The sequence below is a fragment of the Lygodium microphyllum genome, chromosome 19 (assembly GCF_053477565.2).
Source record: "Lygodium microphyllum isolate KBCC chromosome 19, Lygodium_microphyllum_v1.1.10, whole genome shotgun sequence".
Classification (NCBI taxonomy): Eukaryota; Viridiplantae; Streptophyta; class Polypodiopsida; order Schizaeales; family Lygodiaceae; genus Lygodium; species Lygodium microphyllum.
In genome coordinates this window covers 91,860,766-91,932,854 of record NC_141153.1, presented here as the reverse complement: position 1 = coordinate 91,932,854, position 72,089 = coordinate 91,860,766, and the positions used below count along the sequence as shown (strand labels likewise).

Sequence of the window (72,089 nt, the reverse complement as noted above, 5' to 3'; positions counted from 1 at the left end):
GGTTGCAGAGGAAGTTTAGGCTGGTAAGCCACCGTCTTATGCGCATCTCCGTGTCTTTGGATGTGAGGCATTCTGCCATGTGCCCAAGGACAAGAGGAGTAAGTTGGATCCAAAGAGCATTAAATGCATCTTTCTTGGTTATGGTGATTCAGGAGAGATGGGCTATCGCCTATGGGATCCGTATGCGCGGAAAATAGTACACAGCCATGATGTAGTCTTCCATGAAGACAAGATGCATAGGCAGCCTGAGAAGGTGGTTGAGATCCGCAGAGTGATCTTTCAGGAGGAGCGTAGAGCTCCTGCACAGCAGTTGGACAGCCTACAGCTGCAGCAGATGCTCATGGTCAAGGTGTTGGACAGGCAGCTGGGCAGGCAGCAAAGCCTTCAGTGAGACCGTCTGCTAGAGACAGACGTCCACCTGATAGATTTCAGCCCTCTATGCATTATGTTTTGGTTACAGATGCAGGAGAGCCTTTCACTTAGGATGAGGCTATGCATAAGGGTGACAGTCACTCCTGGGAGAGGGCTATGCAGTCTGAGATCAAATCCTTGCATAAGAATGAGACTTGGGATTTCGTTGCCTTACAAAGTACCCCTGGACACCCCAAGCCGGCATACAAGGCTAGATTGGTAGCAAAGGGTTTTAAGCAGGAGCATGGTGTAGACTTTGATGAGGTCTTTTCTCCTGTGGTTAAGATGACCACCCTGCACTTGGTCTTGGCTTTGGTTGCTCAGCTTGACTTAGATCTATATCAGATGGATGTCAAGACGGCTTTCTTACATGGAGACTTGCATGATGAGATCTATATGGAGCAGCCTAAGGGCTTTGCAGAACCTGGCAGAGAGCACCTAGTGTGCAAGTTGAAGAAAAGTCTTTATGGCTTGAAGCAGGCACCTAGGGAATGGTATCATAAGTTTGATGCCTTTATACAGTCACAGGGCTACAGCAGGAGTACTATGGATCCGTGTCTTTACACGAAGAAAGCCCGTGATGGTTCATTGCTTATTTTGGTACTCTATGTGGATGATATGCTGATAGCAGGGAAAGCTCATGATGAGCTAGATGCTCTTAAATCTCAGCTGAAGAAGAGCTTTGAGATGAAGGATTTGGGACAGGCCTCTCACATACTTGGTATGCGCATTAGACGCGACAGACATCAGGGACTCCTCTACTTGTCACAGAGGGAGTATATTCATAAAGTCCTTGAGCGCTTCCGCATGCAGGACATAAAGCCTATTGGCTGTCCATTGCCTTCTTATGTGAAGGTATCACAAGCCGATTGTCCGCAGACAGATGAGCAGAGGGCCTAGATGGCCCAGATCCCTTATGCTTCAACCATGGGCAGTTTGATGTATGCCATGATAGCCACTCGTCCAGATATTGCCTTTGCAGTTGGTGTTGTGGCACGCTATATGGCTACACCTGGCAGGAAACATTGGGATGCCATGAAGGATATCATGAGGTACCTAAAGGGCACAACAGATATGTGTATTTGCTATGGCAGCCAGGATACAGGGGTCGTAGGGTACACTGACTCCGATTATGCAGGACATGCAGATAGTAGGAAGTCCACTTTTGGCTATGTATTCACCTATGCTGGAGGTGCTGTCTCTTGGATGTCTAGGGTTCAGAAGTGTACGGCTTTGTCTACTACTGAGGCCGAGTATGTTGCAGCCACCACTGAGGCTTGCAAGGAGGCCATATGGCTAGGCCGTCTAGTTGCTGACCTTGGGATTGATGCTATACCTACACTGCATTCGGATTCTATGAGTGCCATTCAGTTGGCTAAGAATCCGGACTTTCATGCGAAGACGAAACACATTGAGTTGAGGTATCACTTCATACATGGTGTCATGGAGGACAAGTCTGTTGACCTTGTCAAGATCTCCACTGACGAGAATCTTGTAGATCTGCTCACGAAAAGCCTCACTACTGAGCGCTTTGCCTTCCTCAGGAGATTGATGGGCGTTGGATGAGATGTTGCCTTTCCTCATCCCTTGTACCTATGTACAATTGTACTGTCTTTTTTTTTTCTCTCTCACTAGGGCAGATTCGCCTTTAAGTGGGAGGTTGTTGGGGGTAAAGGCACCTCCGCCGTGCCACCCCGTGTATTACTACACTGACAATACTCGCCACTGCACACTGCAGGTGGCGGGCGCCCGTCACGTCACTTTATTCTTTACATTCATTTTAGTGACTAGTAAATAAAGGAAGGCCCGGTCACACATCGTGACTGTTGGAGTTCCCATTTCTTTGCAAGCAGTAAATGCAATCTATGACTTGGATTCATGAAGACAGGATGCCTATAGTTACCCGAGTGCTCATGTATTGAACCTAACACTTCAAAGTGAATGTCTAACATTATTTGAGGCTGTTTTGGAGCTGGATAGACTTTGGTTTACTGAGAAGTTGCTGATTGCAATCTGTAAGCAGAAGGTTTGATACTTATACCTGCTATCTATGCACTGACTTGTGCCCCATTGGTTATGCTTGGATTGCTACATGTACTAGTAGGTGTCTATGAAGGTTTGGGACATGTATGACATGTATATCACTCAGTTTTGGGCTTGAACTCACTGCTGGTCATTCACAGAATTACAGTTTTCAGACTGCATGTATGTATCCTGGCAATGAGGTTGGAAGAGGTTCAACTGAAGTAAATAAATTGCATCTGTATTGACTGTTTTGCCTACAGGTTAGGCCACTTGGTTGTGGGCTGTTTTGGATTGTCAGTGGGCTGAAATACCCTGTTTTTTACTGCAATTAATTGCAGAAAACTTTCATAAACAGTTCCGGGCTAAAGTTGAACTGTTAAGAAGATCTTGGTTTGCAGGTAGTCAGGCAAGGTCTACAACATGGCAAATGCTGATAGAACTGATAATGTAACCCAGATTGTGGGAGAAAAACTTGATAGCAACAATTATGCAATATGGAAGTTCTGCATGGAGAACTTTCTGATAGGCAAGGGATACTGGGACTTAGTGACAGGTGTTGAGGCTGAACCTGAAGTTCCAGAAAGGAATTCTACAGCTGATCAAAGACGAGCGCATCGAGCTTGGACGGAGAGAGCTCGCAGGGTTTTACATTGGTTGTCATTATGTATCTCGGATGCTATGGTGATGCAAATCATGAACTGTAAATCCCCAGCAGATGCATGGAATATATTGGTCAAATACTATGGCACAACCACAAGTGCCAGGAAGATACAATTGAAGCATAAATTCAATAACATGGAGAGGAAGAACAGATCCATACAAGATTATGTCACAGAGGTTAAGACCATAGCAGATCAGCTGGCATCTGTTGGTTCACAGGTTAAAGATGAGGATATGGTTGCAGTGACCTTAAATGGCTTGGGTCCTGAATACAAGTCTTTTGACACTTCAGTGTCTGTGCAGGCTAAAATGCCTGAGTTTAATGAGCTGGTTGCATTATTGATTCATGAAGAGGTGAAGCTTGGCTTAGCTACAAGGTCAAGCAGTTCAAAGAGTAAGGATGCAGTCTTTTACTCGAATCAACGCGGTGAAAGGTGAGAAGGATCGAAGCTTGCACGCGAGCTATGGCAGGAGAGCAAGAGCAAGAAAGAGAGACTCCAGCAGACATATCCCATGTCACACATATGATAAATGCCAGCCAAGTGTTATGTAATGCTTCAATGGAAGCTAATGCTTGCTGCCCACTGTTTTGAGACAGGTTTCCAGCCTGTTTACACTTCCAGATCTGAGTACTTCCTTCAAGGAATTTCAGCTCAAAGGCATGAGAACTGATACATATGTCTTCCAGAGTGCTCCTAGGCTCCAATGAGATCCATAAAGCATGTCAGAGAGCTTCAAGCTCCAACCAAGATCAGATACAAGCTGCCATGTCACTGTTTACAGCTGAACTGCTGTTGTTTCAGATCTGTAGATCAGATCTGTAGCTCATAACTAAGCACACATCCAAGTATTAGCATGCCAAGACCTTCAACCACCTTCCAAATGTGTACAAGCAAGATGTAGATTGCTTGATGAGCTCCCAATGCCTTGTGTTGCAGTGAGATATGTCTTCATCCACAACAGGCGCAAACAGGCAGACCTGTCTGGAGTGTGCAACAGTAGCATTCGATGACAATGATGATCATAGAGCACACTCTAGTGCTTAATGATGCCCTGAGAGACTGCCCAACAAGCTATAACAAGCTCTTGCATAGATAGAATGCATAGACCCTGACACATATCTTGATAGAGTAACAATGGCAGCCTTGCTTCTTCATAGATACACTCTGTCTTCAAGCTTCAAGTCTTCTTTTCCAGTGCATTCCACTAGTGAGCCCATTCATGGCTCTGATACCATGTTAGCTTTCAGGGATGCAGGTAGTGAGCAAGACACATAGTGAAGCAACATGCTTCCTCTCTCATTCTTCTCTTATTCATTCAACACACACTTTAGTGCATATACAACCTAAGGTCATAAAGACCATTCACACCAGAAGTAGAACCGGCTTATTTAATGTACCTAACTGATCTAGCTAGACTAGTTGTGTCCAGCTCATGTCGGTCAAACACACATGAAAGAGCTTGATATTCTAACAAAGGTTGGGGAACTCACCTATTATGATTGATGTATCATCAGGTTTCTCTCATATTGATGTGGATTCAGATGGTTTTGAGCAAAGTTTGGATGAAGAATTTGGGATTCCGTCTATTAAGACACCTCGTATGAAGAAAGCACAAGGGGATGCTAAGACACTGAATAGTGATCCAAGTCTGTGTAGATCAACAAGAGTAAGAAAGCCCATGCAATGATTAACATATGATAGCTATGCATCTCATCACCATGCACACATGGCTAAGGTTGTACAATATATAAACTCCACTAGTTTTAAGAATGTAGTGCCTAATAACTATTGGGATAATGTTATGGATGAACAAATGGCTGCACTTGAGGAAAATGTCACATAGGATTTAATGCCTTTACCAGAATGCAAGTAAATGGTTTTACAAGCTGAATCATAACTTCAATGGATCAATTGAGTGCTATAAGGCAAGGCTAGTTACCAAAGGGTATGCGCAGACTCAAGGTATTGATTATGAGGAGACTTTTTCTCTAGTAACTAAAATGGCTACTATAAGAGCTATCATAGCATTTGTCACATCAAAGGGTTGGATCACACTTATATTGAAACACCTATCTAGTTATGTGAATAATAGGTATCCTAATTATGTATGCATGCTTCTAATTCCATTTATGGACTCAATTAAGCACATGTAGATGAATTAATTATTGTGGGTGACAGTGAGAAAAAGATTGACCATGTGAAGAGTCTTCTCAAGGCTAAGTTTGAAATGAAGAATTTGGGAGAGCTGTGTTATTTTCTTGGTATAGAGATAATCATGACTCCAGAGGGTATATGGTTATCACAAAGACAATGTGCTTTGGATATGTTGAAAAAGTATGGTATGACTAATTATAAGCCAACCTCAATACCTCTAAATATTAATGCTAAGCTTAGCATACATAAGGGTGATGTGATTGAGGATGTCATTATGTATAAAAAGATTGTGGATAGTCTTATTTATTTGACAATCATTAGGCCAAACCTAAATTGTACAATTGGTTTGGAGAGTCAATTCATGTAGCTTCTATGGAAGCCACATTTAGATGCAATGAGGTGCACATTACGCTATGTCAGATCTACGCTTGTCTATGCCTTGTTCTATGCGGCACATTTACCATTAGCATGGCATGGTTACACATATGCAAATTGGGCTAGTAGTATTTTCAATAGGAGGTCCACCAATGGGTTTATGTTTTTCTTTGGGAGTGGTGTTATTATTGAGGTGGAGTACAAGGGTACTATGATTATAGCATGTGAAGTAGCTTGGCTATGCAAGATACTTGGTGCTTTGGGACTACAACAGAGGTGGACAAGAAAGGTATCATCTACTGTGATAACCTTAGTAGCATTCACCTAGCCAAGAACCCATTGTACCATGCACGAACCAAATACATAGAGATCCATTATCATTTCATTTGAGAGTAGGTTCTAGTAGGTGATATTGACTTGATTTATATTACGACATAGGATCAAGCTATAGATATTTTCACCAATGCCTTGGGAGCTCAATAGCTTTGCTGATTCAAGACTATGCTTGGATTACATCATGTTGAGCTCGAGGGGAAATGTTGAGATGTGGAGCTCCACATGAGTTGACGTCTACTACATGCCTTGGTGATGTAGTAAGAATTTACTCACTGGTGTGCTAGTTGACTAGCATGGAGGATATACTAGTGATTCTACAACTAGACTACGCCCACATAGTCCACTCTTGATCATGGCACATTCATTATGCCACCTCACCTATCCTTAGTGGATTCACACTTAGTGACCACATGTACATATGTCCTAGTACTTTCATATCATGTTGTAGACCAAGTCTTTTTGTGTGGAGCAAGAAAAAAGAATAATAATAATATTTCAATCCTACTTCTCTATGTGTTCCATTCTCCATTGTGTGTGTGTTCTCTTGGTTGCTTCACCTCTCTCTCCTCTTCTCTATTTACAAGGGGTTCCCTCACCACAATCAACTAGACTAGAGAATCAGAAGCCCCAACTACTACCACTCAAGGTTAGAAGAACATGAGATGGGAATCCAAATCACCAAGAACCACAACTTCCTCAACAAACCCAACCAAGGTCAACAAGAAGAAAGGTTAGCCATCAACTAGCACCAATGACTATGCCTCCATGACCACAACCAATCCTAAGCACCAAGAAAATGACCATCTCGAGCAAATCCTCCCTTGAGGTCAAGTAACATGATCCACTAGGTATGTTGTACTAAACCTACACCACCAGGTGGATTGCGCCCATCTTATCACGCACCATCAATAGTAGAACTTGTTGGAGACATGGTTGTGAATATAGGCGAAAGCATTATCAATAGCATTCGATGCCTTGACACCACTTCCATCCTATGCATTCATCATTGCTATGAATTATTGAACCTTGGCCTCCTAAATGAAGATGAAAATGCAATCAACAAAACCCTTCCATGATCATGGGAGGAATATGAATTTATTTTCACAAAGCACTCTACCATCTCAAAAGAAATAATAGCTACACAACTAGCCAAAGAGCAAGCTCTCAAAGGACGATTAATCACTTCTTTTAAACACAAGTGTATAAATACCACACAAAAAGATTGGTATGAAGTAGTTCACTTGACCACATCCAAGTCCCCATTTTTGCAAAAGTAGTTCATTAGCTATTTTCCTTATTTCCTCCTCAATCTCTATCGTTGTGTTTGCACTATTTCCTAGCTTGTGTGGTCTAGGAAGCTTCACCTTTTTATGGTTGACCATGTTTAGCATATGCATTGGACATTGTGTTACTAGCCTCCCTATGGGCAAGAAATCTCATTTAGGTTTCTTCATATCATTTCTTTGCCAGTTCAGCCTCCTTTTCTACTATGCCTCTTGATCCTCCTTATTTCCACCAGTAGTAGGGGACTCCTCATCTACAACAATTGTCTCCTTTTCTTTTGAGGTTGCATCTTATACAAGTTCCATTGTACAGTGCCCTTCCCCAAACCTGTTATTATTTCCTTCATTGTGTTAGGATCTTTAAGGGCTTTGTTGATGACGTCTATGAGCACTCCTCCAAACCTACTAGGGGCACCTTTCCTAATGCTTTTCCTCATGTTTTTCTTGCTTTCCACTCTCACATCATTAGAGTCTTCTAGACTTTGAGTGTTGAGCCCCAGGGCTTTGGTTATGACATGTATGGTGCTATTAGTGTAGGCATTGAGATCCAATTTCTTTATGTTTCCCATCATAATGGCTTCAAACAAGCCCACATGGATCCTGTTCATGGTGGAGTTGTGCTTGCTATTAGAAAATAAGCTACACACCAACTTTGTCTACATCCTTAAGGCTGGGTTGCAAATTTCTTCAATCTTATTGCATCATTGCCCATTTCCTGTTCAAAATTTTTAAAATTTTCACCCACATCTATTTTTTGCTTGGGAACCTCCTCAGAGTACTCTAGTAGGTAAGGGAACCTTCAATCTGCATGTAATGGTACCTCTACACATCACATGCCTTGACTTGTCATCATAGTGACTATGACAACTCTTCTAATATAGTCATAGTTGGTCAGGAACTCCAAGCACCTTGGATGGTTCACTTTTCCATCAAATTTTTTGATATTTTTCTCAAGTGCACATAGTTCCATTAACTCCTTAGCTTGTGATCCTCCTGCTACTACTTAGATTTCGGATTTGTTTATATGTTATGTTTCCATTCCTCCAAATATTCAAGTTTAAGCTATACTTAGCCTATTCATCCTCTGTGGAGGGTATTTGGGGCTTGCCTCTCATGGATAACCATGTCCCCACTGTTTCCAATCATTCTTTTAGTGTATCTACATAGACAAGGGCCATAATGAGAAACTATGTCCCCATTGTTTCCAATTATCAGGCAAGTACTCGAAATGATGTTGGGATAGTGTATATGGTATCATATTCAATTATCATGGCTGCACATCGCTACTTAGCATTAGTCCTAATCTAATAGCCAATCCTTTCCCATTTTGGTAAGAGACCCCTCGAGGAGATAAACGAGATAAATGCGAGAGCAAGTCCTCCACCAAGGATAACAAAAAGAAAGATGCTTCTGGGAATTGGCCTTAACAACTACTCAACCACTACAACCACCCACCCAATAGAGGGAGGGAAGGAAAGGTTCCACTAGCTATAGACCATTTTCATAGCAATGCCCAAGGGGAAGACACAAGGGGCAGCACTTATAGGGTCAAAAAGAGTGGTAGCATAGGATGCAAGGTTAGAAAAAAGACTTGAGAAGCTCTCTAGGTTAGAAGACACTTCCACCCACGTTTCCCATCTCACTCTAGGTCCTTATCAAGACTTTCATGACCTCCTCAAAACACTAGAAGAGCAAAGGATCCAGAAGGAAGAAGAAAGGAAACAAGTAGCACTTTCCCTAGAGAAAGAAAAAGAAGACTTTGTGGCTTACCAATGATAGAGTGCCCACAACTTGTATAAACTCTAGTTAGAGCTAACTACCTTGATGGAAGTAAGTGTGGAAGGTGAGGAACATAAGGAGATACTAGAATTCTATAACTGATAGCCCAACTACAAGGAGAGTTAAACACATAGGCTTGGTAGGAAAAATAGCTAAGGGAGGAAAAAGAGGAGGCTATAAAAGTGAAGCAAATTTTACTCAAGGTAGTCGAGCAATGGGAAGAAGAAAATTGTAACCAAGAGCATCTCAAGAAGAAATAGAATTGACCAAGGAGAATGAGGAGATGCAATGGGTTGGATTAAGCCAAGAAGAAAATTGGTCAAATGTAGGAGCAAAGTACAAAAACCATCCAAGACTTAGCCTATCAGCTAGTGCTAATGTGGTCGAAACAATCATAAAAATGCAATAGAGAAGCTTCGTGTGAACCTTATGAGACATCATAGATCCACTTGGGTGAAGAAGGTGCAGTTGAAGGACTTAAAAGGAAATTGTAGATATTGCCACCCAAGAAGGCCCTCCATAATAGCATGGAACCATTACCTTAGCAACTTGAGCACAAATCCACTAGGGAGAAGGTAGCATGGCAACGCATGGAAGAGGGGATCCCAAGTGAGCAACTAACTAAGCTAGGATTCATAAATCTAGAAGAGCTTGTCTTATCACCACCACAATTTGAGGTAGGGAAGTGGAATATGATCGATGTTCTAGAATCCACACCCTTAGAACTATCACACATTGAACGATCACCTAATGGATATACTTCTTCCGATACAATGAGGGATCCTAAGCAGAAGAGCGAAGAATAGTTGGGTCTAGTAAAGGAAAAACTCAAGCCCTTTCCCCCATGTCTGATTTAGGTTCTCAATGGCAAGACATCCCAAGGAATTGGCAAACCTGTCACCTTGAATGTCGCATCATGTATACACACTCAACCCTTCATCAATTGGGTTCCCACATGTGAGACAAACCTAGGAATCCTCGACTTGCCTAGGATAGACCCAACTCCTAATCGTACTATCTATCCCTACCACATCATGCATCATGCACTACCTTTCTTTGCATTTACCCTCAAGGTGATGTTACAAGACACTCCAAGCTCCACCCATCCCTCCTCATCGCATAACCTCTTACTCTCATTCTCCACTCCATCCACGTCCCAAGCATCTTCTAAAGTGTCATGGCACTAGCACTAGCTAATGGGCGTGAGTTTGGGTGGGTGGGGGGGTGGGGGGTAGGGAGATTGTGGAATGTTAAACGAATGTAGGTTCAAATGTAGATCTATCAAGCAAACAAAGAATGATCAAGAGCCTACTCAAAATTGAAAGGAGGGAAGCTGACAAAGACACAAAAAAATTTGCAAGAAATTCAAGGTTGAGAAGCTAGGATATAATGAAGACCGGAAGCTTGACATTGAAGCTATCAAAGTCTAAAAACACAAGAAATAGCAAAAGCCTACAAAAGTACTGAATTGTAAATTCATTGGTAAGAATTCTTTGAATTTTAGTTTGAAGTGCCAAGCTCACTCATGTGTGCCTTGTAATCCAAAGTATTGCGCATTAATAGGTGCTAGTGATGAGTGAGTCAAGAAATTTTGAGAGAGAAAACTTGGACAAGACATTAGTGACCCTAAGGCTGTTTATGAAGTGAGTCTAGTCTAGGAGCACTTTGAAAATAAGCCCTACCCAGTTGTAAAAGAGAAAGCCCATATTTCAATGAAAAAAAAAACTTAATAAATTCATTCCATAGCTGCAAAATCTAAATGCTCATCTCTTTTTCTCTCAGTAGTCAACTCTTCTACTCTATTATATACAACGAGTTGTACTACTACATGTAAGCTTGAGAAGGAGAAGTTGTGTGTGTGTGCCATGTCCTAGCTCTCTTCTTTGGCTTTTCTTCAGTCAATTGTTTGGCAAAAACCTCCATCTCATCTCCTCATCTTCTTGAGCTTGGCTCAAGTTTGAGAGGTAAAGATGCAAAGACTTTTGTAGCAGTGAAGAAGGACCTGAGAGGTGTTGAGAGAGAGAGAGAGAGAGAGAGAGAGAGAGAGAGAGAGAGAGAGAGAGAGAGAGAGAGAGAGAGAGAGAGAGAGAGAGAGAGAGAGAGAGAGAGAGAGAGAGAGAAGCACATGGGAGTAGCTTTTGAGTCAAATTGAGAAGAAAGAATATGAGAGAGAAGCATGGGGATAAGTCCCCTATAGTGAGCAGGTCCTAGCATCTCACAAGTGCAAAGATTTGATTGGTTTAGCAATAGAATCCTTCACAAGATCTACAAGTGGAGCAATGAATGCTACTCGATAAGGGACAAGCTAGTGATATAATCTTTCATGCTAATTTCCATGGTAATAAGGAGCAAGCATTTTTGCCTTCAATGCTTCAAAATAGGGGGAGCTTGAGAAAGTCTTCATGAATTTCTTGTGACCCAAGGTGGCAATCATCAATGGCATGAGTGGCATGAGAGCTTGTTATAGTTGAAAAATATAAGGAAGAACTAGGAATAGAAAAGCTTAAGTATAAAGAAAATAGATCAGCCTTTCTTCTAGTTAATAGGCTTAATAATCAATAGCCTAGGGCTCTCATTATAAGGCATTGGATTGTGAACTATAGGCCATTAGATGGGTTATCATCATGCCTGATTTGCTAGGATGTTCTCACTAGAAACATCATCTCTGTTAAGAGAGCACCTTCAAAACTAGCCTAGAAATTAGTCACTATCTAGAAGGATAGAATTAAGGATGCTTAATGGTGTGGCAAAGAGGATGACATGGGTGATCCAATTTTTAACTAGGTGGTCTAGCTTTCTCCTAGAGCCTACAAGAATAGTTTTATGCCTTCCAATAGAAGCTCAAGCCTCTAAGAACGCTTTAAGTCAAAGGCATTAGGAGATGGAATAACCTTTCGATAGTGATCATCATTGTTGTCTCACGATGGATGAGATCAACCACCATTGGAGCATAAATGAACAAAAAGAGTATGAGATGTCTAAGATATTGAACAAAAAAAGGATTCATAGTCTCCCTCCTTCATCATTAATACAATCTAGACACTAGACCATCTCCGAAGGAAGGAGGCAAGCTCTCAATTGACTCTTGCAAGGCAAAAGACTCTGTCCATAGAGATGGAAGACACATCTTCAAATTTTATAGTTGCTAGAAAACTTGGTACCCTTGTACTAAATTAAGAGCGTGTAAAAGGAGGGTGAGGAGGATCTGATCCCATATCCCATCTAGGAGGATCCATCTAGTGCTTTGGAAAACTATTATGGATAGATTTCCTACAAGGGAGAGGATAAATGTATTAAGGAATATCCCAAATAATTGTGACTTATGTAAGGGACATATTCAAACAATGAAGCACTTGATCTAGGATTTCCCTAAGGTATATGGTCTTTGGAACGAGCTCAAGGAGTGGGTGGAGACAGTTGGGTTCATGGTAGCATTTCAACTAAAACTATTCTTTTTGGAGGAAGTAGCCTTAACAACGGCTAAATGCAAATTTAGGATGTGATTAGAGCTATTGTGATACACGCTATTTAGCGACTCATGAATAACGAGTGTTTTGGTAAATTTTTATTTTGATCCTCTTTCACCAAGCAATCATGTCAGCAAGAGGCTTGTGCAAGTATGGCTATATTTACAAAGTATCTTATAGGCTAAGTCACATTACTAAGGCATGTCCCCACGTGAGTGGATAATGAGGTGCGTTATAAAACAAGTTCATCATCTAATGAATATGGTCATGTCTTATGTAGTAATAAATGTATGTATAGCATAACCTAAAATAATATTCTAATGCCTAAAAGTATTGACATAACAAGACCTAAATTAGCATTCCAATTAAAGCATATGTATAACTATAAATAACATAATCTCAAATAATGATTCATGATGTATTGCATGTTTATATGGCAACTAAGAACATCTATTTTGAGTAGCATTCTACTTGGACTATGCATATATTCTACTTGGAGTATCAAGTTATGTACAATACCTAAGCATACTTCATAGCTTGTAGGTCTGTACTTGATTCATGATAGACTACATGTTCATATTGCAAATAAGAGTGTATGTTTCAACATAGACAAAGTTGTACACCTTATGCTACAATGGACTATATAAAGAGTAAGTGTATAACCATGCCACAAATTCTACACAGACGCACATATAAATTTAACATTAAATATTTTCAAAAAAAGAGTGTTACAACAATAGATTTATTATTCCCCTAGATTATGCCATACGGTGGCAAAGTGATGAAAATGAAATTTTGGGTTACTTTAGCTTGAAAAAAGGCCTACTTAATAACCTACTACAAACAATTAAAACTATTGGATTCTCTTGCGAAAGAAAAGCTTGATACTATCTTAACAATTTCAAGGATTTAACTTATGAAGTTCTTTGCATTCTTATCCACACTTAGATAAATTTAATTCCATAACTAGATCCTAAATTTTAACTTTTTGTGAGTAATTTAACTTATCAAGTTCTTTGTATTCCTAGCCACACTTGGATAAAATCAATCTCGTAACTAGATCCTAAAAATTAACATTTGCAATGTCCTTACAAGGTGTAGTGGGATTTTATTAAGCAATGGTACAATGATGTGTACATTTTCTTAGAATTATATAAAGAGCCTATGCTGAATGGGTGTTCGAGGAAAATCCATAATTGATATACAAAAATACAATTATGTGTACATTTTCTTAGAATTATACAAAGAGACTCTCTGCTGAATGAGTGTTCAAGGAAAATCCACACAATTGACATATAAAATCAAAGTTTAAAACAGATATGTACACATTGTAGGTGATTGTCCACAATGCATGCATTTGTGCAAGTGAGATAATTGACATGTCTTCCTTGGTATTACAATTGAAGAACTTGCATGCTCTCATCCTCAATGTTGAATAATTTAGGAACTCGTGTTATTATGCTTCCTATTATACCATTGAAGACATTTTAAGAATTGTTGTATTTACAATTCAAAGAACCAACAAAATGTTCAAAACCAATTTCTAAAATCATTGAAACTAATTTGGTAAAACAGTTTCTAGAAAATTAAAAGCAACAAACCCATGTATCGCCCCATATATCTCGACCAATTAGAGAGGGGGACGTAATTTGATCAAGATTTCATGTACAAAATTCTCTCTCTCTCTCTCTCTCTCTCTCTCTCTCTCTCTCTCTCTCTCTCTCTCTCTCTCTCTCTCTCTCTCTCTCTCTCTCTCTCTCCAAACACACACACACCCCCCCCACGATCAAGATAGTTGTGCATGCCCCTACGCCCTGTCTACCTTCTTTTTTTTGGGTCATAATCAACTAGGTACCCTAGTGGTAAGCCACTTATTTTATTGACCCACTAACTCCAGTTCAAATCCACCTTTTTCTATACTCTCTCTCTCTCTCTCTCTCTCTCTCTCATATATGGGAGTGCTCCCACGCCATACTAGGATTTTTGAAACCATAAATCGATGTATCAAGGAAATCACAGGAGGGTGAAACACCTCCCCTTTTTGAGTGTCTAGATTTTGAGAATTTTCCCTCTACACAAGGTTGCGAAGATTGCAATGAAGAGCTAGGACATCTATACTAGCAAACCAAGAAGACAAGCATGGGCCATGGAGCAACTTTGATTACAGAAGCTTAAAACATTCCCCATGAGAATCATTCTCTTCGAATTTTAAGGTTTTACAACTATATGGTTGGTCAAGGTCAAAGACTCATCTGACAAGATCTTTACAAATCACAAGTTGGAGGTATTATCTATTTTCTCATTGGTTTGAAGTAGCATCTCTTGGTGAGAGGATAATCCACTATAGTGAAAAGCTCTTACCAAGGCAAAGGTTCACCTACTAGGCTACAATAGTGGATGCACAAGACATTTACAAATGTCTGTTTGTGGAGAGCATTAGCTTCATGCACTTAGGAATGGGCATGGTTCAAGAAGAGCCTTACAAGTCTCTTTGAGAGTAGTTGAACTCATTGGACTACTAATTATTTATGCCATCAATGGCAAATGGGACCAAAAACAACTCTAAGCTACCATGGGTCAATCTTTACTCATATCAATCATTATTTGAGCTTGTCATCATCAAATGCTCCAAGTGCCCTTAAAGACACTGCCTTTGAAGAGAAGATGATACGACCTCTTTTGTTCAACTACACTAAAGGTCAAATTCAAGCCACACCATGGGACACATGTCACACCGATTTGGGGAGGTTCTCTTCTCAGATTCGCTTTTAAATTGGGGAAGTACAGAGTGACCCCTTTTTCTCTTTCAAAGGACTTCATAGCATTACAGTCATGACCATTATGGAGAGAGTACTACCAAAGTGGACAACTACAAACACTATTCAAATCTAGATTGGTCCTTTTATCAAAAGTGACATTTTTGTTACAATAATGAGAGTAGTAGAATCATGAGAGTTTGGATCAATCAAAGTTCACGTGATACTCTTGTTAGAGAGTCAAAGTTGTGCTCATTGAGACTTAGACCCAAATCCAAAGATGTATATGATGGATAGTTGGAGGTACTAGGCATATCAAAGGAGACATCTCCATATATTACAGTGGGACCCAAGGGAGTGGGTTTGGAAAGATCTTGTTGTAGAGAGACCCGAGGGTGTTCCCTTTTTTGGCTATACCACCAAATTCAAGAGAAGAATCCAAATGAGCAAGACGAGAGTGATGCCAACTGTTATTCAACATTGGATTGAGCAAGGTATCTTGTTTGTATTCTTAGCTGAGTTTCGAAGATGATTTTATGACAGTTTTTGACCCAGCAACAGCTCATTTGTGGTATATTTGGTGTACTCCGAATGCCTTTAATTTTGATTCAGCATCAGGCATCCATGGTCACGTGGCCCGTGTTCATGGTTTAGTGTTATGGCAGATCTCCTCTATGGTGTCAACTAATCTGGTTCTTCCTGACATTGCTGCCCTGGCTGGATAGTGTGTGCTCCACACCAGCTGTCCTTTCTGTGTGATATTTCTGTGTTAGAGTCTTGGTAGACTTTCATTTGTGTTTGTTTTTTCTTTGCTGACCTGATGGTCTGAGGTAAATATTTACTTCTTAATTCAATTATCTTCACGAAAATAGATTTCACACTAGCTGTGGCTGGTAGCATACAAGAGCTTGGCAATTGGTACTCAGCTTGGCTAACCTAGTAGCTACAGCCAAAGAAGACACAAAGGCAGGGACTACCCCAGGGCATAGGAAGTTTGGAGAAGAGCCTCAAGATGGAATAATTTATCACAATACAGCCGTGGATGACAACCAAGAACAAGAGCCAGCTGAGCGTTCCAGCAGGTAAGAGCGACAAATGCACCATGTAAAGATAGGTGTGCAACCAAACAATGCACCCAACCACCTATAACCTCGTGATCAACAGCCCACCCTTTCACTGCTAGAATATCACCTCTGGGAACAAGAGTTCCACATACTCAGTTAAACAGCCCAAAGCCCCAAACCATTTTGTGATCAACAGCCCAACCTTTAACCACTAGATTATCACCTTTGGAACAGAGTTATACTTGCAGTTAAACAGTACAGTGCCCCCAAACCAGACATGAAACACAACATTGAATCTCTCCAACTGCCTTAAGGCCTTGTCAAGTTAGCATTGAATTCACAGGGCTTAAGTCATGAAATTGCAATGCTCCACGCAGAATGTATAGCTAGACAAGCCAGTTCATAATGTTAGCTAGTAATAAGAATAGTGAATCAGAAAAAAAAAAAGAACACGCAGAGTAGCATTTCCTTTGACTGAAATACCAAACTCAGAACCCATGGACTGCTTTCACAATAACAGGAAAATATTTCCACATGTTACCTCTATTTAAGATGCAAACAGGAACCAGATACCGTTTGAGAGCTGATTCTCTCATCTTCTCTTACATGCCGCTAATATCCACAAGTAACATTACACAAAACCCAACTTTTTCCATCTATAATTACAGGCTTGACAAGAAGCACACACTTCCTTGTATAATAATAAAAACAAGTCTAGGATGAGTTCTCTGCAAGCTGAGATCTTCTCAGACCCCAAAACTGCCTCGGCCGCAGTTTTCTGTCAGTAGCTTTGAAACACCAACCCATGTGTGATTCACACATACCACAGACAGAGATGGTCCAAGAATAGCTGCAAAATGTGTACATCCACATAAGTGGAGCCCGGAAAATTTACCTCTTATTAGCCTGAGCAATACTTGGATTTTAAAGATTTCAGAAAAGATAGTGGGATAAGAAACGAAAAAGTAGTCTAGCATACCCAGGAAACCAGCTGTGTTGTGTCTCTGGTCCCCCTTGCAGAATTAGACCACGAGCCTTAGATAGAGTCAATGTCTCATGCACATAGCCTGAATTGTTTACATATGCACCCACTGGTCCATCAGAGGACATTACCAGCATATCACTTCGCCTCGCTATAACAATCTGTCAGTCAAACTTTCACATTAAACGGAGCAGTCGGGAAAAAAAAGGCCCTCTAGAAATTACAGCTCCAAGAGTATGTCATTATGAATAGGGAACAGGAACAAAATGCATCATATCAATAATGGAAACTGAAAGGAGAAACAGTTTCCTGATGTGTACATGAAGCCTGCATAACTGGTACCCTATTTTAGGAGGAAACGCACACAGGAGAGAGGGGGGGCAACCTTTACACCATGGGATTCAGTACAGAGAAACCAAGCAGGTGCAGAAGTGTGTATATCACAACAAACTTATGCAAGAAATGTGATAATTTGCTGGGACCACTTTGTATGTTGTTCAGCACATAATAGCTCTGACATTGTGCCAAGGCTCAAGTTGCAACTTGCAAGGCATTTTGATTGAGTGTTTTATTCAAACTGCATTAAAGCAGCAAACCATGTCCTCATTTACACTCAAGACATCCAAGTGCAGACAACAAGTCATGAGATGAAAGGATGGAGAAGAACATAACATTGTAAGAGACATGTCCACAGGCTCCAAGAGTATGTCATTATGAATAGGGAACAGGAACAAAATGCACCATATCAATAATGGAAACTGAAAAGAGAAACAGTTTCCTGACGTGTATGTGAGGCCTGCATAACTGGTACTTCAATTGCTCTATTTTAGGAGGAAACGCACACAGGCAAGAGAGGGGGGGCAGCCTTTACATCATGGGGTTCAGTACAGAGAAACCAAGCAGGTGCAGAAGTGTGTATATGACAGTGAACTTATGCAAGAAATGTGATAATTTACTGGGGCCACTTTGTATGTTGTTCAGCACATAATAGCTCTGACATTGTGCCAAGGCTCAAGTTGCAACTTGTAAGGCATTTTGATTGAGTGTTTTACTCAAACTGTGTTCAAGCAGTAAAGCATGTCTTCATTTACACTCAGACATCCAAGTGCAGACAACAAGTCATGAGATGAAAGGATGGAGAAGAACATAACAATGTAAGAAGCATGTCCACGGGCTTTTTTTTTTTAAACAGGCTGATCTTTTCAGTTGCACAGTAGGAGAAATGTTCCGTTGCACACTAACCAGTGGTAAGGTCACAGGTGAAAAGAATGGAAAGTAAACTTGAGACAGGAGAAATGTTGAACCAAACAGACAGAAAATGAGGTGAGAGGGAAAGCACAAGTGGATCAGTCAATCAATGGAGGAACAGGGAATCCATCTACATACAGTACTGTATGTGCTTCTCCTGCTTAAAAAGCCAAGCTATTGTCAAGCTTTCTCAGTATATTTGACGTTCAGCACCATAGCCACTGTCATAAAAAAGTAAAAGATCATGAGGAAAAGGAAGCCCTACATGCTAATGACTATGGCTTACAAAGATTCTCTTAACCTGATTAGCTCCTAATCTCAACAAGCTTTGTAAGGGTCTTACATTCTTGACAAGAAATCTTTTTTTCCAGGATTCTCAACAATAACTTAACTCTCTGAATGTGATCTCAACAAGGTAGGCTAACACTTAGAGCCCCAGTCCCAACTATGCAGGTATCTGCCATTATAGATGTCCTAGCACCAGACTAGATGAATAAGAACATTCTGCCCTATAGACAGGTTTCCGAAAGTTGACACTTACCTGGAACATTCAGCAGAATATCACTTCTAACACCCTGCCAGGAGTAAAGAAAGAAAGGTCTACAAAGCATTTATGCCCAGCTGTGCAAAGAACTTCATTTAAAAAGATGCCATGGGCTTGTTTCTTCCATTTATCTAGTGAGTCATCGACATGTGTAGTGCAATATCTGCTCTCTTAGTCTCCAGACTTCAAGTAGAGCAGTTTGCACTTTGATTAGGAAATGCCATTCATACGTTAGCTGCTAGAAGCCATCCCCATAGCCCTTAAGTAGCACTAAGATCATGCTAAAGAGAGATATCCTCAATCCAGAAACAGTGCTACAATCTCATGAAATGAATCGATGAATCTTGCCAATTTCAAAGGTAAAAGAAAATAAAAGTAAGTTTTGCATCTGGCTCTGAATCAACGCTAGCTATCTCAGGACTTGATGGAGAAAGAGTGAGTAACCAAGCTGTGATTAAAAATTGGGACTTAAAACACTTGCCCACATGCAAAGTAGTAAGAAGGGGAGATTTGCTGGCACTCTAATTACTTGGATGTGCCCCTATTTGGAGAGCAAAGGCCACAACCATAACTTATGCAGAAAGAAATAGAAAGGCAGGATTGCAAAGCTGCGCCAAACTTCCCATCTAACTATTCAACTCTTTTCTACAGCTCACACTGTAGAGACAGCTGCATTATGGGCACCAACAAAGAGTGACAAGAATCATACAAGGGGGAAACCTGTTCCCCATCAGATCAAGAATAAGATTGCTCAGGGCCTCATGGGACGCAACAGCACAATAGAAATGACTGAGAATGAATCCAATGGGCATACAAACCTTGCAGCTTTTACATCTGATGCGGTCCAAAGATTCCAATAATTGGATCTCTCTACGTAGTCGAGCAACTACACCATCTATTTCAAGCAGCTCTTGTCGAGTTGCATCTTGGACTGGTATCTTGCTGGCAATGTGGTATGATAAAATTTCTGGGCTCTTCACCATGTCATAAAGACTTGGAAGTTCTACTAGCTGTCTCCACATATCTGTGAACAGTTCAGGTGACAGATCTTAGAGCATACAGGTATGCAACTTTCCTCCATTCTAGAAAAACCCAAAAGTTCTCACCTGCAGCTCGACGTGCGAGGTTATAGGCATCATACATTCTGTACACCCAGTGTGGCCAAGCAGAATGCTGCGCCCTACACAACCACTTTGACTCATCCAAAGCCCATGCTTTACAGGCCCCACCCCATGCACCTTCTTCATTCAGTTTACGATGTACAGATGGCTTTACAGAAGCAGAACTTGAGCTTGTAGAACAAGTACTCGTATTATTTTCCAAATGACTTGCATCCAACCACCTTCGATGTCTTTCCCTGGAGATTGGTTGGGCTGTCCATGTTCTTTCCCTTCTTATACCTTGCCATTGGTCCATATATTCCTCTTCACTGGCACTTTCATCATCCATATAATCTGAAGGCTCATGAACATCCTGTGAATTTGACTGTGTATCAAATTGTTCAAGTAGCTCGTTTTCAGGACCCTCCACATCACTGTCATAATGTATGTTATGAGAATCATGCGGCTTGTGAGCTGCTTTGGGAACTTTTCCGCTTTGATAATTCGGGACTGATGCCAGTACTCCAAATGCATCTCTAGGAATATGCAAGGGCATGTCCTCTGGAATGATCTGGACTTGGGCACAAGGCTATAGAATAACAAGTCAGTAAATTAAACTTATAACAACAGCTTCTAGAAATGGTTATTAGGATCAACCAGAAAAGCTTACAACACCATCGGCATTTATCCACGCATTTCGAGTACGAAATCTTTGGCGACCTCGAGTGACAATGTTGATAGAACCATCTTCCAACCGTCGCAGCTGCCTAATCTGTTGGGAAAGTAAACATATGAAGATTAGCCACAGTTTAGTGACAGTTACAAACCATATTGAGAACTCATCCAGGTTGCTCTTTGCAAAGTTGTTCATTCAGAGTAGCAACTTGCCAGATACTTGCATTGATAATTATGAACCATACATGAAATAGAAATAGAAAATAGAATCCCTATAACCATCTGAAACTTAGTTCTTTATGTTTGAACCAGTTATGTCTTAATCCTTCCTGCAGCTAGGTGTTAGCTATTATTCATCACCGTGTGTGAATGCACAGACACAGCTTTGCCTGTATATTCAGACCCTATCACTTGTACTTTCATCTCACTTATTATTATTAAGCAGTTTATGTATGTGCAAGAGCACTCTCTCTCTCTCTCTCTCTCTCTCTCTCTCTCTCTCTCTCTCTCTTGGAGTTCCATCCTCCATAGCTTGCTAGTCACACATGTGAGCTCCACCAACCCAACAGCAGTATCAAAGTGTGTTTGATTGGATTATGCTGCCATCGCCGTCTCCATATGCTACATGTGTCACTGCTGCAGCTCCTTCAACACTGAAAAGGAAAGTCCTGCCACCTACTACCTGCCTACCTCAACTCCAATGACACCGCCCTTTGATTCTAGAAGCCTGACAGCTGCAAACACTGCCACTACTGCTCTCCACACACCAGCAGCAACAGAAGAACAAAAACAAGAAGAAAAAGAAAGAGGAGGAAGACATGTCCGCCCTGTCCAGCACAACCACCTGCTCCTGCTGGCCATCACCCAGTCCTGCCACTGGCTCGACATCTGCTGTAGTGCACCGTGCAGCCCGTTCAGCGCCGTGACAACCTGGTCCCTGCATGCATGTCTGCCCCGACACACCAGCAACCCCGGGCAATCTTTCACCCTAGGTAGTCAAGTACAATCTGTCCGATCCATCCTGTCCGTGGGCATAGTACAATACCGAACACACAAAAAAACTGTCGCATAAAATCTGGTGCTTTGTACTAACACTAAAAATAACATAGGCAGTTAAGGGTTAGTCTAGTAAATATTACTTGTTTTAACATGAGAGTGGCTAGCCATGAGATAGAGTTTCACAAGGCATTATCCATTCAATACTATTACATTTTACAAACCACAAATGACTTTGCTTCAATTTCCAACAATGAGTCGTAAACATGATGAGAGGTTGAGACAAAATGTAAATTCAAGACTCTGGTCACAAGTAATTTCCAATATCCAATTTCATTTACAAGATTGAAGACATGTACAATGGATCAAAAAAAAGGACTGCCTGCAATGATGGATGATGATTCATGGATCATGGTATGCCAAGTCACAAGTGCCAAGTGGCAAACCAAAAAGAACCTAAAGGCCAAGAGTCAAGACTCAAGGTGAGTTGTGTGTAATGCCAAGGCTTCATAAAGAGGCTTAGGCATTGTGATAGAGGTAGAGAATATAAAGATACAAGTAGAGGTAGGGAAAGGGGAAGGGAAAGAAGAGGAGGTAAAGGAAGAGAAAATAAGAAATAGAGCTACACATTGGGAATAAGATCAAGAGGAAGAGGAGGATGTAGCAATAAAGAGAGAGAGGAGGAGAAAGAAGAGTTTGAGTGACATTTTGTGGGGTGGCATGCATAGGAAGCAGACGAGCATCCTAGCGAGCATTACACCTCACCACTGTTACCCAAGGGGCTTCCTTAGAAGCTTGATCATGATAGGAGGGTTGAGACTCTTCCACTAGTCTCATATCACACAAATCCTTAAGTCTTGATTGCCCAACAAGTGGAAGAGGAGATACATTTTGCTCTTGAGACATAGCTTGAGGTGCTTGCACTTGCATAGGTGTCTCCTCTTCTAAATCCATACAATGCTATGATTCCGCACAATCTCATTACATTTAGACATAAAGTGATCCAGTTATCCACACTTAAAGCAACGACCTGCGAATGCCCCCCATCTAAACTTGTAAAACAAGGAATACAACCCATAGTTTTGAAAATGGATTTTAGTTGGGCGAACTTTGCTAGTATCCTCCTAAAGCAATCAAGTCTGATTTCTATTGCGAGAAGCCAAGTAGGGTTCCACCAAAACCTACTCAAGAGAGCACAATACCAGCCGAAGAAACTGCGAGAGATACAAAGGGAAGTCAACCACTTCCACCCAAATAGGACACACCTATCTAAGTACATCCTGAAATTCCTCCTAGGGCTGCCACGAAACAACATGAACTAATTGGTCATGCAAAAACAAAGATATACTTTCATATTCTTTACCTCCTTGCTGGTCATTAGCTTCTTGGGACCTAGAAGGAGCCGCTTCCTGGTCAACAACCACATTTTCTCCTTGCTATCCATGCTCTAAGCCTATTCCAAGATTAGGCATTGCATTATTTCCTTCATTTTGTGCATTTTCAAGATGCATCATCACTAGTTGATCCCATCTCACTATATTTTAGCACTAGAGCAAAACTTCTGACCTCCAATCAAGTTCCTCTGGCCGCCAAGTCAAGCGAAATGATGGCATCCTGACAATGGAAGCATGAAACCAACCTTCCTCCTTGGAGAGGGTGGTAATAACCTAATTAATGAATAATTACAGCAAGTAAGCAAAACACATAATGAACTGTACAATTTACCACTTAATCTTCAACAATGGACAACTTGTTGGCCCAAAAGATTGGCACCCCTTGCAATATTTCTTTAGCTTGAATTGCAATTGGATGGAAAACACTTGAGATTCCTTCAATCTCCTTCATTATCAAATTCCTCCTTGCTGTCACAAAGAAGCAGGAAGCTTCTTGTCAATTTGCACCTTGACTTCACCCACGAATTGATCTTTGATTGAAGATTGACGTGTTAAAATCTAATTGGGATGGAGTGGCTTTTGAAATCCTTGGCAATTGCTTTAATTCCAGCTATGAATTTCAGTGTACTAAGCCTTCAATTTCTAGCACGGATCCGAAAGTGGTCGCTAAATCCTAATTACTGTTGTAAATTAGGGTTTGCAGCAATAATCTCTCTGCTTTCCACCAAATTTGGCTGAAATCTGCTTCCAAATGGCTGATATTTGCTGAGATGTATTGAGGAAAGGCTAGAGGGAGAGGGAGAAGCTGTAGAGAGAGAGAATTCTGATATTTATCCAAAAAATGACCCAAAACAGTTGCTAACACCTCCAAAGCTCCAATTGTTGCCATGTACAACCAAAACTGGTTGTAATGTTGTCCCCAACAGCCAAGAGCCCTAGGAAGCAGCTGTCAACAGCCAAGGGTCTCTTCCCTACTGTCGCTAGCTCTTGGGCATATCTCTGGTCACTGCAAATCAAATCAGCAACCTCTCTCTCTCTCTCTCTCCCAATGTCTGGCATGCACTCTCTCCAACCCCCAACAGCCTTTTCCCCACTTGCATGGAAAAGTTTTGCCAAGTGGTAGTCTTTGTCCTTGCCCAAAAAATTAATTGCAGTCATCCACAATTAAACTGGTTGAACCATTGAAACCAACCTTCCTTCTTGAAGAGGGTGGTGAAACCTAATTAAGCACTTAATTATAGCAATTAACAATTTTACAAAACTGAAAATGCACACTTTACCACTTTAATCTTGGACATTGGACACCCTGTTGACCCCAAAACTGGCACCCCTTTCAGTATTTATTTAACTTATATTGCAAAAGGATGGAGTACAACTAAGATCCTTTGACCTTCTCCACTAATCTAAGTGCTGCTTGCTATCAAAACTGACTAGCAAGCCTTGAAACCAGCTCCATGACCCCACGTGGTTTGAGTCATGTTGTAGCACGTTGATAGCTCCACCCTCCACCCGTGACAAAGTCCCTTGTTGTGCCTCCGACCATCTTGTACATACTCTCTTGTTGTGAATATGACGTATTACCCCCAAGATGGGCCCTTATGCAAACTTGTGAGCATGTTATGATCCGTGTAGCATTCCGTGTCGTGTTGGGGTGTCCCGTGACTTGTTGAGGTGTTCAAATGGCAATGTCGGGGAATGGGTCTAGTGCTGCTTTGGAGCCTAGACAAGGTCAAGAGAGCCCCACACCGATATTTGAGGGTCAAACCATCACACTTGCAATTTTCCCCTTAGTTTGCTTGGGGATCAACCTTCACCCTGATCCTTGAAAGACAAATTCAGCCCCACATTTGATTTTGGCTTGCTAGCCTCTTGAATCTCCCTAAAATCCCTCAATTTCAACTATTGGAATTCAAGTCCTAGACCCTCAATTCTCAACACACATCCCAAGGCAACTATCAAGCCCTGATTTCGACTCTAAATTAGGATTTACAGCAGAGATTGACTAAAATCTCTTCATTTGATAGCTCAAACTCTTGGAAAATGTTGAGATAACTTGAGGGATGACTGGGGTATGAGAGAAAATGTTGTAGGGAGAGAGATTTCAAAGTTTCATCACGAGAAACACTAAAAACTGCTACTGACCTGCTCAAACAGCCATGGAAGCTCTCACCTATAGCTAAGGACCACCAAAAAGATTATTGCCCCATCCTATATTCTGTCATCTTTCCCATAAGAACCTTGGCTTGCTGTCACTTGCTTCCTGGACGGCTTCAAACTGCTATCACATGTGGTAGGACCGATCCCTAGTGACTACAAATCACATCAACAACCTCTCCTAGCTCTCCAACAGCCTCCTCCTCTCTCACAATAGCTCAAATAGACTCCACCAATCCTTAAAAACGTTTTTTCCACTTGCATAGGCAAGTCTTGCCAAGTGGCAAACTTCTAATTCCATTTTTAGAATTATCCAACTTATAAAATTAATTTTTAAAATATCAATTTTAACATTTAATTTAATAGTTATTCTAGTACTCATAACATTAATTCAACCGACCAATAATTAAATTAGCTAGGCCAATTTATCTTTCACGTATCCTTAGGCAATTATTGACCCTTAGATTGGCATTAATTAATTAGTTAATGCCTAGTCTCTAATGTCACCATTGTCATTAGTGGCCAATAAATTGGTCTAGGCCCAAATCTAACACCCGATACTACCTAGTACTTGTCAGGCATAACTTATTACAACTTTTACCTTTGATATCCACTGCATTCTCCGAGTCCTTACCTGTTATCACAAAATAACTACCATGTGCATCACATGTGCTAAATAACCTTGCAAATTTGATTAATACCTTAATCGAATATTATCAGTAATATTAGAGCATCTCAAAATTCTACGTCCCCGTAACAAACCTCCCCCTTGAAATCCCATTGGATGCAAGAAACCCATTGGATACATATCAAATAATACTTAGAAATAGTCCAAAACTGTTGCTACAAACCCATTAGATGCATCCATAGCTCACATTTCTCAACTCTTCTAACTCCACAACCATAGTAAAGCATATTTTCACCATAAACCATGGCTGAAACTATCAATGGCATTTACTAACATGCCGCTATCCATGGAACCACTTGTAAACCATTGAAAACTGAGTATAATCTAGTAATAGACTAATCACTTGCTGATCAGAAACTACTGCAAATGTGAGCTCAAACTGATCACAAGCTGATTGCAAAAACTTATCAACAATTGATGCAAAAACTCATCCCAAAGTTATGGATGCACATCAAATAATACTGAGAAATAGTCCAAAACTATTGCTAGAAACCCATAGAATCCATCCATAACTCATGTTTCTCAACTGTTCTAACTCCATAACCATAGTAAAGTATATTCTCGACATATACCATGGCTAAAATGTCAATGGCATTTACTAACATGCTATTGACCATGGAACTAGCTTAAACCATTGAAAATTGAGCATCATTTGATCATAAACTAATCACTTGCTAATCTAAGAACTAATCACAAACTACTACAAAGAGCCCTCCACTCTAACTGAAAAGCATCTAGGTAAAGCTACAACAACTAAGTATGGTCTACGAAGTCATCCTCATTCATCCACTTTGCATCTATTGATGAAACAATGCTGAAGCTTCACCAAGAAGCATATGGAAACTTTACCTCTAACTTTACTTGTCTCGAAACTTCCACTAGATTGTAGATCTTTCTTCCCCTTAAGCATTGCAATGCTTTAAACTTTCACATTGTTGCAATTCCAACTTAACTAATATGCAACATTGCATCCAATTGACTAGTCCCTCATGTATACCTAACATGCTAGGAGTACTAGATACATAAGAAAACATTCATATTTGCATACTTTCAATCATTGCAATGTGACTATACATGAAAATTTCTATACTACAACCCATACCAAGACACATTTTCCTATACATTGCATGCATTACTAGTAGCATTTTTCCTCATGGCCAACACTATACGGAGCATTTGCATGACTAGCATTAATACCATGAGTCCAAACACAATCGACTGTATATATACATTGCCAACCTTGCCACTTTGTGCCAAACATTATGCCAACATTGTTTTACATGGGGTTATGCATATTACCACCTATACTCGAATACATTGGGACTTGCACTCACGTATTGGTTGCTGCATATAATAAGGAATTGTGTCATATGCGGTCTCTAACCCACCATAGCATGGAAACTAGTGCCACCACCAAAGTAACCTGGTTACCCTATCATTGCATGCATACCCCATGTCCAAAAAGCATTGGATTGGCACTTTCAAGTTGACCTTGCATATGAATCAATTGCCCCACTGGCACCATTTGCTTATACTTACTCTCCACCTTTGAAACATCATGCTGCTGTATTGGCTCTTCCTTCGATGCATCTTGTCATCCTGAAGCTCTCAAACACAATTTTCTCTTGTTTTCTTTGTTGCACTCCTTTAAGGGGATCAAAAAGCACACGAACTGAGAATCATTTGCCAATTGCATAAACATTTCAGTTGTTGTCCTTAGCTGATCTTTAAACTATCCATGAAATTTCTCTTCCTCTTACTGATCATCAGCTTCTAAATACCTAGAAGGACCCACATTTTGGTCTAACCAAACAGTATCAACTTGTTGTCCATGCTGCATACCTTTTACAAGATCACGCATTGCATTTCCCCCAACATTTTATAAATTTTCAGATTGAGAGGCATCATCCTTGCTGGATCCGATCTCACTATCTGTAGACATTCCTCTTATAATGCTCAGTTGAATACAATTTCAGTACTAGTATAAAGCTCATGTCCTTCAATCAAGTGCCTCAAGCTCACCAATTCAAGGGAATTGATGGTATATCCCAGCAATGGAACCTTCAAACCAACCTTTCTTCTTAATGAGGGTGGTGAAATCTGATTAAGCACTTAATTGCAGCAATTAACAAATTCACAAAACTGAAAATGCATGCTTTACCACTTTAATCTTGGACATTGGACACCCTGTTGACCCCAAAACGGGTGCCCCTTTCAACATTTCTTTAACTTATATTGCAAATGGATGAAGTAGAACTGAGATCATTTGACCTCCTTCGCTAATCCAAGTGCCTCTTACTGTGAAAACCGACCAGTAAGCCTCCAAATCAATTTGCCCCTTGGTTTGCTTGGGGATTAGCCTTAAGCTTGCTCCATGAAAGATAAATTCAACCCCAAATTTGTTTTGGCTAGCTGACCTCTTAAATCTCCCTAAAATTCTTTAATTTCAGCTGCTAGAATTCCAGTCCTAGGTCCTCAATTCGAAGCATGCATTCCGAAGCAGATGTTAAGACTCTGATTTTTGCTGTAAATTAAGGTTTGCAGCAAAGATTGACTAAAATCTCTTCCTTTGATGGCTCAAACTATTGAAAAATGCCGAGATAACTTGAGAGATGCCTTGGGAAGGAGAGATAATGCTATAGACAAAGAAATTTCAGAGTTTCTTCCCAAGAGAAACTCTGAAAAAATATTGCTCCCCTCCTCAAACAAACATGGAAGCTATCACCTACAACTTAGGATTACTAGAAAGACTGTTGTTCCCAATTGTATGCTGCCATCTGTACCAACAAGATCTTGGGCTGCTGTCACCTGCTCCTAGAGAGCTCCAAACTACTGTGGTAGGACTAATCTCTAGTGGCTGCAAATCACATCAACATCCTCTCCTTGCTCTCTAAAATCCTCCTTCTTTTTCACAATGGCTGGAATAGACTTTCACAAATCTCTAAAAACATTTTTTCCACTTACATGGGCAAGTTTCCCAAGTGACAACCTTCTAATTTCATTTTTCAGCATTTTCAACTTATTAAATTAATTTTCAAAATATTACTTTTGAAAATTAATTCAATAATTATTCTAGTACTCATAAAATTAATTCCACCAACCAATAATTAAATTGGCTAGGCCAATTTTTCTTCCAAGTATCCATGAGCAATTATTGACCCTTAGACTAGCATTAATTAAATAACTAATGCTTAGTCTCTAATGTCACCACTGACATTAGTGGCCAATAATTTAGTCTAGGCTCAGATTTGACATTAAGTATCGCCTAGTACTTGTCAAGCATAACTTATTACAACTTTTGCCTTTGACACCCATTGCATCCTTGCAGTCCTTAGCTTGTTACCACGAAATAACTGTCATGTGCACTTTGCACATTTAATTAATACCTTAATCGAATATTATCGGCAATATTAGAGCATCTCAAAATTTCACATTCTCGTGATAGCCATTTTGATTCCCAAGCGGCCATGTATATTAATTAATCTCTAATTTGTATTAATTTATTTATTTAATATCCGATTCCTAATGTCACTACTAACACTTATTGGTCAAATAAATGTCCTATGCCCAAACTAAGACCAAGTACCACCTAGTATCTATCAGTTACAAATTCTTTTGTCTTTGACATTAATTGATATTTCAAGGTCCTTGGATCCCACATTTTGAAATAACTAACCTACATCTCACATGTGCAAGTCACATTTGCACATTTGATTATCATTTAATCAAATGCTAAGCAAAGCATTAAATTTCTACATCCTCATGATACCATACTAGCCAAAGAAAAGACATCATGAAAGGTGCTAACAAAGGGAAAGGTACCACTTCGAGCCTTTAAGTGGGAGGTTGTTGGGTGTAAAGTCCCTTCGTCTCCGTGTATATAGTCATACAGGTGTAAACACACCCTTATCGTACCCTAACATATAAATACATTCTTTCATTCTTTGTGTACCATCACAATCTAGTACACCTATCTCTGCGTTCACTCTCTCTAACTCTAAACTCTACTGCTCGTGCCTCTATCTCGCACTCCATTGCACACTCTCTCCCCTTCAAGAGCCGCTTTGATTCTTCTCTATTTTCAGGAGTTAATACGATCGACATTGACATCAGATTCTCTCTGAGGCACCTTGGTAGTGGCTTGCACACCCACTGCTTGTGTATCCATGATTCTACTCTAATGCACATCATTATATATACTATGATAGAACATTATCATTGTATATTGTATTATATTTGATCACCCATTATCTAAGAGAGAGTGTTAGTAGATATGTCAGCTCATGTGTGTGAGACTGTATAGGCCAACCAAGCTAGGCACATCTTACCTATTTTAGGCATTTTTATTGTGTATTATTTGTGGCATTTTAGGGCATTTTTTATGCCAATTGGTTGGCATTAAATGTGGGCCAATGAGATGTCGTCATTTATGGCATATTTATGTCCTCTATATTCTCTACTCCTCAGTTGAGCATTCATCACCTAGAGATCCTAGAGGAGAGAGGCGCCAGTGCCAATGCCTACGCAGCCAGTGACTCACTATTATACGCAATTGTCTCATGTCTTGGTATATGGATTCCACTTCCAAAGTCTTCTTCTTCTGATTTCTCTTCTTTTATAGTGTTCTTCTCTTCTCTCTATCTTGTGTTCAGCAATCTATTTCAGCATACATATATGCTTCCATTGCTGCATCCACTTCTAACACAAGCATCTCCAAAAGAACACACTGCTTAATGAAAGTGGTCAAATGTAACAGAATACAAGAACTTCATTTGGGATTCATATAACTTTCCAAATGGGTTCACATGGGGCTTACATGCCACTTTATCTGATCATTGGTAAAATATCGACTATAACTTGGAAAATAAAAGGCAAAAAAAAAGGACTGCATGCCAAGATGTGCCAACAAATAAATCGTCGATGTGAATATCCTGTTGTCACAAAAAATACACGTTTGCATTCCTCTACTTGAGCCAACTGAGTACACCAAGGTTCACCCTAGCTGTCAGGTTTTGGCATTTTCATTCCTTCACTTGAACTTCAACACAGGAATGTTCACTGTAGCTGTCATACCAAATGTCACCTTTAGGTTGGCCTTTCAAGCAGCAATAGTTTGCTAGACTTTCAAAATTTGAGAGTCAAATTGTAATATTTCCACGCAATAAAAGTTAGTTGGTTAGTTCGAAAGTTAGTTAGTCAATTAATAAGTTAGTAAGATTACTAACTAAAGACTAACTAAGGTAAAAATTGACTAGCATTAATAGCTAATAATTTTCATTCAATTAAAAATATATTTAAAAAAATCAAGAGTCATAAATCTGACATTTTTCTCGGATTGATAAGGACTTCACAAAAAGTACAATGTGAACGAGACTTATAAGCCATATTAATCACTAGTATTAATGTGTATAGTTTGAATGGTCCAAAAATATTAGATTCTTGGGGGGGAAAAAAATATTATATTTTAGGATATTATCCTAAAAAGATAGAACTAAAAGTCATTTAAAAGAAAAGACAAGTGATGTTTTAGTTAGTTTTGGAGATTTTATAAAAAGAGAAATAAAGAAAAGTAACTAGCAAAATCGCGCGCGCCGCGATCGCAATCTACAAGCAGTAGACAACACTTCAAACAGAGAAAAGAAGGAGTGAACTAAGAGTTTTACCCCCCTTTTAGAACCAATGCAACCATCAGATTTATGATCTGAGCATCAGATCACTGAGTCTTCTAAGAGCCCCTCCACTCTTGTTCTCAAACTTATCCCCTCCTCTCTAATTCATTATGAATATGAGGCATGAGGAGGCACAAGGGAGCATAAGAAGACCCCGAAAGGCTGCAAGAGAGAGGGAGAGAGAGAGTATACCCCTCCAAGAGATTGTGAGAGAGAGAGAGAGAGAAGAGTTACCCTGAGAGGCTGCATAATTTCCCTCTATCTCGATCCTCGATTTAACCATCTTCTCTTTCGCTCTCCCATCTCGAATCTATTCCCCCTTCTTAATCTCTTGAGTCTACTTGAGGGCGATGGCCTCCAAGCGAAGAATGTCACGTGCGGATAACAATCTTACAACCAGCAACAGAGATTCGGGCGAAGGCATCACTATCAATCCAATTGCGGTACCGGTCGTAAGTAATGTATTTTCAAATTGATAGGTGCTTGTTTTAATGCTCGCAAGAGATGCATTAGGCTCCGTACCTTGTGGTGCTAGAATAGGTCATTGAAAAGGATAAATCGCATCTCAAATATTTAAAGATGAAGTTTGTGAAGTGCTTGTATCAAAGGGAGTTAAATTGCACCTAGTTGCTATGTGATAAATCCATGCATAGTATAAGCAACATATGGGACACAAAAGTATTGAGCATCGATGAGTCTTCGATTAATCTTTACCGAGGATAATATTGTTTAAAGTTCGCAAATACATATACACGGTACATACATGGGAGAGATTATGTAAACTTTACATCGATGACATGCGACTCCTTGCCTCAGGAGAAAGGAAGATAAAGCCAAGAAAAAATGTTGCATAGTAGAGAAATCCTAAAAAACAATTGTCACTTAGAGAAGAGGCATAAATGCTCTTTGCTAGATTGATTAATTTGCATTGGAATGATAGGACTTACGTCATGTATAGTATTGGAACCTTTAGCATATGCCTTAGACTAATAGAGAGAATATTAAGTAAATTCTACTCTTTGGCCCCAAGGGGGAGAGCGAATATGCGATGGAATTATTATCGCGTCTATTATTGTATTGTTTGGAAAAAATACAATTAGTTTTGTTGGTTGATTGAACAACACCCTAAATGTTTTTCTTTCAATCAAGGGATTGTTGCATTGTGATTCGGATAAATATTCCAAGGCTTGTGTTGATGACAAATGCATGGCAAGGGTCTATAATGACAAGTTGCCATGGGAATAAAGGAATGTTTTTCTAGAATATGATATTAGGGCTGATTGCTTTGATTGTGCTTAAATTTTAATTGGATTAATTAAAGAAGGACATTTTGCACGCGAGGATCATCTCCAAGATCACATCACGGATTATCCCGAGAGGGCACTGCTCGATTCACAGGCCGATGGTCGAGTGGTGAAAAGGCCAACCACGGAAATGGCATCTCAATCCTAGACCGCTTATGGATCAGGTGGAGCTCTGGACACTCCTTGCATGTCCAGAATGTAGTTGGAGATCCCCGTGAGCCTAACGTTTGGGACGTTGAAAGATCCTATTCTAGATAAAGGATGAAAATTTCGGTGCCATGAGATTTGGACTGGGTATTTCTGTTGGACAGAAGGGATACATAATTCTCCTGTATGGACAAAAGACAAAGATTAACTTAAAGATAAGTTAAGGAACTTGTTTGATAAAAGGACTGCTTGTTTTGTTTTTATGCATGTGTTGTAAATTACGTGAACGAACTCTGTGCCCTAAAAGGCTTAATTAATGAAGTTGATTTTAAATGTCGCACATAAATGTGGTAGGACCTAATTAGACAACTAAAGCTATCGAGAAAAGTGCGGTGGACGTGAGTTGGGTCCGTCCTACGGAAAGGTGGTCCCGGTTAGCTAGGAACTTTTCTCAAAATACATAATAACGAAATTGTGAAGACCTAGAGTCAGTAGAGTTAGAATCCCGATTTATGTTGTTTTAGGGGAGCGGAACTATCGAGAAAAGTGCGGTGGACGTGAGTTGGGTCCGTCCTACGGAAAGGTGGTCCCGGTTAGCTGGGAACTTTTCTCAAAAGACATAATAACGAAACTGTGAAGACCTAGAGTCAGTAGAGTTAAAATCCCGATTTATGTTGTTTTAGGGGAGCGGAATGAGACTATGCCTTATGGGCAAAGAGGTTGAGCTTCGCATCCCTCTCGTTTCCCATTCTCCATGAACCAAGTGCAACATAAATCCGCTTTGACTCTGTTGTTCCTACGCAAAGTGGTTCATCTGGAGCTCGACACTAGCTACTTCCTAGAGACTTGGCTGATAGGAAAGAAACCCTGACTTCAAGTCAGTCCTAAGTGGGAACGGCCAGATACTTCCGCTTCGGGGCAGACTCGGGAAGACCTAAATCGCAAACCCTGTGACATTCCTTGCGAGTGCCAGGTGGCACTTTCTAGACTCCCCTCCCGATGGGCTGCTAAGACATGTCCCACAAGTGGATAAGCGGACACGTTACACAAATTCACACAACTTGGAAGAAAATGAGACTAAGCCTTTAAGCTGGGGCAATACAAACCTAGAGCTTCTAATCGTGACCCAAGATCTCCTTTTACATCTTGCAAAGAATGAAGATTGGTTCTTTAATACTACTTCAAGAAATGCATCAATTGCACCTTGAGCTCAGATGAGACACTCACAAAGATGTACACATGAAGCAACTTGTATCCGTAATATAGTGCAGATTGAGCTGCATCCATATATCTTCACAACATATGGGAGTACAATCATTACCTACTTACACCCTCCTACTCAACAATCAGCCAACCGATCCACATAAAACATACACGTATGCACTTGTGCATGCATGCGTGCGTGCATGTGTGTGTGTGTGTGTGTGAGTAAACTATGACAAAATTTCTTATGATCCTATCCTCATTGACTGAAGCTAAGTTTGTACCTCTCTTACATTAGAGGCCTAACCAGCTATTACTTGTGTTGGTGGAACTTCATGAGAAGCACTAGCACATTGTTCAACACAGCAGGGATTGCAGTACATTTTTGTCTAACAGCTAAAAATATACTAAAGCATTTATTGATTACAAAAATGCAGTTCCACTACATGAACTTGTCTGTCACCTTCCAATATTTTGAAAAAATTACACGTCATACCTCAGCTGTTGTTCCCACCAAAGCAAAATGAAGTCCACTGCCATACATTCTTCCTCGAACATGTATCTGCAAAGAGCATCCATTGATAATATCAATAAATTATTTGATGTAAAGCCTTCCCACACTTAAATGCTCAGAGATTGATCTGCAGAACATAAAGACCACAACTGTACTGCACTTGGCTCTGCAGAAGCCAATCCAATCTGACAAGCTTGCAGTGATTGATTCTTCAAGAAACAAGATTATACAATACAAATCAAACTTGTTTTAGGATCTGTCGAACTGCAAGCATGCACCTTGTTTTTTCTCTAAGAAAGAGTAGATAAGATTCTGAGAAGGGTGCATATTTATAGGTAAGCACAAGTTTGCTAAGACCTAGTTTCTTTGTAAGTATCAACAACTCTTTCCACACAAGCTGACCTCTTTAGTGCTTACCACACCAATGGTACAGGGTGCTGCTTCTTGATTCATGGCAAGCTCAACAGCAGCTTTGAAACGAGGTTGAATCACACGCAAAGGCAATGTTGCATCTGGAAATAGCACAATTCCTGTTCCAAACACCACATTCCAGCGTAATGGGTGTAAGTCACAAGTCCTCAGTGATAGTAGAATCACCAGCATAATTAAGAGTTTGCACTCTAAAGCAGCATGCTAACCTTCTAAGTAGAACATTGGGAGAGTCAGAACAGCTCCCCCGTCCAAAAACGACCTTCTACAGATTATGTCTTGCACTTCTGCAAATCAAAGGAGAGAGTCTTAGAAAACAATAAGTTTTAATTATGAAAATTGTAGTCTACACTTAACAGAATACTGACCACCCAGGTATGAATGTGTACAGGCCAGTGAGGTATCAAACGTAAAGCCACCATGTGGTCCTGCACCTCCATCACCACGACCTTCCAAGCTGCAAGACAGGTTGTTATATGCATGGCTGTTTCTGTCAAGTAGATCTCTCTCTCTCCACCACTCAAATCATAAAAGAGGAGAACAAAATAACATAAGATCAGCACTTTTCTAAGATGGTAGTTGAAAGATCACTGTTTCTTATGAGCCCATTTCAGAAACTGAAATCGGTGGTTTTGCACATCTCCTTCCCCTCCAGTATAAATTGTGCAGTGTCAGATAAGAGACAAATTGTCAGAATCTAACACACACACATTTTCACTTCATAGAATTATGATCCGGATTCTCGTTTTCAGGAAAAGGTTCACATGTTCTAAACTCAAGTGATTTTTCTCTATTGAAGATCAGCATTGCCTAGATTACAGTACCTTTTTTAGGCACCTGCAACAATGCTAAGTGGATCATTTTAACGAGTAGCAGCATAGTCACACGTAACACAGGGAACAGACCCATGGGACGCTGGGACACCACCCCATTATGAACCCTCTTGAGTCCTTTTCATCTCAAGTTCTTTTGGATCAGATGATGACAGTTGAAGTCTAGATCTTCCAACTCCACGAAGACCATCCATTACTCATTGTTGCACAACGTTGCAGTCCCATGGTCTTAAACCTTTCTTAATATGTTTCAGTTTTTTACTCACTGATCACGAATGATGGCTTGTCACATGAGTCATGACACATGTACTTAGTATTGTCTATAGCTTATTTAGACTTTGTCATTAAAATTCAATCAACTTGCCTTGGGCTATTTGTATCAAGTTAAAGGCCTGTATTAGTGTCGACTTCTACCCTTGTATGTTATTTTAATGATGCACATTCCGAATTTCAAAGTTAAAGTTAAAATTTTGTAATTTTTAGAGTATATTTTAATTTCTTAAATGTCCTTCTAATCCCTTATCCCCTATTTTGGCCATCCCCCTTTCCATCCCTATTCCCCGTCACTTGTGACTATGAGTAACAACATTTTCCACTATTCAAGCAGCAAGACGCCATTACACTTTATCAAGAGGCTGTAAATTAGCTGTTGAAACCAACCTTCCTTCTCAGATAGGGTGGTGGATGACCTGACTTTAACTCAAATTACAGCAACCATTAGATACACAAAATTGAAAATACAAACATTACCAATTAATCTTGGACAGTCCACACCCAATTGTCCCCAACAACACGAGCCCCTTGCAGTATTGCTTTAACTTGTATTGCACTAAATTGAAGCACGCTGAGATATGGACTATCTCCTTCAATCTTCAATACAATGGGCTGTCATAAATGACCAGCATCTTTTGGAATCGATTTGCCTGACAATATGGGCACAATTGGGTCTTCAATCTCTTGCATGTGGACCCTAAAAAATAGAGAATGGGCTCACCCCTCAGATCACCTGCAAATTCATTACCTTCAGCTACTACACCAAGTGCAGGGTCTTTAGTAATAGGGCACAAATCCCAAGTTTGGCTGAGAAAACCCTGATTTCTGTTGTAAACTAGGGTTTTAGCAGCAATTTCTTCAATCGCTCTTCACCCCAAACTGGAAATGGCCGAGAATTGCTTGGGGATTATCAGTGGATGAGAGAGAAGACCAAGGGGGGAGAGGTTTTTTACTTCTATTTGAGATAAAATCAGCCTTTGAAAGCCCAAGGGCAATAAACCACATTTTAGCAAGCACTTAATACAGCTTTAACAGTAAATTCAGCAAGAAAAATCGGCATGCAACTGGACCTAGAATGCTCTTGCACCATACGACGCCTGTTGGCCCCAAAGCTTGGAGCACCTTGAGGTATTTCTTTAGATTACTAATGTATACTCAAAATTGGTTACAAAGGGCTGTATTTAAGTGATTTCTTACAGCACAACTTATCCACAGGTGCACAATGGCCTTGTCACCTAAAATGTTAGCCTCCAACCAACTATACAATAATCAAAAATGCAAATGAGCACTTCTGCCTACCAAGCCCTAAACATGACAACCAGCATTTGAATCCAATTTCACCAAGCATTTACCTAGATAATTGTCTTGCATAGTTCCATGTGATCCCACATTGTTGCTCTCACATGTGATGTGCATATGTCAAGAGCAAGTCAAATCAAGTCACATTGACGGCCTAAGTACCCTAAGTAATCAATGGGTGACATTGGCAAAAGTTGTATAAAGACACATACTTGTGAGTATCTCGTGTCAATTTGGGTCTAGGCCATTAATTGGGCCATTGAAATGTCCATGGTGACATTCTAGGACTAGGCATTAATTAATTAATTAATGCTAGTCCAAGGCCAATTTATATTCGGACAATTAAATGTCCCATGGGGGTTAGCACATTAAATGTGAATGGGCATTAGCCAGTTCTTGGGACAAGGTCAAATGGATGATTAATTAATTTTCAGAATTCAATTTCTGAAATTTTAATTAATTAATGCTGTAAATTATCATTAGAAGACTACCAAGGGGCAAAAGAGACTACATTTGTCAAAATCACCCATGCAAGCTCAGAGAAGGTTGTTTGGGGGCTGGTTGAGGGTGATTCCAACATTCAGAGACTGAGGGAGGAAAGAGGAGCTATCGGATGAGCTCTAAGACTAGCAAACCTCGCGATCCTAGGAAACCCCCGCTAAAACATTAGGGGCTAGGAAATCCACAACCACATCCCTGAGATCATCCCCCTCTAAAATGGATGAGGTAACCACCAAAGGAAATTTCAGCCACATGCTTTGTATTCTCCTCTCTATCTCTCATCCCAAAAGCATTTTCTACTTAGTTTAATCTAACTAAGCACTAAAGAAGAAAATCAGCTTGATGCCCAAGTTTGCAGAAATGAGGGTAATTTTTAGAATTGCAACAAATCAACCTTTTTTGTATATGATTCAAGCACTTGGTGCTCATGGTTTTGTTTCAATTAATTCCTATAAAGAGGGAGGGGCTGCTTTTCCTCTCAACGTCGTATCTCCTCTCTCTCTCTCTCTCTCTCTCTCTCTCTCTCTCTCTCTCTCTCTCCTACTTTTCATGGTGATGATTGATCGAGTTCATTAAGTTCAAAGTATTGTCATTCTCACATTCTTCCCTGCACTTACACAGAGGAGAGAGAAGATCAGGGCAACAATTCCTATCTGATGGCGATAGCACCAAACTATACGCGATAGCTCTTGGGACCTAGCAACAGCTTCAAACAAACGAGGAAGGCAAGAATCAAGCGCTAGATGATAGCAGATGGTTGGTGGAAGCTTTGACCGTGATGTCCTCCACGAACGGGGGTGAGCAGCAAAGATACGGCTCTTGAAACCTGCAAAAACAAGATTAGGGAGAGTGGTGGGCTACATGCATATTTATAGAAAGTTTGGGGCACCCAAATTAGGATTTTGCATGTGGAACACAGTAACTCTCTAGGATCACATTTCTTTTTAAAATAAGAGGCTTTCTTCATTAATTAAGCGTGTTTTTGGGCTGTTTAAGTCAAGCTAATGCACTTTTAGCTCAACATCTTTCATAGACCCTTTATGTTCTAAACTTGGGCTTTCCACTCCTCTTAGTTCATGGCCTTACTAGGCTTGGTACCCAAGTGGTCTTCACTAAGCAAGACGTTTGTATTGACCATTCTTCTACAAGAGTTGTTATCGCAATAGGTTGGCAAGAAAGCAGGCTTTACAAGCTCAATTCCCCTTCTCTTATCCGAGGTCCTCTGAGGTAGTTTTTTGTTGCTACACCCATTTCCACTTGTGCACTTGTGAGAGTGCGCAACAAAAGAAACACGAACACAAAGGAAGCGAGAGAGACAATCTACAATAAAAGAAGAAAAGAAACTTGCATTGAACAAGGAACAAATGCCGAATAGAGGAGAAGGACTAACCAGTCTCTGCACACAACCCACAGCATCAGTGAGGGCACTAAATCAAGCTGATGATAATGACGGCACTAAAGATGGAGGAAGATGACAAAGTCAGAGTGTACACCTACCAGAAGGAAGGAAGATAATGATCTGCCAAGAGTGGGATCGGCAAGCTATAAATAGACATAAATGCCCTAAATTGGGTCCACTTGCTGCAATAAATGTCATACATACTGGCCAGCTAGCAATTAATACTGGCTGCACTAGTAAAATGCCAAAAAAAAGACAGGTGGCAACAAAAAAATCCAATTGGCACAAACAATGTCGAAAGGTATAGACAACTTGGAAAATGCAGAAACACCCCATGGAAAACACACAGGACCTCGATAAACAAAAGAAATGCACCCGAATAGCCACTCTAGAATGAGTAGCCTCCCCCATCAAAACACATGACAAACCTGTCAAAGCTCCAAAAGTCCTTGTCTAACTCAGACTGAGGTTCACAAGCAAGAGATGACAAGGCATGACAAACACGACTGCTAACAACCCCTCTCAGATCCTGGATGTGGCAAAAGGCCAAGGGAGAAACGGATCCTGGGGGGGCAAGAGGAATGCCAATGTTGATGAAGTCCGTTGATGAAGACTGTCGATGAAGCAGCTCCTCCCAATCTTGGGAAACCCCCATTGAAACACTAGGAGCCAAGAAATCCACATCCACACGATCGAGATTGTCCCCCTCTAAAAGGGATGAGGGAACCATCGGGAGAGGGCGCGGGATGGGAAGGGACCTATGGAAAAGATGGTGCACAAGCAGGAGCGGGGGTAGCAATAGACAACTACCTTGAAGGACCCTATATAAGAGAAGGGGAAGGGAGCCTGTAAAGCCCGCTCTCCTCCCAACCTGTCGTGATAACAGCCCATGTAGAAGAATCATCGATACAAATGGCCTACTCTGTGAAGACAACTTGAGTACCAAGCCTAATAAGGCCATAAACTGAGAGAAGTGGAAAGCCCAAGTCTGGAACATAAAGGGCCTATGAAAGGGGGCTCGATGCACACTTGGGAAATAAAACAAAGTGCCAACACCACAAATAGGCACCAAAACAATGTCACCAAAACCCTCAAAAGGGCATAGATCCAGCAACAAATCACCTCGTGGAGGCATATGACTAAAAGCTCCACTATCAACCAGCCAAGGCCTCTCAAAATGTGAGGCAACCACTAAAGAAGACTCCTCCAGGTCAACAATATGAAGAAACATTGACTCATGGGTAACCGTTGGAATAGAGCTAAAAGGCTCAGATGTTTTACTCCATCCTTTGCTCCCGGACGAAGGTCAGGATACTTCTTCCAACATTCCTCCTCTGGATGTGCCCCTTGCCCACAGAATAGGCATTTAGGCTTCTCCGAGTCGGATTCAAACCCTGAAGAACTCTCCCGTCTTTTAGCCTTTGACGTCCCTTTCTTCTTTCCCCCTCCTGAACCTGCAACAAAAGCTTTGGTGAAGGTGGATCCATTGGCTACCTCTTTGGTGCGCTCATCATGCTCCAAAACAAGTGAGGCAAGCTCCTCCCATAGAAGCTTCTCATAGGTCCTAGATGTAAGAAGGCTGGTGTAGAAGACATCAAACTAAGGTAGTGGCAGCTGAGTCAAAAGAATCATAGCCATATCCTCGAAAGAGATCATCCTGCCAAGGGATGCAAGCTCATCCCTCATGTTCTCCAATGTGTTGATATGATCCTTCATGAAAGGAGAATCATCAACAAGGAGCATCTGTAATTTCTTCTCGAGAATAATCCAATGGGAAAATGTCTTCTGATGGTACAAAGAAGCAAGCTTTGTCCACACGTTTGTTGCTTTCCGCAACCTGTGCACATGCACTAGGACAGAATCCTGTAAGCTCATAAAGAGAAAAGATCGGGCTCTAGAGTTGAGTCGATCCCATAAGGCCGCATGATCCATTGATTATTCAACTGTGGGATCCTCCACTGGGAGGGGAATAGGGTCGGTAACAAACTCAGAAAGATTGAAGGTATCAAGGATATACTCCACTTTACACGACCAAAGCAAGTAATTGGAACCGTCAAGCTGGTCTTCTTTGGGCACAAAAGGAAGTACGGGCACTTGTATTGAGGGTGCCATGAATGGCATATGAAGGCCAGCAAAACACACCTTCTGTAAAACATGGAGACAACAAGGAGGAGATGGATACCATACAAATGGGACCTCCGTTTGTCGCATAAACTAGTACGAAAATCTCTCCGTCTCTCAAAGGAAGAAGTAGAGACCTCATCCTTTGAGTCAACAAAGAATTGGCGATAAGACATCTTAGATATCCTACAAGACACCCACAAGAAATCTGTGTTTCGGCAGTAGACAGCCCCAAAATAGGAGGAAACAACTACAAGATCACAAGGAAGTTGATGTGGAGGATCTGCTTGGGAGAGATAGACTGTCGCATGTACAAGGACTATGTGTGTTTGCTAAGGACAGCTATCGCCTGGGCAAGAAAGCCATTGGATGTAAGTGGGTTTATAAGATTAAGCACAATGCAGATGGTTCTATTAGTAGGTACAAAGCTAGGTTGGTTGCAAAAGGCTATGCCCAAACATATGGCATAGATTATGATGAAACCTTCAGTCTAGTTGCTAGGATGGCAACTGTCAGATGTGTGATTGCTTTGGCAGCAGCCAAAGGTTGGAGGTTGCAACAAATGGATGTGAAGAATGCCTTCTTACATGGTGATTTGCAGGAAGAAGTGTATATGGATCAGCTAGCAGGTTATGAAGATTTAAAGCATCCCACGTATGTGTGCAGGTTGAAGAAGGCACTCTATGGGCTCAAGTAAGCACCTAGAGCATGGTCTGACAAGATCAGAGAGTATCTTGTCAATATTGGCTTCTATGTTTCTGATGCTGATCACTCACTTTATGTGAGAAATGGAGATGCAGGTTTGGTCATCATAGTCATCTATGTGGATGACTTGATTATTACAGGTGATAGTGATAGTGGGATTGCTGAAGTCAAGGACTTTTTGAAGAAGAAGTTTGAGATGAAGGATTTAGGTGAGCTAAGGTACTTCCTTGGCATTGAGGTGATCAGATGTGATGATGGTATATGGCTGTCCCAAAGACAGTATGACTTGGATTTCAAAGCCTCCATCGCCATCATCAAAGGATGAGTATTGATGCAGCTGCCATGAGGGAGAGTCTCAATCAATTAGACTAGGAGAGTGAAAGAGAGGGTGATAATCACAACAAATAGAAAGAGTCTTGGTACAATTGGACTGGGGAAGAGAGGGAGATTACTCAAAACGAGAGAAAGAAGAGAGAACATTAATCTCAAGAGAAAGAGTCTTGGTTCAGTTGGACTGGGGAAGAGAGGAAGATTACTCAAAACAAGAGAAAGAAGAGAACATTAATCTCAAGAAGGAGATGCTTGGGAATCATCACATTAATAGGCTACATAATAGCCGATAAGCTGATTGTTGAAGGTTAATCTCCCTCTCCTTCCCATTAACCTCTACTTAACCTACCATCCCCTTGTTCAACTTCATCATATACTCTTCGTTACCATTCTATCCTCGTCCAATTTTCTCCTAACCGTCAATCCACATAAAAACACATCTAGCCTCCACTCTTCAATAGTTAAAAAGTACCATATTATCCAAACTCTCCAAGAATTATCCTTCCCTCCAAGCCAAGGTATTTCTTTCTACTTCACCAAAACTCCATATATTCCCTTCTTGCCTTGTCCTGCTTGCTTGCCAAGCTCTATCTCAAGGATGTATGAGTTCTAGAAGGCACTACGTAAACCCAAAGAGAAGCAAAGCAAGAAATGCACCAAAAGAGTTCATGTGCTCATGATGGCCCCCAAGTGAAGCATAGGAGTCGGGTAAGAGGTCATGTGTACGAATAAGGTTTTCACAACACCGATTCAAGCCCAAGTGCCCATCTTGTGTTTTAAAACTTACATTTTTGATACAATAATAGTGGAGGTATTAATCGAAAGTTCAAATAATATAGAATAACTACTCAAGTTTTCGAGGATCCTTATGGATAACCCAAGACTTAGGCAAACGAACAATGAAATACTTGCCTAGGAGGGAATTTCCGTAAGAAGCGTCCCCTTCCATGATGGAACTAAGTCCATACATAGATTGCTATTCCAATCAATTAGATTATTCTTACTTACAATGATGAAACAATAGTTTAGTAGTTATGAGAACCCATCATTAAAAGTTCTACTCAATGAAACATTAGGTTAATACTTGCTTTCTTCCTTCTTAAAAAGGATATTAATGTTAGACCTGGACATTCCCTAGACAGGCAAGTGCAGCAGGTGCAGCAAGTACAACAGGCAGGCCACATGGCAGCTGACACGTGTCAGGCGGGCACACTGCCGTTGGACAGCTTGTGGGACAGTTTTTCTATCCAGTTGGCTGCATTTAATGCAGCCAACCTGTTATTTCTGGCATTTTCTTGCTGGCCTATTTATTGGCCTCGGTCTTCACATTCTCTGTCAGTTGTGCTCCCAGTTTTCGGGCTGCAGACCATGGAGACTGCCCTCGGGGTTCATGGAGAGTGAAATCATCGAGGTGAAGACATACGCAGACCGTGGAGACTGCCCTCGGGGTTCATGGAGAGTGAGATCATCCAGGTGAAGACATACGCAGGCATTCTCTCTGCACCCATGTATATTTCTGCATCCTTATACAGCATTCTTCACTGCAGATTTTTTGTGTTTCACTATCTCTTTCTCTCTCTCTCTTCTCTCTCTATTCACTCTTTGTCTTGGTTATTCGCTTCCACACTGCTTCACTCTAACATGGTATTAGAGCATTGAAGGATAGACCTAGGGTGGACCCACCTGAAGAGGAGATTTCAACACAAGGCTGCATTTTCAGCATTCAAGGGTGAGTAGAAGCTGTGCATCAAAACAAGGCTGAGGCGAGCGTGGGCATGCAAGAAAGAAGAAGATTTGCTGAAGCTGCTACTGGTTTTTGCTGTTAGAGAAGGAAGAAGGCTACATTTTGGGCCTTCAAGTGCAGATTTTACCTTTTCATCACCTCCGGCGGGTGAGGCAAGAGCAGGATGAGCGTTGAAGAGCCCTAGCACGCTGCATTCTCATAGCCAGAGGGGGCTGGTTTTTGCATTTTGTGCAAGCATTGTAGGTGAAGATGTCTTCTGAGGCCGAGACAAAGTCTCAGGCGATCATGGACTAGAAGATGCCCATGTTCTGGCTTTTCCATCAAATCAAAAGTTCGATGGCGAGAATTACCGCATCTGACGAGTCATGATACTTGCCATTCTGGAGTGTTATGATTTGGCGGAGCTTGTTGTTGGGGGTAAAGGCGCCTTTGCCTAGCCGCCCGTGTATTACTACACTGACAGTCACCGCCACTGCACACTGCAGGTGGCGGGCGCCCGTCACCGTCACTTTATTCTTTATTCTTTTAGTGACAGTTTGAATAAAGGAAGGCTTGGTCACACATTGTGACTGTTGGAGTTCCCATTTCTAGTCTCTCCCTTTCTTGCTCTTGCTCTCCCGCCATAGCTCTGGAGTCCAACCTTCGATCCATCGCTCCCTTTCAACTGGTATCAGAGCTTTGCTTTCCGACTCTTGAGCTTGGTTCGTAGCATTCTCAACATCCCATCGACTCCCTACTTGCATTGGGTCTCCTTCCCGGCAGGCATATCCGACTCCTTCGAGCTCCCGTCACTCCCCGGTTTCCCAGCACCTTCCCAGCATTGTTGGACACCTTCAGGGCATTACATCAAAGGTATCTGATCATTTTCTTCAGGGTTTACTTCAGTTCTCAGGTCTCACAGGCTGTAAACAAGATTGGGGCAGCCACCATTGAAGCTCCCTTGCTTCATATCTCACTTGCCTTTGAACAAGACTTGATGGAGCTTGTTTGAGGCTTTCCTTGGCTTTAACTGGACCCCTCCGAAGCTTGGCCACCATTTTTTGCAGCCCCAGGACCAGCATATACAATTGGCGGAATCACGCAGCCCTCCCATATGTGTCTTCAGCATTGACAGTCACAACAGCAGCTCTCCCCCTCCATTGGCACTTGGAAAGGCTCCATTTCGGGCATATGAACATGGTTTGATGCTTGGTTTTAATGGTTGATGTGTTGGCATAGCATTTGGACTGATTTAACACTGTTTTGGGACTGTCATAACAGTCCACAGGCAGTTTATGATAGTGTTACACTGACATTTGATGCTACAGCTTGTTTGGCATTGTCATTTGATGCCCGGTTGGTCCCATTTGATGCCCGGATGTTAGGGGAATGTATGCCTATTGTTTGGCAACCGTTTGGAGCCGATTTTGGTGCTGAAATTCTCAGTTTTGAACAGTAAATCACTGCTGTACACAGTTGGGCTGAAGTCATTTTACTCATGTATACTTATGCCTATGCTTTTCGAGCTATGTTTCGAACATATATGGTGATGTATTGACACTTGGGGCTCGACATAGAGCTTGGTTCTGATTCGGGATTGTTGGTTGAGCTTGAGCTCGCTTTGCAAAGCATTTGGATGCTCCGTCTTGGATGTGCTATATGCAGCCTGAGAATGTTGATGATGATGATTATATCCTAGCAGCTTCTTCTAATGCTTCGCAGATGACAGAGATACACTCTATGTATGCACAGTGTTGGCTCTTGGACTCAGGTGCGTCCTTTCATGTGACACCTTGCCGAGAGTGGTTTCATTCATACCGTACTGTTTCGGATTCTGTGCGCTTGGGTGATGACAGCTCTCTTGATATTGTGAGCATTGGTAATGTTAGGCTGCAGTTTCCTTCTGGCAGCAGTTTTGTTATGCAGGATGTACGTCATGTACTTACTTTGACACGCAGTCTCATGTCAGTTGGACAGCTTGATGACGCAGGATATCATGTATGTTTTGGAGACTCTGCATGCAAGATCACTCGTGGCAGACTTGTGATTGCGAGAGGTGCCAAGGTTGGCAGTCTCTACCCCTTGATTGTATCAACTTCTTCCCTTGATCATGTTTTGTCTGTGGGTTCTATCCCACATGTATCTCTTTGGCATGCCCGTTTAGGCCATATGTCTTTGAAGGGAATGAAAATGCTTTCTAGTTTGCAGTACTTACCGCCCCTTGATTATGCATGTTTTGATTCATGTGAGCATTGTCTTTATGGCAGGCAGACTAGGTCTACGCATAAGAAGTCTGGTAGGCCACGCATGAGTGAGCCCTTGGCATTGGTACATTCGGATGTCTGTGGACCCATGCCTTGTCAGTCTATGGGTGGTACAAAGTATTTTGTTACGTACATAGATGATTTTTCACGGAAAGTTTAGGCTTATCCCATTAAGCTGAAATCCGTTGTCTTGGCTGTGTTTCAGAGATGGCTTGCATTGGTTGAGAATCAGTCTGGGTATAGGCTAAAGTGCCTAAGGACAGATAATGGGGGTGAGTATGTCTCACGTACTTTTGAGCAGTTATGTGATAAGAGGGGTATTAAGCGTCAGTTGACCACCCCCTACACCCCCTCCCAGAATGGTTTGGCTGAGCGGATGAATAGAACCATCCAGGAGCGTGTACGCAGTATGCTTAGTCATGCAAGTCTACCACAGAGCTTTTGGGTTGAGGTAGTTAGTACAGCTGTGCATGTCATAAACAGATCACCTTCCAGTGGTTTGGATTTCCAGGTTGCAGAGGAGGTATGGACTAGAAAACCCCCCTCTTATGCGCATCTCCGTGTCTTTGGATGTGAGGCATTTTGCCATGTGCCCAGGGACAAGATAAGTAAGCTGGATCCCAAGAGTGTCAAATGCATTTTCCTTGGTTATGGGGATGTAGGCGAGATGGGTTACCGTCTCTGGGATCCGCATGCGCGGAAAGTCATCCGCAGTCATGATGTAGTCTTCCATGAAGACAAGATGCATAGGCAGCCTGAGAGAGTTGTTGAGATCCGCAGGATCATATTTCAGAAGGAGCCGAGAGCTCCCGCACAGCCACTTGGACAGCCTACAGCTGCAGTAGATGCTCATGGTCAGGGCGTTTGGACAGGCAGCTGGGCAGGCAGCAGAGCCTGCCATGAGACGGTCTACTAGAGACAGACGTCCACCAGATAGATTTCAGCCCTCGATACATTATGTCTTGGTTACAGATGCCGAAGAGCCTTTCACTTATAATGAGACTATGCGCAGGGGTGATAGTCACTCCTAGGAGAGAGCTATGCAGTCTGAGATAGACTCCCTGCATAAGAATGACACTTGGGATTTGGTTTCCTTGCCTACGGGCAAGAAGGCTTTGCCATACAAGTAGGTGTAGAAGCTAAAAAGTACCCCTAGACACCCCAAGCCGGCATACAAGGCTAGATTGGTAGCAAAGGGTTTTAAGCAGGAGGATGGTGTGGACTTTGATGAGGTCTTTTCTCATGTGGTTAAGATAACCACCCTGCGCTTAGTCTTGGCTTTGGTTGCTCAGCTTGACTTGGATTTATACCAGATGGATGTCAAGACGGCTTTCTTACATGGGGACTTGCATGATGAGATTTATATGGAGTAGCCTAAGGGCTTCGCAGAACCTGGCAGGAAGCACCCAGTGTGCAAATTGAGGAAAAGTCTTTATGCCTTGAAACAGGCACCTAGGGAGTGGTATCATAAGTTTAATGCCTTTATGCAGTCACAGGGCTACAGCTTGAGTGCTATAGATCCGTGTCTTTACACGAAGAAAGCCTGTGATGGTTCTTTATTGATTTTGGTACTCTATATGGATGATATGCTGATAGCAGGGAAAGCTCATGATGAGCTAGATGCTCTTAAGGCTCAACTCAAGAAGAGCTTTGAGATGAAAGATCTGGGATAGGTTACTCACATACTTGGTATGCGCATTAGACGCGAAAAGCATCAGGGACTCCTCTACTTGTCACAGAGGGAGTACATTCATAAAGTCCTTGAGCGCTTCCGCATGCAAGACGTAAAGCCTATTGGCTGTCCATTGCCTTCTTATGTGAAGGTATCACAGGCTGATTGTCCGCAGACAGATGAGCAGAGGGCCGAGATGGCCAAGATTCCCTATGCTTCCACAATGGGCAATCTTATGTATGCCATGATAGCCACTCGTCCAGATATTGCCTTTGCAGTTGGTGTTGTGGCACGCTATATGGCTACACCTGGCAAGAAGCATTAGGATGCCGTGAAGGATATCATGAGGTACCTGAAGGGCACTGCAGATATGTGCATATGCTATGGCAGCCAGGATACAGAAGTCGTGGAATACACTGACTCTGATTATGCAGGACATGCAAATAGTAGGAAGTCCGCTTCCAGCTATGTATTCACCTATGCTGGAGGTGTTGTTTCTTGGATGTCCAGGGTGCAGAAATGCATGGCCCTTTCTACTACAGAGGCCGAGTATGTTGCAACCACCACTGAGGCTTGCAAGGAGGCCATTTGGTTGGGTTGTTTAGTTGTTGACCTTGGTATTGACGCTATCCCTACACTGCATTTGGATTCTATGAGTGCTATTCAGTTAGCCAAAAATAGCCAAAAATCCGGTCTTCCATGCGAAGACGAAACACATCGAGGTGAGGTATCACTTCATACGTGGGGTCGTTGAGGACAAGTCTGTTGATCTTGTCAAGATCTCGACTGACCAGAATCCTGCAGATCTGCTCACGAAAAGCCTCTCTACAGAGCGCTTTGCCTTCCTCACGAGGTTAATGGGCATGGGATGAGATGACGTATTTCCTCATTCTGTTGTACATGTGTACATGTACTGTCTTTTTTCTTTTTCTTTTCACTCCTCACTAGGGCAGATTCGTCTTTAAGTGGGAGGTTGTTGGGAGTAAAGCGCCTCTGCCTAGCCGCCCGTGTATTACTACACTGACAGTCACCGCCACTGCACACTGCAGGTGGCGGGCGCCCGTCACCGTCACTTTATTCTTTATTCTCTTAGTAACAGTTTGAATAAAGGAGGGCCCGATCACACATTGTGACTGTTGGAGTTCCCATTTCTAGTCTCTCCCTTTCTTGCTCTTGCTCTCCCGTCATAGCTCTCGAGTCCAACCTTCAATCCGTCGCTCCCTTTCACTTGTTACGGAGGCTATTCATTGCCCTTCCTCGCAACACGAGTCCAAACTCTCTTCCAGTGATAAGGTGGAGTTGGCAAAGGCTCACACACATTGGGATAAACTCAATGCTCGCATTCACTCATTTTTATTTCTCTTATGCACTACAACTGTTCTCTCTCATATTGAGCATTTGACGATAGCCCGGGAGATATTGCTGGAGCTTGATCAGATGTACAATCGTATGACCGTCATGAAACGAGTTACTTTGGAAGTGCAGATGTGGACCATGATTGTCAACAAGTCATCTTCCATGCGGGAGTATATTAACAAGCTGAGGTAGCTTCAGATGCAGGTACAAAACGCAAGGAAGGTGATCACTTCCAAAGACTTGGAGATAACTCTTCTTTCATAGTTACCACCTCATTGCTTCAAGATAGTTTAAGACTCTTCTGTTGAAAGAGTTGGTTCCTATGGTCTTGGACCAAGAGGAGCAATTGAAAGGAACCAATGCTTCTAAATCTAAGGCTTTGGTTGGTCAATCCTCTCAAAAGAAGGGGAAGGAGACCAAAAGGAGGAGGCGAACAAATCCAAGAAGGACAAAGACAAGGAATCCACTTGTCACATCTGTAGCACGACAAGTCACTGAAAGAAGGATTGCCCCAACAAGGAAAAGAAGGACAAGGAGAAGAAGGAGAAATCTTCAAAGGATTCCGGAGCAGTGGTTGCTCCCTCATCAGCTACTTTCCTCCACTTGGAGATGGTTGAGAATTTGACCCTGATAGCTTTTGATGCTGCATTGATGGCCCCATACACTCAAGAGTGGATTGTTGACAGCAGTGCCTCATGGCACATGACTTCTTCAGCAAGTGTCGCTCATTTGCAGCCTTCGCATAGTCAGATTCACATTGGTGATAGTTTGTCTATTCCTATTCAAAGACGGGGTAACATGAATCTTATTCCAAATGGGCAAGGTGGTGCCCATACATCTTAGTACTCAGAAACGGCGTTTCGGGGCTGCCAAAACGGACCGGCCGTTTCGGACTGAAACGGAAACGACAGACCGGCATTTCGGCATCCTGCAGTCCGTTTTGGGGCACTCCAGCTACCGCCACCACCTCCTCCTCCTCCTCCTCCTCCTCCTCTTCTTCTTCCCCCCCTTGGCCTTTACTTCTTGCTCTTCTTCCTTTTCCTCCTCTTCTTCATCTTCTTTGTCTTCCTCTTCCTCTTCCTCTTCTTCTTCCTCATCTTCATCCTCCTCTTCTTCTTCTTCTTCCACTTCTTCTTCCCTCCATTAGCCTTTACTTCTTCCTTTTCCTCCTCTTCCTCTTCCTCTTCCTCTTCCTCTTCCCCCCATTATCTAAAGGCTAATCATGGCGTTGTATCCATATTGAAGACACGTCACTCCAATCAAGAGATACAAGGGCTTCAGCCGATCAAAGAAGTAGCGGTGCAACTATTGTGGATTGGAGAATTCAAGGAGCGTAACACACGTGAAAGCCCACTTGGCATGCGTTCCCAACAAAGACATCAGGCCTTGTTGTCCACACTACAGTTGCCAGTTGTTCATTGATGTTGATACTTATTACTCAGTTGTTACTAGAGTCTTGAGACTAGTACACAGTGCTCAATGCTCACTGGACTTTGGAGTTTTAACTGATTATTCGCATGACATAGTTACATGTATCATTGTATCTTGATTTCACTTATTATGCATCTTGATTCTTGTTCCATTGTTCTTGATGTCAGTCTCCACTGTTCTTGATGTCAGTCTCCACTGTTCTTGATGACGTCTTCACTGCTCTTTAGATCATAGATGATTTAGGAGTCATAAATTATAATTTATTTATTGCCTTCAGTTTTGAAAATTGAGTCTTAATTATGTTAAGCTGCCTTAAGTTTCAGCCATTGAGTCTTAACTCTTCAATCTTTACTCGTGAGTCGTGACATGTGTAATAAATCATAATTTCAATCATATAACATGGACTCAAGTTTTGTATGAAATTTGGGTACATGTTATTGTAGGCATTGATATATTTACATACCCACATAATACTGTATTTATTTTAGTATACAATCCGAAATGCCGTTTCCCCGTTTTCAAAATTTGGCCGAAACTCCGAAACTCTGGTTTTTCCCGTTTCCGTTTCCCCCGTTTCCGAAACTCCCCCGTACTATGCCATACATCTAAGGTGCTTTATGTGCCAGCCTTGGATTATCATCTGCTTTCAGTATACAAGATTTGTTTCCTTTGTTCGAATTTGATGTGGATTCTTTTCGGATTCTTGATCTTGGATAAAGACAGGTCCTTTCTTCAAGTTATGAGGAGAATGGAGTCTATAAGTTGTGGTCTTCTTCTGCCTTGACTTCACTTCTTCTTACCTCACAAACCCAATCCGAGCTTTAGCATGCTTAGTTTGGCCACCTCAACTATGATTACCTTCGAAAGGCATCAAAGGGACAGCTTGTTCAAAGTTTACTGGATATTGTGGTGAGCCAGCAGCCTTGTTTATCTTGTATCTGTGGGAAGTAGACTGGTGATGTTGTTCCCAGTAAGGCTTCAAGGAAGTCTTCAACACCCTTGGAGCTTGTTTCTACTGATCCTTGTGGACCGATGAGGATGAAGTCCCTTAGAGGAAGCTTGTGTTTCATGCTAATTGCGAATGATTGCAACAGGATGACGTGGGCTTATTTCTTAAAGCTGAAGTCGGAGGCTTTCTCCAATTTTCAAGATTGGTTGCTCTATGAGGAGAACCAATCGGGCCAGAAACTAAAGACCTTACGATCGAATAAGGGAGGAGAATTTTTTTCTAATGCGCTTGCTCATTTTTGTGCAGATCATGGTATTCACCAGAAGTCTGCCAATACCAACACCCCTCACGAGAATGGCATATTGGAGCAGAAGAATCACAAGGTGATCAAGATGGCCCGTACTATGATGGTGTATCGTCAAACATCTCAATATCTATGGGCTAAGGCTGTGGCTACTGCACTTCATATCCTTAATTAATCTCCTACTTCTGATGTTGTTGATATAACCCCTTATGAGGTATACTTTGGGTCTAAACCAAACGTTTCTTATTTCAGGGTTTTTGGGTGTGATGCCTATGTTCACATCCCGAACACCCAACATGACAAATTTGAAGCGGCTTCCAAAAGACATGTACTTATGGGCCATAGCTCACAGTCTCAAAGCTACCGAGTGTATGATCCCGTTAAGTGTGATGTCTACACATGGTGTTAGATTCGTGCCACGTGGAAGTTCCAACCTCAGAGGGGGGTAAGGAACACCATGTTCTTGGAGATCCTAGTGATAGCCAAGCGCCAATAACTGTTCCTCTAGAGCCTGTGTCTCTTGAGGACTCTTCTTCCGATGAGGAGCTTCGTTCTCAGCCACCAGATTCACCGATTGCTCCCCAACCGTCGGTGGACCTTCGAGAAACTTCAGCAAAAGACGAGCGACGGGGAGAGCTTCAACCTTCTCCATGTTGGACTCGTGACACTCTTCATGATGCAAGGATTGAGGGGGTCCCTAAGGAGTCGCAGCCACAAGATGGCCCACGGCGTTCTCAGAGAAACTAGGCACACCACACTGAGTTTGTTTACACTAATTATTGTTTGATGACTCGTGTCATGCAGGATCGGGAGTCCACCTTCGTGAAGGAGGCTTTACAGCATGATCATTGGTGGAAAGCGAGCCCCAAATCTGATATTGGCTGGCTGGCCTCTTGAATCTCCCTAAAATTCCTCAATTTCAGCTACTAGAATTCAAGTCCTAAGCCATCAATTTTGAGTACACATCCTTAGGCAGCTGTAAAAACCCTAATTTTTGTTGTAAATTAGGGGTTACAACAGAGATTGATTAAAATCTCTTCCTTTGATGGCTCAAATTGCTGAAAAATGTTGAGATAACTTGAGAGATGGCTGGGGGATCAGAGAGAAAACTATAGAAAAATTTTGGAGTTTCATCACGAGAGAAACGCTGAAAAACTGAGCCCTACTCAAACAGACGTGGAAGCTATCATGTACAGCTTAGGACCACCAGAAAGACCGTTGTCCCCTCCTGTATCCTGTCATCTGCACCAACAAGATCTTAGGCTACTGTCACCTACTCCTGGAGAGCTCCAAACTACTATCACCACAGGACTAATCTTTGGTGGCTACAAATCACATTACTAACCTCCCCTTGCTCTCCAACAACCTTCTCCTCTCTCACAATGGCTAGAATAGACTTTCACCAGCCCCTAAAAACGTTTTTCCCCCTTGCATGGGCAAGTTTTGCCAAGTGGTAACCTTCTAATTTCATTTTCTAACATTTTAAGCTTATTAAATTAATTTTCAGAATACTAATTCTGAAAATTAATGTAATAATTATTCTAGTACTCAAAAATTTAATTCCACCAACAATATTAAATTGACTAGGCCAATTTGTCATCCAAGTATCCATGAGCAATTATTGACCCTCAGACTAACATTAATTAATTCATTAATGCCTAGTGTCTAATGTCACCACTAACATTAGTGGCCAATAAATTGGTCTAGACCCAGATCTGACACCAAGTACCACCTAGTTCTGTCAAGTACAACTTATAACTTTTGCCTTTGATACCCATAGCATCCTTGGCGTCCTTGGCCTGTCACCATGAAACAACTATCATGTGCATCACATGTGCTGAACAACCTTACACATTTGATCGATATCTTAATTTAATATTATCGGCAAGGTTGCATCTCAAAACTTCATGTCCCTGTGACAGCTGTCGAAGTATCTCTGCAAGCCAATCTCTCTCTCTCCAATTGAAACAATCAAGTAGCTAATAACCAAGGCAAGTCACTCAATAAATAGGCCATTAAAATATGAAAAAACTAATCAAGTTGGCCACTAGCCAACCGTGGCCAAAATAACATCCCTAAATAAAATAATCAAAAATGTTGCACAAAAAGAAATTGGACTGCCACATAGCATCCTATGTGACCTATCTAGCCTGCCCTACTACCTGGGAATGCTGAAAATAGCCTATAAACTGCAAAGAAATGTCCAACCTGATAAATAGTAAATATGTAATTGCAATCAAGACTGCTAACTATACACCAGTAACCTTCCAATGCCTATCCAAGGGATAAATAAATCTCTAACATCCCCCTCTCAAATCCTAGATTGGGTATAAGGCTCAAGGATCTGGAGTGTTATCCAAGAGCACTCAAAGGAACAACCTTGGTAAAAAAATCTACCAAGTTATCCTCTGTCTTGTAGTAAACCACATCAATGGTCTCATCCAAGATCTTGTCCTCAATGAAATGCTATTGTATCTCAATGTGCTTTGACCTAGCATGGAATACAAGATTCCATGCCAAAGCAATGCAACTCTCATTGTCGCAATGCAATGCACGAGGACATGTTTGAGGACAACCAAGTTCTCCTAACAATCACCAAAGCCACACTATCTCACATGTGGTAGAAGACACCGCTCAATACTCTGCCTCTATAGATGATAGGGCAACAATGGGCTGCTTCTTGCTGCTCCAAGAGAGTATCATCACCCAAAGTGAAGCGATAACGTGTAGTTGACCTCATGTTGTCAACATCTCCAGCCCAATCTGAATCTGTCCAACTCTCTAGAACCAAAGCTAAAACTCTTGAACCTGCTAGATAATAAATACCTAAGTCAAGGGTCCCCCTCACGAACCACAAAATCCTCATAACAACTTGTCAATGAACTAGCTTGGGTTCACTCATGCCTCTAGCCAAAAGCATGTGCCATTAGTGAATCTACATGGGCCGTAGCCTTCTAGTTTCGATCCATACGAGTAGAAATAGCCTTATACCCCTTCATCTCAAATGTAGCCAAAAGCTCCTGCACATTCTGTTGTTGAGAGATAAAAATCGCCCTTGGAATCTACCAAATCTCATGACCTAGAAAGAGCTTTACCACCTCCTTATCCACATTATCCTTCTTACCCCACCTATTTGACATTTCATGGTTCTTCCTCCTCATCAAGCAAGCATGCTTCATTGACATTTTCATGGGTCTAACTACACTACTTGGTCCAATCTAATGAGACATGTATTTGACTCATAGAACCTATGGGATATTGTGCCGGGGTTGGAACCCAAATTCAATCCTGCACTCCTTCCATACGAGGTTGTCTGCTCATGGAAGGCTCGAAATGCCTCCACTTTTGTCAAGCTAATGTAAGGCTTATTGCTTGAGTTTCATTCTCAACTTCAACATTTTGACTTTGGGTCAGAGCGTTAGCTATTCTTCACTGACCGCTATGCAACTTAAGATAGGAACTGTCACATAAATCTTGACCATGAGCTTCAAAACTTTAAAATCACTGACAAAGATTACTTAAAGTCAAGTTTGTTGAGTATCAATGACTTCTCACTAAGCTCTCTACCACAGGGGCTCATAATCCTCTTATGATCAAGTCACATTGTTCCTTAACAAGCTGCCACATAAATATTTCCATTTTATGCAGTAGGTGATATCACAACCTACTATGCCCACTATCTATGAATGTAAACGCTAGCTACTGCATTATGCTCGACTGTTCGATCGATTTCATAGTATGATCTCCACAGAATGGGCTCTAGTTGCTTTTTCTTAGAAGGGACAGCAAAGGAAGGGCAAGAAAAACCAAAACTCAAATCAAAAACAAAAACAAAACAGTAAACCAAAACCAAAACCAACTAGTGAGATCCAAGCAAACTCCCAATCCTCTCTAAAACCCAGGTGGCAAAATATGACATCAATCATGATTGTCATGCCTTGTCATCTCCTACCTGTGAGCCTCAATCTAAGTCAAACAAGGACTTTAGGAGCTTTGACATATCTGTCACTTGTTTTGATAGAGGAGGTAGCTCATTTTAGAGCAGCCATTTCATTGCCTTTCAATGCATTTTCTTCTCTAGTCACAAGATTTTGTGTGCGTTTCTCGAGAAATTTCTACATTTACCAATCTGTCTTCACCTGTCAAACATTGTCCACATTTGTTGGGATTTTTCCATGCACATATGACATTTCTCCAACATTAAATGCTGGTTGGACCTGGTCAACCCATTTTTAGGGCCTAAATTGCAAGTTGGCCAGATTTGGGGATATTTGGCTACTTATACCCACCCCCACTCACTTGGCAGAACATCTTCTTTCTTCCTTGGTAGGTACATACTCCAACTCCGTCATCTTCCTCCTTCTCTGGTGCTATCTCATCATCAGCCTAATCTAATGCCCTCACAGACGTCGTGGGCTGCGTGCAAACAAGGACTGATCAGTCCTTTTGTATGCAGCATTTGTTCCTTGTTCAGTGCAGATTTCTTTCTTCTTTTCTTGCAATCTCTCTCTATTTCTTTGTCTCAATGTTCGTGTTTCCTTTTCACACTACACTCACATGGTATCATCACCTAAGAGAGAGACAGAGTAGACTACCACAGAGGAGATCATCCTAGACTACCAGGCAACCTTGCCACATCAACGTTTTGCTCAAAACATAGCTTTCTACTTGGAGACATTAGCTTCTCTTGTGCCAAGTACCCATTTTGCTACCAACTCTCTCCTGTCGGAGACAATAAGCTTCCTCAATTATGCAATAGTCCTTTGTAGCAAATGTCACAGAGACGTGAAATTTTGAGATGCTTTAATCTTGTTGATAACATTTGATTAAATTACTCAACAAATATGCAAGGTTGTTTAGCACATGTGATGTACATGGTAGTTATTTCATGCTGTCTCGAGGACGTGAAATTTTGAGATGCTTTAATCTTGTTGATAACATTTGATTAAGTTATTAATCAAATGTGCAAGTTTGTTTAAGCACATATGATGCACATGGCAATTATTTCATGGTAGCAGGCCAAGGATCCTAACAAGGATACAGTGGGTATCGAAGGCAAAACTTGTGATAAGTTGTGCCAGCTAGGCTTTGGTGGTCAATTCATATCAGATGTGACCCCAAGACATTAGTTTGGCCAATAAGTGTTGATGGCAATACTAAGGACTAGCATTAATTAATTAATTAATGTTGGTCTAAGGATCAATAGAGGTTGAGGACCACTCCAAGTTACAAATGGTCTAGCCATTTTAATTATGAATGGACACATTTAATTTTGAGCAGGGTCAAAAGGGCTAAAATTAATTTTCAGAATTAAATGAGAACATGTATTTTTGAAACCTCACTTAACATGTGGATTAATTTTTAATCACATGGTTAAGTAAATGTTACACATGTGAGGTATAACTAGGGCTAGAGTAAATTTACAAGCTTAGGACTTGAGGAAATCACAGGATGTCAAAGGCAAAAGTTGCTATAAGTTATGCCACACAAGTACTTGGTGATATCTAGTACCATTCCTTATCAACAGGATCAGATGGGTCAACAACAGCTAATTCATATAAAGGTAGGAGCCCCAATTTTTAAGATAAATAAAGTAAATTATCTAAAGCTAAAACGACTCTTGCATTTCTGTCTGCCAACGTTTCCAAGATACCTCTTTCTCACAAACTTATTCTTAATCTTCGAGTTGGACATGAAGGTTCCCTTTCATCCGGCTTCTTGTAATGCTTTGTAAAGCATCTCCTATAGATTTCTGCATTCTTCTATCTCTTTTCTCTCTCCCTTTCTCTTGTGTTCATTTTCTTTCAATCTTGTCCATACGCTCCTGCATTCGCTACACTCTGACACCATCATATTCGTGGCATTACACATGGCAATCTCCAAGGCAATCTTCCTCGCTTACTTAGCTTGCCTAGCTTGCTTACAACCCTTCTTTTTGGAAACCTCACTTAACATGTGGATTAATTTTTGAAACCATCGCCTCACTTAACTTCCTCCCTTAGTAAGATAACCATCGCCTCTATACTCTTGGTAGGTCACTAGCTAGCCAACGTGTACCCTTTGCCTAATGCCCTGACTACTTTGGGGTGGGACCTTGGGGAAAAGACAATAAAAAGGGCTTGTGCTTGTTTGAAGTCCCTTTCTGGGCCTAAGAGGGGGTATTGAGCTAAACTATCTTTAGCTTTCATTAAACAGTCCCAAAACTCAATTTAATTAATGAATTTTAAACATTTCTTTTAAACTAATGTAATTTGAGGGAGTTTCAGTGTTCCACATGTAAACCCTAATTTGGGAGGCCCCAAACTTTCTATATATAGATAGTCTACCCTCCCACTCAGTCCAATCTCATTTTTGCAGATTTCAAGTGCTAGAGCTTCACTATCTACACCCCGTTCGTAGAAGACATCTCAGTCAAACCTACCCCACACTATCTACACCCTTCTAGCATCTATTTGCAACCTTCACCTTGCTGCCCACACATTCCATTGCTACTGCCAGCTATCACCTACCTCCATAAGGCTGCATTTACAGCCTGGCAGCCTGTTCTCGACTATGTTTGCTGCATTTGTTGCATCATCTATAGCTCTGGCAACCATCTTGTGGGGCTGCGTTTGAATCTGATGTTGCTGTTCAGATTGCCTGTCATGAAGGAAAAATACAACATTAATATTTGCACCTTGGATTAATTCCAGCCTTTGTAAATTTAGCTTTAGCCTATATGTACATGTGTGAACAGCCCTTAAGTTTGGAAGAGGGTTAGAATAAAAGGGACTAGAGGCCAAAGGCAAGACATCTTTTGATCATTCAATAATCTTGGCTTTACCATTTTCTTGGAGTTAGCTTCTTCCTAGCCTATGAAGCACTCAGCCATGGCCGTCATGTATTCTTGAATCTCCAACCATTAATACATGATGAGGATGTCTTGGTGCAATAGATTTGTTAATTCTTTGTTGTAGCTTAGTTAATTTTCAATTTCAGTTAGATTTCATTCCATGGTTGATTGCTTTCATTACATTGGTATCAGAGCCATAGCTTAGATCCTTGCAGAAGTCATTTTCAAGTACTAGATTCAGTTTCCTAGGCTAGTGAGAGCAAACCATAGTTAAAAATTTGAGTGACAGGACTTGACAGGACATGGAGGATTCAAACCGGAGTTACATGTGAAAGTCTGCTACAAACAGAGATGAAGATGGTGATTCTTGGCATTAATAATGGAAGAAATGGAGGGCTCCAGCCAAAATAGCAGGACGTGATCAAGATTTGAGCCAAAAATTGGGGTAAGTGTACAAACTAATGGTTACAGGACACTTTAACTGTGGTTACTTTTGAGAAGGAAGGGTTTCTTCTTCCCTTTCCTCATTCCTTCAAGCTGCCATACAAACTGCCATGGACATTTCTTCTCAGATCTTCTTCCCATGACCTCTAATCCTCAAATGGCTTATGCAAGAGTGTAGTATGGGTCTTAAGCTACCTATGGATTACCTACATGCCTCATCTCTACCACGTTTTCATCACGTGATGCAAGAGTATGTCCAGCAACAGTTTGCGCTGTTTTTACAGCCCCCTCCCCTTCGTGATCAGCAAACGTGAACTAATCTGAGCTTGTACTCTTCATGAGAGGATCAAATGGAGTGCAACTAAGAGTCTACATCATCTTCTACTTGATCTTTCACTCCTTTTGGAAGATGGGAGCTTTCTCAAACCCTGGATATGGAGTTTTATGACAGTTTTGGACAGCACTCAAATTTCTCAGATTTCTTCATCAAGATCAAAGGGTTTTTGTTCTATCTTACTCTCTGAAGCTTCTACATACATCCTAGTACCAACATTGATTGATCTTGAAGCTTGAAGCTTTGTTGGAGCTTGGATATGGAGATTGCAAACTCTATGTATAACAGTTTGGGACAGCATTAAAGATTCCTGAAATTTTTTAAGCAATTCATGGGGCTTTTGTGGGCAAAGCATCTCTGAAGCTTCCTCAATCATTTCCCCTCAAGAATCCATCAACATTGGACCGACATTGAAGAGATTGAAGCCAATGGAGGTCTAGGTGTTCAATGGACAGCATGAAGCTTTTATGCCATTAAATTTTGGCATTCCCTCTCAAATTTCGGGATCTCTTGGACACATTGAAGCCCTCTCTATTACCTATTGCAACCTACTTCAAGTAGAGAAGGTAATTGGTCTTCATCAACCCTCATTTGGATCATTCATGGAGTCATGGAGCTTTCATGGGATCAATGGAGCTGAAGCTTATCAAGGAAGGGATTATCCTTGAATATTGAAGATCTCTTGGACTGATTTTAGTTGGATTATCAAGCTCAGCCCACCTATGTCAAGCATTATGGATTGAAGGTCATTCCATCAACAATGCTCTTCTCCAATCAATCAAATGAGGTACTCTAATCACTCTTAATTTCTCTTTACATCCAATTGTTGCTGATCTCATTTCCAATTGCTGAAGAGAAATAAGAGGATTAAATGAAGCTTTCATTCATAGCCCAATGCATTACATGAAGCCTATAGGTTATCTCAGTCATTGTCTTTACTAAACCTCTTCAATTTTACTGAAATGGCCATCTCTAAATGTCTCAAACTCTTCCATAATGAATGAGCATTACCCATCTATTTCCATTCACTGAAATCAGTAATTTCTTGAGCTTCATTACTCAATCTTTCATTGCCTAACCCTGACATGAAATTGATTGCCTATTTTGCCTCTTGATCATAAGAAAATCATTACCCAATTGGTAAGTGAGAAAAACTTTGTAAGCAGTGAGTCACTGCTGAGGTAAATACCTCTCCACTTCTCATTTACATTTCAGCCTTTTCAATTTCAATCTTGCATATCATGAAAAAGGGCAAATGAAAGGCAATTGTATTTCCTTCCTATTCCATGCATATCATACTGATTTTTAGAGCTAGAATTCACTTGCCATGTACTTGCCCACGAGGAAAAAGTGGATGCCGGGCGAGTCGGTAGGACAATAGTGAGGTGACCCTCCCCTACCGACGAGGACCCTGAAGGGGAGCGCAACCCGGCCCGAGAGGGAACTTTGCAAACCCCTCGGGTCTCGGATCCCACGTATTTTCAAGTTTAGGTGCAGGTACAAATCTCAAAGGCATTTGAAATCAGCCTACAGCATGAGAATGGACAGTGGTTCTTATGATATTGGCAAATGTATGGTATGGCAAATGTATGAAGACATATGGCTACAGTAAAATGTATACATCCTATGGTAAAGACACTATGGTTCAGTTTGAAAGATTGGAACAGAGTATGTATACATACCCTCATTAAAGATTGCAGTTTACTTTGAGTCAGACAGCCATTTTACTGGTTACTGAGGTCATTTTCAGTATGGGCAGACGTATGAGACTCTCCAACAAGGTTATGAAGATTGGTACATGCTGGGTATTGATGGTACAAGCCATTAATTGACTAGAACAGGGTATTCACTGCCTGCAGGAATTTTCAGACAGCAACAGAAAATCCCTTACAGAAATTTCTGTACTCATCCATTTTCTGCATTTGATAGATCATTGGATAGAGGGCTCTTCAAGCTTTGAACAGAGCCAGAGACCTCGTAATTTGGAGCTCTAGAAGTAGAGTTAATCAAGCTTTTCTACTACAGAAATTCAGGACAGAAATCAACCCATGGCTAGAAATAAGAAGAGAGACCCTGTTTTGGATACTATCAATGAAGAATTGAGGGAATATCAGCAGGATAGGGATGAACATCAACAGGAAAGGGGTGAACATCATGACACTTCTCAAGATGCCATTTATCGAATGCATTATGAGAACGATGAGGTCGATGCAAGCTCCACTCACTCCCCTACCAATCAACCCTTAGAGACGTCTCATATCTCAATGAATTCAAACAGTTTTCAGCAATTGTCAAATGACATAAAGGATATGAAATCAGGTTTTGAGGGTATGAGGTTGGGTATTGACAAGCTTGTAGCACTTCTTGGTGAGAAAATGTTGCCTACAGCTGGTCTTAATATCCCACACCCGCATAGGGCTGAAGAACCACCTAAACCACTTAATCCTAAGGTGGTAGGTCAATTTGAAGTTGGAGAATCATCTAAAGCTAAGGATTTTGTTCATCCCACTTCACTTCAGCCACAATTCCATCAACAAAAGGGTCACTTTCAGCCACATGGGCAGGATTTTCAAGAAAGAGTGCAAACAAATTCAAAGCATGATGAAGACATCCATGGATGCAACTCTTTCTACAAGCAATTTTACCCTCAAGCAAATGTTGGTGGTTATGAGCAAGTCCATATTAATTCAACCCCAAACTCTTATGGGCAGCCACATGGACATGTGAATTCAGCCCCAAATGCTTTTGGACAGCCACAACAAAATTTCTCTCCTCAAGTGCAGGCCAATAGGCCAAGTCCCATGTCAAATCATGGTTGGAATCAGCAAAATAATGGGCAGCAACCACCTTTCAATTCACCAATGCATGGACAACCCCCCAATGTGAGCAATACATACTTTCATCCTCAAGGACATGGTTTCCAGCCACAAAGTCATGGTATGCATTATGGACAGCAAACTCCTTATGCACAAGGGCATGGAAATAATGAATATCCTAGGCAAGGACCTTTTGGCAATTCTTTTGGGCCACAAAACCATAGTGGGCAGCAGCACCCTAATGGACAACCTCCTCAATACGAGAGAGAGTACAAGGAGAAAATAATTATCTCAAACTTCAAGGGAGAGAATCCTTCACCCACGGAGTTGGAGGAGTGGTTTGACAAGTTAGAGATGTATTTTTCTCTTTACCCAAGGCCCGAGAATGCCAAAGTAAAATTCGCAGCCCTTCATCTAGAAGGCTATGCTCACACTTGGTGGAGATATATGGCGAGGATGGGACATGACTTCTTGTCTTGGGATGCATTGAAAAATGCTATGATTGAAGTCTTTGTTTCCCCTATTGAAAAAGAGAGGTTAGAGAAAAAGTGGTATGCTCTTGAGCAACGTGGTCTCTCGGTTAGAGAGTACTCAAATCAGTTTTTGAACCTCTCGATGTATGTTCATGGGGTCTCCGATAGTGCCAAGTTGAATAAATACATATTTGGTTTGGAACCTATTCTTTCTTCTGAAGTTGGAGCCATGAATCCTACATCCCTACAAGCTGCCATTCAATTGGCTGAACGTTATGGGCAGAAATACAAGGGTTTTCAGCCAAAAACAGGGCATTCTTTTCAGCCTACGCAGTTCTCAAGGACATCAGGCCATTATGGGCATGCTAAAACTGATTTTCAGCATATTGGGAAGCCATCAAATACTTACAGCAATACCTACAGCAAGATACCCACTTTTCCTACTGTGTTTGGGTCAAAACAAAGCAGTAATTTCAGACCTAATGCTGAAAATAGATTTGATGGAAAGAGGACTGATATAAATGCCAAAACTTCAGTCCCTACTCAAGGCAAACATGTATCGAATGATAAGCTCAAAGATATGTATGCTAAAGGTCTATGCTACAAATGTGGAGAGAAATGGTCACCCGATCATAAGTCCAAATGCAAGGCCAAAAATATGAAGATTAGCATGATCATCGAGGATGATTCCGATGGTGAATCTATTGAAGGAAGCTTGGCTCAGCTTGATGTCACAACAACTCAAGAAGAGGCGCATGGAAATGAAGAGAATGTCCATGAAGAGTTCTATGATCCGATGGATGGGTTTCCTTTCGACCCGGGTGGTCATTATTTGGATGATTCATGGACTGATTTACATCCATCGCTATGTGCCATATCAAGTGATGCATGGAGTGGTTCAAGAGGGGATAATACCCTACGCCTTAAAGGTCAAATCAAGGGAAGGACCGCTCATATACTCATAGATACGGGAAGTACACATAGCTTCATTAATGCTAAGTCACTCAATGGGCTGAAATTGAATACGCATGAAATGCCTACATCACTCAAAATCCAAGTGGCAAATGGAAATTTTGAGATGAGCAATCAATGCTGTCCAAATGTACCTATCACCTTTTCTCCATTGTGCACTACATCAGTGAGTCTAATTGCATTAGAAATGGGTCCCATTGATATAATACTTGGCTGCAACTGGCTGAAATCTTTGGGCAGATTTACCATGGATCTCAACAACATGGAAATGGAGTTTAAATGGTGTGGACAACAAGTAACACTACATGGAGCTGAAAAGAAAAGAATGGAGATGATCAGTCCCAAGAAGGTTAAGAAAGAGATAAATGCAAAGGCATGTATGTTCACCGTTCTTCTTTCCAAGATTGAAGAGGATCAGCCCTCTTCTCCTACCAACAATATGGACCCATGTCTTTGTAATTTGCTGAAAGAATATGATGATATTTTCCAGCCACCTATCTCTCTTCCTCCCAAAAGAGAAGTGGATCATCCCATTGACTTGCTGCCCAATACAAAGCCCATCAACAAACCACCATATCGCCTCTCCAAAGTGGAAAGAGAAGAGGTAGAACGCCAAGTCAAAGAGCTTTTGGAAATGGGTCTCATTAAGGCAAGCCAATCACCTTTTGCTTCTCCAGTCCTTCTTGTGAAGAAGAAAGATGGCTCCTTTCGAATGTGCATTGATTACCGCGATCTCAACAAGGTCACTATCAAGAATAGGTATCCCATACCTAGAATAGATGATCTCTTAGATGAATTGAAGGATGCCAAGGTGTTTTCAAAAATTGACTTGAGATCGGGATATCATCAAATACGCATGAAGGAAGGGGATGAATTCAAAACAGCCTTCAGGACGGAGAGGGGTCTTTATCAGTTTATGGTTATGCCTTTTGGGTTGTCAAATGCTCCAGCCACATTCCAGTCTCTCATGAATAAGATACTTCAGCCATTGCTCTTTAAAACAGTTTTGGTATTCTTTGATGACATTTTGATCTATAGCAAGAATAAAGAAGACCATTTGCAGCATGTAAAAGAGGTCTTTGACATATTGAGGATACACAAACTGTTTGCCAAGGCCACTAAATGCTCTTTTATGACAAAGGAAGTGGAGTACTTGGGTCATATAGTGGGAGAAGATGGAATCAAAGTGGATCCTAAGAAGGTTCAGTGCGTCAAAGAATGGCCTACACCAACCAATGCCACTTCATTAAGAGGGTTCCTTGGTTTGTCATCCTTTTACCGACGGTTTATGAAAAACTATGCTCATATTGCAGCTCCTCTTACCGATCGGCTGAAAAAGGAGGCCTTCTTTTGGGATGAGATCGCGGACAAGAGCTTTAATGAGCTGAAAGAATTGCTTGTTTCAGCACCCATACTAGTTTGCCCTGATTTCTCCAAGACTTTTACCATTTATGCAGATGCCAGTGGTAGAGGTTTGGGAGCAGTTTTGGTACAGGAGCATGGTGTCATTGCATTTGAGAGCAGAAAATTTGATGACAAAGAGAGAGAGATGCATGTTTATGAGCAGGAGATGCTTGCTATTTTACATGCAATCAAGAAATGGCACCACTACCTCTATGGGACACACTTCAAAGTCAAAAGCGATCATAGGGTCTTGAGATATTTTCTCTCGCAGCCCAATCTTTCTCCCAAGCAAAAGAGATGGTTGGCTACTTTGCAATCATATGATTTTGAAATATCATACATGGCTGGCAAGGATAATGTGGTGGCTGATGCGTTATCAAGAATGTGGGCATGCAGTCTATCTACTGTGTCTACCATCTATAAGGAGTGGATTGAAGACATTCAAGAGGAATATGTGCTTGATGAGCATGCTGCCCATATTTTACAGAAATTACAGCAAGGGTGTGATGCTGAATTTCCAAATTTTAAAGTGCATAATGGCCTCTTATGGTTTAAAGGTAAAGTGTACTTGATTCCCAGCAGTAAATTCAAGTTGAAGGTGCTTCAAGAGATGCATTCATCGCCAATGGCTGGTCACTTGGGCCTTTTCAAGACGTTTGATAGAGTTCATCAAAGTTTTTATTGGAAAGGTTTATGGAAAGATGTTAAAGAGTATGTATCTCAATGCTTGGAGTGTCAGCAAAATAAGGATTCCACTCTATTACCAGCTGGCTTACTTCAGCCTTTACCTATACCTACGGGCAAATGGACAGATATTTCCATGGACTTCATAACGGGATTGCCTACTACCAGTCATGGATGGAATAGTATCTATGTGGTAGTTGATAGATTGACCAAATCAGCCCACTTTATTCCAACTAAAGTCCAATATTCAGCAAGACAAGTCGCCGAGCAATTTATGGAAGGTGTGTTCAAACTACATGGTATGCCTATGAGAATAGTATCAGACCGTGATTCGAAGTTTATGGGCAACTTTTGGAAAAGTCTATTCTCTTCTATGGGTACTTTCCTCACTCCTAGCACGGCCTATCACCCTCAGACTGATGGGCAAACGGAGAGAGTCAATCATTGGGTGGAAGTGTACCTTAGGCATTATTGTCATGACACACAAGCTTCATGGGATCGTTGGATCCACCTTGCTGAATTTTGCTATAATAACACGCATCACATGAGCATTGGGATGTCTCCGTTTGAAGCTCTTTATGGGTATAAAGTTCAACTTCCATCAGTTTTATTTCATGAAGACATCAACCCACAAGCAAAGGAAGAGTTGGAAAGAATGGAGTTGCTCATGAGGCAATGCAAGGACAGCATAAGGAAAGCACAAGACGTAATGAAGGTCTATGCTGATGAGAAAAGAAGACATTTAGACTTCAAGGTTGGAGATTGGGTATTTCTCAAAGTGCCCAAGACGCATTATGCTTCACTAAAGGGTGGGAATAACAAGCTTGCTCATAGGTTTTATGGACCATATTTGATTCTAGACAAAATTGGAGAGCTTGCTTATAAACTTCAGCTACCATCCTCCACTAGAATACATGATGTATTCCATATTTCACAGCTGAAGAAGTATGTTGGGCCCGATGTACAAGTATTGGAAGAGTTACCACCATTGGATGAGGCAGGACTGATCATATATGAACCTGAAAGCATTATTGGAAAGAGAGAGAAAGTTCTCAGAAATCGTACTCTCATTGAGTATCTTATTAAGTGGAAGAATTTGCCCATTGAAGAGTCTTCTTGGCAACCATCCACTTATGTCAGTAACTTTCCTTGGCTATTACAGGATGATATATGATGCAGTATGCAGTGACTGTGCAGAGACAGCTTGCTGTATGAAATTTCTGCAGACAATAAAGCTGTCCTGACTTCATCAAAATTTGATTCTGATGTTATGGGGTGATACTTGGGAGTGTATACTTCGTTTCCACACCTCGTACGCCATATTTGGACCAATATATCAAAAGTTATGGCAGTTTTAGTGAATCAGCCCTGTTTGGACAGCAGCCAGTTTTCTCACAGTTTGGTATGCAAAAGGTCTTCTTTTCATGGACAGTGCTTTCTTATCATTTGGAAGATGAATGGGCATGATTACTATTATTCTTGACTTGGATATAGGCCCTTACTTCTTGGTTTTGAGGACAAAACCATCTTCAGGAAGGGATGGTTTGTCATGAAGGAAAAATACAACATTAATATTTGCACCTTGGATTAATTCCAGCCTTTGTAAATTTAGCTTTAGCCTATATGTACATGTGTGAACAGCCCTTAAGTTTGGAAGAGGGTTAGAATAAAAGGGACTAGAGGCCAAAGGCAAGACATCTTTTGATCATTCAATAATCTTGGCTTTACCATTTTCTTGGAGTTAGCTTCTTCCTAGCCTATGAAGCACTCAGCCATGGCCGTCATGTATTCTTGAATCTCCAACCATTAATACATGATGAGGATGTCTTGGTGCAATAGATTTGTTAATTCTTTGTTGTAGCTTAGTTAATTTTCAATTTCAGTTAGATTTCATTCCATGGTTGATTGCTTTCATTACATTGCCACATCATCATATTTATGTTTTTGCTGCCATCAGCCCACCATGTCATCACCAGCCTGCTGCATTGCAGATTTTCTCTCTCCTCTACTTGTCTAACATAGATGTAACCTCTAGACTACTGCATGTGCTATTGCCAAACACCTTTGGAGGCTGCATTGCTGAGTTTCATGATCCATCAGAGTACGACACACTCTCCACCTCATTATCTCTACCTCGATCCTCAAGACACAAGTGTTCAAGGTTCAGTATTCATTCACTAAGTATGTTGCTGCATGAGCATTGTATTACTCAAATTCATTCTTTCCAAATTATTCACTATGTTCACTGTCTCTAAGTTACCCGAACCCTGACTGTGTTTTGTTATTAGTTTGTGCTTTGTCATACGATTGTAGTTGCATTTTTGGCATTAGGGCATTTCTTCACAGCTTGTTCAATCAGCACATCATCTCATCTCTGAGCATACATTTGTTGGTCGTTTTGCCTCATGGACCTACATAGACTATAGACAAATCTTCATTTTGGTGCATGTAGGCTAGGCTAGATATCACGTTGGGCTACCAAGCAGTTTAATCAATCCATTATTCACCTTGGAGTCTCTGTACAAACAAATATTACAATCTAATCTGAGTCATTTAAAAGCTATTTAAAAACATCCTTAGGATGAAATTCAAGGGAAAAGTATAGTGTCATACAACCTACAAAAGTTGGATAAGTGATCTATAAAATAGACAACCCCTTGTCTAGCTGGATACAAATTGATCATGTGATTCTGATAGGTCGAGTGAATTGTGTGACTGCCTGTTACATGTATACCATCCAAGTTCTTGATTGCTGTTTATGGTGGCATCCAGATCATGCCTAAACTGCTGAACTTTTACCAGCCATCACCTCACACTTGTTTTGCTGATCAGTCCCTAGCAGTAGCTATCAGCAAAAACACTGCTACTGCTGTGTTTTTGGCATAAGATTGGAGTTCCAGTTCTGCCCTGCATAAGCTCTGTGCTGCCAGTTCAGCCTGCATCCTAATGTGTTTTTGCATCAGATCAACTCACTTGCTGCCTTTGGTGAGAGCTCAGCATAGGTGTTGAAATTGTTCAACCTCATTTCATAAAAACACCTGCATTCAACACAGAGCTTTGTATGGCCCGACCACTTTGTGTCTGGTGGCATCCCACTTTTGTCTCATACATATGCCACTCCATTGTATATGACACATCAAAATCATTAAATAATTACACAAAGGTCCATCATTCTCCACTCTCCATTGTCCTCAAGCAGTTTGAGGCAACTGATCAGTCACCTGTATGAGGAAGTTACACAATTCGACAAGGGCATGATGCAGAATTACCTATGAACAAATTGTCTACACCACAGCCAGATCTTTCTGCAGAAAGATGGTAAAGCCAGCTTGTAGTTGCATCACACATTCAAGACAATGCCAAAGCCAGCTTGTAATCGCATCAGAACTTCACAGCTAAGTATTTCTGGTGTCCAAAATGGAAGGCATCACCATCAGTCTCCAGCAATGAATATATACCCTGCAGGCCTTTATACATTTACTCAGTACGCCTAAGTCATCCAGACATAAAATAGAATTGCATCTAGAAAACAAATAGCCTGTAGTGTTTCAAAAAAAGAGTAAAAAGAAGAAAGATTGACTCGGGCTAGTATCTAAGACAACGGAATTGTGCGGCAAGAGGCCTTTCCGATCAAAGTCGGGGAATATAGACGAATAGAGCATCCCTAAGTCATACTAAGGAGAAGTATAAATGTAAGCATGATAAGCCACAAAACAGTCTTGGACGTATACATAAGTGACAGTGAAGTAATGTTGCAGGATGCTCCTGAAAACGCTAACAAAAGTGATACGTGCAGACCATTGCATAAACATAGATACGTTAAGACATCGTTAACTATTCTCCCGTTTGAAATTATTTCCCAGGCAGGGAAGAAAAAGAAGACGATGATGACGATGATTCAAGCCTGGAAATGAAGCAGCAAATGAGAGAGAGTGTGCCTGTCATCGTCAGAGGAAGAGGTCTCTGAATCTTCTTCGACTTCGAGCTGCTCCATGTCTAGCTCGCGGATGCGTTGGAGGTGGAGGCGCTCGCTGTCAGGCATAGCATCGTCCTCCATCGAGATCCTCCTGTCTATCTGTCTCGTTCTACGGAGGTGATCGCAATGCTCCTCTCCTGCTGTTACGGGACGAAATGAGTCTCTCGTTCAGATGAATGCATGCTTTAACAAGTTCATCACGGATGAAGTTGGGCTTTCCATGATTTTTGAATTATTGTAAATATAAATATATGAATATTCCACACAATTTCTGAAAGGAATAATGATTTTCAGAGGCGTTTCACATGCTGCGTAATTTGAGTTAGCTACGAACCTTGTAGTTGGCACTAATGCCCAAACAAGCACCAAGCCTACATGGCAATTGTAGGATGATTTCCAAACCTCAATTTTTTCCCTATATTTTACAATTTGCTTTATAAAACGTGCTTCTGGTACATTTATGTTTCACTTGCTCGATGGCTTTGCCCACTCTTGTTCTCAACATCATTTTTGCTAGAGCACTTCCGATGGCAGCCCATGTATGGAGATGGAAGAGCCAAGATTTTCTCTTATGTCTCTACCTCTCTTCTTGACAATCTCCACTTAATGTTCTTCTCGACTAAATATGTTGAAATGTGGAGGATCGTTGCTTAAGGCTTGCTAGAGCGAGTCTCCTTTTCTTCTAATGTATTTTGATGCTCATCCATCCATTGATACACTTTCCATTGAGGTGATGGTGATGCATGGACTGGATTTTTAATGAGTTTCCTTAGCATCCAATGCATAGGACTTAAATGGATTCTTAATGAGTTTCCATTGAGGATATGCAATCCTTTAGATAGCCATGTACCATGCATTATCCAAAGGCCAATATAAGTAATGGCATGCCTCTCAAAATGAGGCTAGAGGCATCAAGAGGAAATTTAAAACATGAAACCTTTGTGGAAACCATACCCACACTAAGCTCCCCCCATGAGGCATTATTTAGGAAGCAATCCATTTAGAGTATGGGTGGAAACCTAGACAACAAGAAATGGATTCTTAAGCTACAACTTCTACTTCTTGTGTTGGTAGTGAAAGGACTACTCTAGAGGTAGTGCAATGGGTGCTCCATTGGGAAGGCATCTATCAAGAGGATGTGATCACAATAGGGACATAAATGATAGTATTTTGGAAAAATCATATTTAGAGGTCTTAGAGGTGTGGGAGAATAGTGCAATCACCATGTAAGACACTAGTGGAAGGCATGGTATCTCCAGGAAGTACAGATATATATGTATGCATTATTTAGAGTATCCAATATATGTAGTTTTATTTGGGGTCCTTGTAAAGCCTTGTGCTACAAGATTCCAAAGCCTCAAACTTTCTATTTAGCAAAATTACATGTTACAATAGTATATTGCATGCAAATGTGTATTTCCAAAATTCTTAGCTAATTCTTTTCATATGAACATTTCACAAATATTAAAAGGAATAGCTTTACATGAGAGGCAATAAAAGCACATTATTTCAAGTCATAAGGTCTTTATACATGTATGACAAATAATGTCCTAGTGCATTCTTAGAAGTTGAGAGAGAAATTGTGAGTACTTCTTATAGCAATCTCTCTTTTGGTGAAAGACAAATCATGCTTGA

The 72,089-nt window shown here is 41.2% G+C and overlaps 1 protein-coding gene across 3 annotated transcripts; it reads right to left on the bottom strand.

The window, feature by feature from the left end:
• Window positions 1–16,713: 16,713 nt before the first annotated feature.
• LOC148020152 (ATP-dependent protease La (LON) domain protein) lies at window positions 16,714–70,641 on the bottom strand. Of its 3 annotated transcripts, XM_087700440.1 has the most exons (11): window positions 70,417–70,554; window positions 69,748–69,937; window positions 35,728–35,816; window positions 35,569–35,646; window positions 35,333–35,460; window positions 34,913–34,978; window positions 20,857–20,958; window positions 20,193–20,775; window positions 19,905–20,110; window positions 17,292–17,455; window positions 16,715–17,162 (listed from the first exon to the last, which is right to left on the bottom strand). In XM_087700440.1, exons 4-11 carry the CDS (start codon window positions 35,582–35,584, stop codon window positions 17,027–17,029), a joined length of 1,401 nt encoding a protein of 466 aa, XP_087556566.1. In that variant the 5' UTR covers window positions 35,585–35,646; window positions 35,728–35,816; window positions 69,748–69,937; window positions 70,417–70,554; the 3' UTR covers window positions 16,715–17,026. The 3 variants fall into 3 exon arrangements, with proteins under 3 accessions (XP_087556564.1, XP_087556566.1, XP_087556565.1); XM_087700438.1 differs by lacking the exon at window positions 69,748–69,937 and having other exon boundaries at window positions 16,714–17,162; window positions 70,417–70,641; XM_087700439.1 differs by lacking the exon at window positions 69,748–69,937 and having other exon boundaries at window positions 16,721–17,162; window positions 35,348–35,460; window positions 70,417–70,641.
• Between the last annotated feature and the right edge of the window lie 1,448 nt (window positions 70,642–72,089).

What these genes read in the sequence shown, in the direction of transcription:
- LOC148020152 (XM_087700438.1), bottom strand. Translation starts at nt 70,535, where the DNA reads ATGGAGGACGATGCTATGCCTGACAGCGAGCGCCTCCACCTCCAACGC. An exon ending in TACACATTCATACCTGGGTG is followed by an intron (nt 35,647 to 35,727) that starts GTCAGTATTCTG and finishes TTTGATTTGCAG; the next exon opens with AAGTGCAAGACATAATCTGT. An exon ending in CCTCGCACGTCGAGCTGCAG is followed by an intron (nt 20,111 to 20,192) that starts GTGAGAACTTTT and finishes AACTGTTCACAG; the next exon opens with ATATGTGGAGACAGCTAGTA.